This window comes from Felis catus, chromosome B2, assembly GCF_018350175.1.
Source record: "Felis catus isolate Fca126 chromosome B2, F.catus_Fca126_mat1.0, whole genome shotgun sequence".
Lineage (NCBI taxonomy): Eukaryota > Metazoa > Chordata > Mammalia > Carnivora > Felidae > Felis > Felis catus.
In genome coordinates this window covers 27,553,112-27,625,200 of record NC_058372.1, presented here as the reverse complement: position 1 = coordinate 27,625,200, position 72,089 = coordinate 27,553,112, and the positions used below count along the sequence as shown (strand labels likewise).

The 72,089-nt window shown below is 38.7% G+C and overlaps 2 long non-coding RNA genes across 2 annotated transcripts; one reads left to right on the top strand and one right to left on the bottom strand.

Moving 5' to 3' along the window:
* Positions 1 to 28,604: 28,604 nt before the first annotated feature.
* On the bottom strand, positions 28,605 to 41,285 carry LOC123385691. Its single transcript, XR_006598651.1, has 3 exons — positions 40,942 to 41,285; positions 33,263 to 33,344; positions 28,605 to 28,822 (listed from the first exon to the last, which is right to left on the bottom strand). It is a non-coding gene; the product is annotated as an uncharacterized LOC123385691 (long non-coding RNA).
* A 2,080-nt stretch (positions 41,286 to 43,365) lies between these two features.
* LOC123385690 lies at positions 43,366 to 49,608 on the top strand. The gene is made up of 4 exons (XR_006598650.1): positions 43,366 to 43,627; positions 44,351 to 45,463; positions 46,058 to 46,176; positions 48,729 to 49,608. It is a non-coding gene; the product is annotated as an uncharacterized LOC123385690 (long non-coding RNA).
* Positions 49,609 to 72,089: the final 22,481 nt, after the last annotated feature.

Genomic DNA, 72,089 nt, shown 5'->3' with positions numbered 1-72,089 from the left:
AGGGGTCTGGGTGCTGTGATAGGTTAGGGACTCAGTCCTCACTTGGAAAAAGTGGTTACCTCCTTGAAGGGCTGTGCAATAGTACAGAAGCTGCTTGCGTCCACTACCCCTGGGCACATTGGCTGGGCCAAGGGTGCAGTCTTCAGGAGGAAACAGTGGCCATCTCCCTGGAGTGCTGTGGGAAAAGACAAAGGCTGCCTGCTGTCTGTCACCCCAGGGGCTCCAGGCGGTGAGGGCGGTGGCTTTTGGTCCACAGTAGGAGAATGCTGTCCTCCCTGAAGTGCAGCAGCACAGACAAAGCCAGCCAGGATCACATATCTCTGCACTGAGAGGTGCTTCCTCAGTGCCAGAGCTCACAGAGTGGTACTTTGAATCCTAGCCAAGCACAGGGTCAGGGGAGTTGGCAGAAAGAGAAGGACTGCCTCGTCTGCACCTGTGGCACAGTGAGGATAACTCAAACTGAGTCCACCGGGTCTGGCTCCATGGAGAAGAGACTGGGGAATCACTATTCTCGCCACCCCAACCACCACCAAGGTGGGCCTCAGGGATCACTCCCAGGGCCCATAGTGGAGGTGGGTCCAGATACAACAAACATGCTCCTTTGCACTGGGTAACTGCATATCCACCATAGCAGCACAGACCCTGTGGACAGGTACTCCTGTCAAGTGATGCATCATTGCCTGGATTAACTCTAGGTCAATTCTCCTCATCTCCCCCCATTTCTCCTCATCTCTTCCTTCCCCTAGGCTGGTTACTCTGGTTATTGAGACATATTTAATCCAATGTCTTGATACAGGTTCTACACCTCCTGCTTTACACTCATTTCTCTCTCTCTGGAATAATCAAGCCATATAGTTTCTCCATCTAGGTAACTTTATCTTCGTTTCATTTTCTCTGCCTCCTTCTTTATTTTCCTTTCTTTCTCTCTGGATTAAGCCTTTTAGTTTCTCTGACTAATCAATGTTTATTTTTTCTACCCACCCACTCCTCCCCCCCGTCATTTCTCTCTTTGCATGTGCTTTTCCATCAGCACCGCCTCCACCCTCTTCTTTACTTATAGTCAGTGTTTTGGGCTTTTTTGCTTTTAGTCTTTAGTTTTTTGTTGTTGTTTATTTGTTCGTTTGTGCTATTTGTGTGTTTGTGGGTTTTTATCTCCTGTTTGTTTATCTGTTTTTATTTACAGGGCTACTCCAAGGAAGAAATCAAAGCATACCTGGCTGAAGGTCCAAAATATCACTAGAAGTAGGGTAATAATATAGTCAAAGTCACAAGAAAAAAAAGCAAGTAACAATCTTTGAAAAAACATCTCCTGAAGGGCCAGGCCCTGGACAGTGTATGACCTCCCTTTAATATAGCAGTGGTCCCAGGTACAGAGCACACAAAAAGCTTTGAAAACACATAAGGGACAGGAAACTAGCCAAAATGATGAAACAGAAGAATTCTTCTCAAAAGAAATTCCAGGAAGTAGCAATAGCTAATGAATTGACCAAAACCAATTTTAAGCAATATAATGGGACAAGAATTTAGAATAATAGTAATAAAATTAATTTCTTGGCTTGAAGAAAGCACAGAGGACAGCAGAGAATCTATTGCTACAGAGATCAAGGAACTAAAAAACAGTAATGATGAATTGAAAAATGCTATAAATGAGGTGCAAAATAAAATGGAGGTAGACACAGCATGGATTGAAGAGGCAGAGGAGAGAATAGGTGAATTAGAAGATGAAACTATAGAAAAAGAGAAATAAAAAAAATCCAGGAGTACCAGGGGAAAATTAGAGAACTAAGTGATGCAATCAAACAGAACAATATCCGTACCATAGGAATTCCAGAAGAAGAAGAAGAGAGAGAAAGGGGCTGAAGGTGTACTTGTACAAATCATAGCTGAGAACTTTCCCAATTTGGGGAAGGAGTCAGGTATTGAAATCCAAGAGACACAGAGAACTCCCTTCAGACATAACTTGAATCGATCTTCTGCATGACACATCATAGCGAAACTGTCAAAATACAAGCATAAAGAGAGAATTCTGAAAGCAGCTAGGGATAAACAGGCCTTAACATATAAAGGTAGACACATAAGGGTAGTAGCAGACCTATCTACTCAAACTTGGCAGGCCAGAAAGGAAAGGCAGGAAATCTTCAATGTGATGAACAGAAAAACCTATGCAGCCAAGAATCTTTTACCCACAAAGTCTGTCATTCAGAACAGAAAGAGTAAAAGGTTTTCCCAAACAAAAACGTAAGGAATCCATCACCACTAAACCAGCCCTACAAGAGATCCTAAGGGGTATTCTGTGAGTGAAATGTTCCAACGACCACAAAATACCAGAGACACCACTACAAGCATGAAACCTACAGATATCACAATGGCTCTAAACCCATATTTTTCAATAACAACACTGAATGTAAATGCTACAATCAAAAAACATAGGATATCAGAATGGATAAAAAAAAAAAAGACCCAGGAGAGGAGCCAAGATGGTGGAACGGCATGGAAGTTTTTTGTGTGTCTCACATCCATGAAATACAGCCAGACCAACACTAAACCATCCAGCACACCTGGAAAACTGACTGGAGGATTAACACAATAATCTGCACAACCTGAACCACACAATTCAGCAGGAATTCACCCCAAAAGAAAGAGCACAAAGAAACGACAGCCAGGGATTTACAAAAACAGATGCAAGCAAGATTTCTGAAGCAGAATTTAGAATCATGAAAATAAGAATACTAGCTGGAGTCAAAAATAGGTTAGAATCCCTTTCTGTGGAGATAAAAGAAGTAAAAACTAGTCAGAGTGAAATAAAAAATCCTATAACTGAGTTGCAATCATGGATGGATGCCGTGGCAGCAAGAATGGATGAGGCAGAAGAGAGAATCAGTAATAACCAGGACAAACTTCTAGAGAATAATGAAGCAGAAAAAAAGAGGGAGATTAGGCAAAAGAGCACGATTTAAGAATTAGAGAAATCAGTGACTCATTAAAAATAAACAACATAAGATTCACAGAGGTCCTAGAAGAGGAAGAGAGAGAAATAGAGGTAGAAGGGTTAAGTGAGCAAATCACAGTGGAAAAATTTCCTAGCCTGGGGAGAGACACAGACATCAAAACCCAGGAAGCACAGAGGACCCCCATTAGATTCAATGAAAACTGACCATCAATAAGGCATATCATAGTCAAATTCACAAAATACTCAGACAAGGAGAGCATCATCAAAGCAGCAAGGGAAAAAAGTCCTTAGCTTACAAGGGAAGACATATCAGGTTTACAGTAGACCTATCCACAGAAACTTGGCAGGCAAGAAAGGAGTGGCAGGATATATTCAATGTGCTCAAAAAAAAAATACACAGCCAAGAATTCTTTATCCAGTAAGCCTATCATTCAAAACAGAAAGAGATAAAATTTTCCCAAATAAAAATTAAAGGAATTTGTGACCACTAAACCAGCCTTGCAAGAAATTTTAAGGGTGACTCTCTGAAGGGAGAAAAGATGAAAAAATTAATGAATAAATGCAAAATAAATAAATAAATAAATACATACATAAATAAATATCAAAAGCAACCAAGTTTAGAAAGGACCAGAGAACATCACCAGAAACTCCAACTCTACAAGCAACATAATGGCAATAAATTCTTGTCTTTCAGTACTCACTCTAAACATCAATGGACTCAATACTCCAATCAAAAGGCATAGGGTAACAGAATGGATAAGAAAATAAGATCAATTTTATGCTGTTTACAAGAGACCCACGTTAGACCTAAACACATCTTCAGATTGAAAATAAGGGGAGGGAGAACCATCTATCATGCTAGTGGTCAACAAAAGAAAGCCAGAGTAGCCATACTTATATCAGACAATCTACACTTTAAAATAAAGACTGTATAAAGAGATGCAGAAGGGCATTATATCATAAACAAGGGGTCTATCCACCAAGAAGACTTAACAATTGTAAACATCTATGCGTCAAATGTGAGAGCACCAAAATATATAAATCAATTCGCAAACATAAAGAAACTTATCAAAGGTAATACCATAATATTAGGAGACTTCAACACCACACTCACAGCAATGGACAGATCATCTCATCAAAAAATCAACAAGGAAACAATTGCTTTGAATGACATACTGGACCAGATGGACTTAACAGATATATTCGGCACATTTCATCCTAAAGCAGCAGAATATACATTTTTCTCCAGTGCACATGGAGCATTCTCCAGAATAGACCATATACTGGAACAAAAATCAGCCCTAAGTAAGTACAAAAAGATCGAGATCATACTGTGCATATTTTCAGACCACAACACTATGATACTCGAAATCAACCACAAGAAAAAAATTTGGAAAGGTAACAAATACTTGAAGATTGAAGAACACTCTACTAAAGAATGAATGGGCTAACCAAGAAGTTAAAGAGTAAATTAAAAAGTCTAAGGAAGTCAATGAAAATGATAGCAAAACCTCTGGGACACAGCAAAGGCAGTCATATGAGGAAAGTATATAGCAATCCAGGCCTTCCTAAAGAAGGAAGAATGATCTCAGATACACAACCTAACCTTATGCCTTACGGAGCGGGAAACAAACAGAGAATAAAACTGCAAACCAGCAGAAGACAGGAAATATAAAGATTACAACAGAAAATAATGCTATTGAAACCACCCCCCCCCAAAAAAAAAACAGTAGAAGAAATCAATAAAACCAGAAGCTGGTTCTTTGAAAGAATTAACAAAATTGATAAGACACTAGACAGTTTGATCAAAAAGAAAAAGAAAAGACCCAAATAAATAAAATCAAGAATGAAAGAGGAGAGATCACAGCCAAAACAACAATAAAAACAATAATAAGATAATATTATGAGCAATTATATGCCAATAAAAGGGCAATCTGGAAGAAATGGATAAATTCCTAGAAACATATACACTACCGAAACTGAAACAGGAAGAAATAGAAATTTTGATCAGACACATAACCTTAAGGAAATCGAATTAGTAATCAAAATCTGCCAAAGAACAAGAGTCCAGGGCCAGATGGCTATCCAGGGAATTCTACCAAACATTTAAGGAAGTGTTAACACCTATTCTCTTGGAGGTCTTCCAAAAAATAGGAATGGAAGGAAAACTTCCAAACTCTTTTTATGATGCCAGTATTACCTTGATTCTAAAACCAGACAGAGACCCCACTAAAAAGGAGAACTATAGACCAAATTCCCTGATGGACATGGATGCAAAAATCCTCAACAAGATATTAGCCAACTGGGTCCAACAATACCTTATAAAAATTATTCACCACAACCAAGTGGGATTTGTACCTGAAATGCAGGGCTGGTTCAATATCCACAAAACAATTAATGTGATTCAACACATCAATAAAAGAAAGGACAAGAACCATATGATCGTCTTAATAGATGCAGAGAAAACATTTGACAAAATACAGCATCCTTTCTTGGTAGAGACCGCCATAAAGTAGGGATAGAACGAGCATACCTCGAGAAAATAAAAGCCATATATGAATGACCCAACGCTAATGTCATCCTCAATGGGGAAAACATGAGAGCTTTCCCCCTAAGGTCAGGAACAAGACAAGGATGTCCACTCTCGCCACTGTTATTCAACATAGTATTGGAAGTCTTTCATCTTCTGTAATCAGAAAAAAAAACAAAGAAATAAAAGGCATCCAAATCAGCCAGGAGGAAGTCAAACTTCCTCTCTTCTCAGATGACATGACACTCTATATGGAAAACCCAAAGGATTCCACCAAAAAACTGCTAGAATTGATTCATGAATTCAGCAAAATTGCAGGATACAAAATCAACACACAGGAATCGGTTGCATGCCTATACACCAATAATAAAGCGACAGAAAAAGAAATCAAGGAATCGATCCCATTTACAGTTGCACCAAAACCCACAAAATACTTAGGAATAAATCTAACCAAACAGGTGAAAAATCTATAATCTGAAAAGTGTAGAAAGCTTATGAAACAAATTGAAGAAGACACAAAAAAAAAATGGGAAAAGAGTCCATGCTCCTGGAGAGGAAGAACAAATATTGCTAAAATGTAAATACTACCCCAAGCATTCTACATATTCAATGCAATCTCTATCAAAATAACAACAGCATTCTTCACAGAGCTAGAACAAATAATCCTAAAATTTGTATGGAACCATAAAAGACCCCGAATAGCCAAAGCATTCTTGAGAAAGAAAACCAAAGCGGGAGGCATCACAATCCCACACTTCAAGCTATACTACAAGCTGTAATCATCAAGACAGTATGGTACTGGCATAATAGCAGACACTCATATCAATGGAACAGAATAGATAACCCACAAATGGACCCACAAACTTATGGCCAACTATTCTTTGTCAAAGCAGGAAAGGATATCCAGTGGATTTAAGACAGTCTCTTCAGCAAGTGGTACTGAGGAAACTGGACACCAACATGCAGAAGAATGAACGTAGACCACTTTCTCACACCATACACAAAAATAAACTCAAAATGGATGAAAGACCTAAATGTAAAACAGAAGCCATCAAACATCTAAAGGAGAAAGCAGGCAAAAACCTCTTTGACCTTGGCCACAGCAACTTCTTGCTCAACACGTCTCTGGAGGCAAGGGGAACAAAAGCAAAAATGAACTACTGGGACTTCATCAAAATAAACAGATTCTGCACAGCGAAGAAAACAATCAGCAAAACTAAAAGGCAACTGACAGAATGAGAGAAGATATTTGCAAATGACATATCAGATAAAGGGTTAGTACCCAAAATCTATAAAGAACTTATCCAACTCAACACCCCAAAAAAACAAATAATCCAGTGAAGACATGGGCAAAAGACATGAATAGACACTTCTCCAAAGAAGACATCCAGATGGCTAACTGACATATGAAAAAAAGCTGAACATCACTCATCATCAAGGAAATACAGTGAAAAGCACAATGGGATACCACCTTACACCTGTCAGAATGGCTACCATTAACAACTCAGGCAACAACAGATGTTGGCGAGGATGCAGAGAAAGAGGATCTCTTTTGCATTGTTGGTGGCAATGCAAGATGGTGCTGCCACTCTGGAAAACAGTATGGAGGTTCCTCCAAACACTAAAAATAGAACTACCCTATGACCCAGCAATTGCACTGCTAGGCTTTTATCCATGGGATACAGGTGTGCTGTTTTGAATGGACACATGCACCCCCATGTTTATAGCAACTCTATCAACAATAGCCAAAGTATGGAAAGAGCCCAAATGTCCATCGATGAATGAATGGTATATAAAGATAACATGGATAAAGGAGATGTGGTATATATATATATATATATATATATATATATATATATATATATACATACACACACACACACACACACACAATGGAGTATTACTCAGCAATCAAAAAGAATGAAACCTTGCCATTTGCAACTATGTGGATGGAACTGGGGTTATTATGTTAAGTAAAATTAGTCAAAGAAAGATAAAAATCATATGAATTCACTCATATGAGGTCTTTGGGAGACAAAACAGATGAACATAAGGGAAGGGAAACAAAAATAACACAAAAACACGGAGGGGGACAAAACAGAAGAGACTCATAAATATGAAATACAAAGTTAGGGTTACAGGAAGGGTTGTGGGAGGGAAAATGGGCTAAATGGGTAAGAAGCACTAGGGAATCTACTCCTGAAATCATTGTTACACTATATACTAACTAATTTGGATGTAAATTAAAAAGAAATAAATAAATTTAAAAACAAAAACAAAACAAAACAAAAAACAACACCCATCTATTTAATGCCTAAAACAGACACATTTTAGACCTGAGGACACCTTCAGATTGAAAGTGAGGTTAGGGAGAATTGTCATGCTACTGGAAGTCAAAAGAAAGCTGGAGTAGCCATACTTATATCAGACAAACTAGACTTTAAATTAAAGGCTGTAACAAGCGATAAGAAGGGCATTATATCATAATTACAGGGTCTATCCATCAAGAGGAGCTAACAGTTATAAATGTCTATGCAATGAATAGGGGAGCCCCCAAGTATATAAAACAATTAATCACAAACATAAACAACCTTATTGATAAGAATGTGGTAACTGCAGGGGAATTTAATACTCCACTTACATCAATAGATAGAACATCTAGACACAGAATCAATAAAGAAACAAGGGCACTGAATAATACATTGGATCACATGGACTTGACAGATATATTTAGAACTTTGCATCCCAAAGCAACAGAATATACTTTCTTCTTGAGTACACATGGAACATTCTCCAAGATAGATCACATACTAGGTCAGAAAACAGCCCTTAATATGTATAAACAAATTGAGATCATATCATGCACACGTTCAGATCACAATGCTATGAAACTTGAAATCAACCACAAGAAAAGTCTGGAAAACCTCCAAAGGATGGAGGTTAAATAACACCCCACTAAAAGATGAATAGGTTAACCAGGCAATTAGAGAAGAAATTAAAAATATATGGAAACAAATGAAAATGAAAATACAACAATCCAAACGCTTTGGGATGCAATGAAGGCAGTCCTGAAAGAAAATACATTGCAATCCAGGCCTATCTCAAGAAACAAGAAAAATCCCAAATACAAAATTTAACAGCACACCTAAAAGAAATAGAAACAAAACAGCAAAGACACCCCAAACCCAGCAGAAGAAGAGAAATAACAAAGACCTGAGCAGAAATAAGCAATATAGAATCTAAAAAAACAGTAGAGCAGATCAGTGAAACCAAGAGTTGGTTTTTTGAAAAAAAAATGATAAACCTCTAGTCAGGCTTCTCAAAAAGAAAAGGGAGATGACCCAAATAGATAAAATCACGAATGAAAATGGAATTATTACAACCAATGCCTCAGAAATACGTGCAATTATCAGGGAATACTATGAAAAATTATATGCCAACAAACTGGACAACCTGGAAGAAATGGACAAATTCCTAAGCACCCACACACTTCCAAAACTCAAACAGGAAAACTTGAACAGACCCATAACCAGCAAAGAAATTGAATCAGTTATCAAAAATCTCCCCAAAAATAAAAGTCCAGGACCAGATTGTTCCCTGGGGAATTCTACCAGACATTTAAAGCAGAGATTATACCTATCCTTCTCAAGCTGTTCCAAAAAGTGGAAGGGGAAGGAAAACTTCCAGACTCATTCTATGAAGCCAGCATTAATTTGATTCCTAAACCAGACAGACCCAGCAAAAAAAGAGAACTACAGGCCAATATCCCTGATGAATATGGATGCAAAAATTCTCAAGAAGATACTAGCAAATTGAATTCAACAGCATATAAAAAGAATTATTCACCATGATCAAGTGGGATTCATATTTGGGCTACCGGGTTGGTTCAACATTCGGAAAGAAAACAATGTGATACGTCACATTAATAAAAGAAAAGAAAAGAACCATATGATCCTGTCAACCAATGAAGAAAAAACATTTGACAAAATTCAGCATCCTTTCTTAATAAAAGCCCTCAAGAAATTCGGGATAGAAGGAACATACTTAAACATCATTAAACCCATTTATGAAAAGCCCACAGCTAATATCTTCCTCAATGGGGGAAAACCAGCTTTCCCCCTGAGATCAGGAACATGACAGGGGTGTCCACTCTCACCGCTGTTGTTTAATATAGTGTTGGAAGTGCTAACATCAGCAATCAGACAACAAAAGGAAATCAAAGGCATCAAAATTGGCAAAGATGAAGCCAAGCTTTCACTTTTTGCAGATGATATGTTATTATACAAGGAATACCCTATAGACTCCACCAAAAGTCTGCTAGAACTGTTACATGAATTCAAAAAAGTTGCAGGATACAAAATCAATGTACAGAAATCAGTTGCATTCTTATACACTAATAATGAAGCAACAGAAAGACAAAGAAACTGATCCCACTCACAATTGCACCAAGAATCATAAAATACCTAACCAAAGATGTAAAAGATCTGTATGCTGAAAACTATAGAAAGCTTATGAAGGAAATTGAAGAAGATATAAAGAAATGGAAAAACATTCCGTGCTCATGGATTGGAAGAATAAATATTGTTAAAATGTCAATACAACCCAAAGCTATCTACACACCCAATGCAATCCGAATCAAAATTGCATCAGCATTCTTCTCAAGGCTAAAATAAGCAATCCTAAAATTTGTACAGAACCACAAAAGGCCCTGAATAGCCAAAGTAATTTTGAAGAAGACCAAAGCGGGAGGCATCTCCATCCCAGAATTTAGCCTCTAATACAAAGCTGTAATCATCAGGACAGTATGGTATTGGCACAAAAACATACACATGGACCAATGGAATAGAATAGAAACCCCAGAGTTAGACCCACAAAACTATGGCCAACTAATCTTTGACAAAGCAGGAAAGAATATCCAATGGAAAAAAAGACAATCTCTTTGACAAATGGTGCTGGGAGAACTGGACAGCAACATGCAGAAGAATGAAACTAGAACGCTTTCTTACACCATTCACAAAACTAAACTCAAAATGGATAGAGGACCTGACTGTGAGACAGGAAACCATAAAAACCCTAGAGGGGAAAGCAGGACAAAACCTCTCTGATGTCAGCCGCAGCAATTTCTTACTTGAGACATCTCCAAAAGCAAGGGAATGAAAAGGAAAAATGAACTATTGGGACCTCATGAGGTAAAAAAGCTTCTGCACTATAAAGAAAACAAACAACAAAACTAAAAGACAACCGACGGAATGGGAAAAGATATTTGCAAATGACATATCGGACAAAGGGCTACTATCCAAAATCTATAAAGAACTCCCCAAACTCCACACCCAAAAAACAAATAATCCAGTGAAGAAATGGCAGAAAACATGAATAAGACACTTCTCTAAAGAAGACATCCAGATGGCCAACAGGCACATGAAAAGATGCTCAACGTCACTCCTCATCAGGGAAATACAAATTGAAACTATACTGAGATACCACCTCACTCCAGGCAGAGTGGCTTCAATGAACACATCAGGAGACTAAAGATGCTGGCAAGGATGTGGAGAAATGGGAACCCTCTTGCACTGTTGGTGGGAATGCAAACTGGTGCAGCTGCTCTGGAAAACAGTGTGGAGGTTCCTTAAAAAATTAAAAATAGACTTACCCTATGGCCTAGCAATAGCACTGCTAGGAATTTACCCAAGGGATACAGGAGTGCTGATGCATAGGGGCACTTGTACCCCAATGTTAATGCAGCACTGTCAACAATAGCCAAATTATGGAAAGAGCCTAAATGTCCATCAACAGATGAATGGATAAAGAAATTGTGGTTTATGTACACAATGGAATACTACTTGGCAATGAGAAAGAATGAAATATGGCCTTTTGTAGCAATGTGGATGGAACTGGGAGTGCTATGCTAAGTGAAATAAGTCAGGCAGAGAAAGACAGATACCATATGTTTTCACTCTTATGTGGATCCTGAGAAACTTAACAGAAGAACATGGGGGAGGGGAAGGGGGGAAAAAGTTACAGAGAGGGAAGGAGGCATACCATAAGAGACTCTTAAAAACAGAATAAACTGAGGGTTGATGGGGGGTGAGTGGGTGATGGGCACTGAGGAGGGCACCTGTTGGGATGAGCACTGGGTGTTGTATGGAAACCAATTTGACAATAAATTTCATATAAATAAATAAATAAATAAATACATACATACATACATACATAAATACATAAATAAATAAATATTAAAAAAAGAAAAAAGAGACTCTTAAATATGGAGATCAAACTGAGGGTTGATGGGGGTTGGGGGAGATGGGAAAGTGGGTGTTGGGCATTGAGGAGGGCACCTGTTGGGGTGAACACTGGATGTTGTATGGAAACAAATTTGGCAATAAATTACATTTTTTAAAAAAGAGAGAGAATGCCAGCATAGAACAGGATGTGGGGCTCCAAGTCAGGAGCTGTGAAATCATGACCTGAGCCTAAGTGGCTTAAGTGACTGGGTGACCCAGGTTCCCCTTCATCACTCCCATTTTTATTAAAGGTAACCACAGTGAACTAATTTGTTTGTAAATTAGATCCCATTTCAATAAACTTGGCCTAATTTTTTATGTAAGTGCAGCAAGAATAGTGATTGACCATGTAGGTTCTTTTAAGTCTGCTTTGTTGGAACTTTTCATAAGAAATCTCAGATTGAACAGTTAAAAGCCTCTTCAGGATAAGAACTTACCATGAAATTGTGCCAGTAATACCTGAAAATTCGGGTGAATTCGTCTCCTCCTGAGGTCCCCATATTATCCTGAGATTTCTGGGCCTGCCAGGAAATTATTTTCCTTTCTCACTTGATAAGGCTGCTGGGAACCCTGGAAACAAGGTACCAGACTGATATTTCCAGGAGGCTTTATTGGCTCCATAAAGCTCCGCCTTAGCTATCTGGTAATATCTATGAATCTCTCTCAAAATTGACATTCCAATCATATAAACAATGTTTCCAAGTGTGCCCTGTTATAAAAACAGATTCTTATTGAACTTATGTAAATAACTGTATTGCCATGAAAATAAGAGTATCCACTGAGAGTTTCTGAATTGTGAAGGGATAAGGTAGGGAGAAAGAGATAAATGTTTCATCTTTATTCACAAAGGTATATTTTGCCAAATTGCTGTAAGTCATGGACAGCCTAAGAGGAAAGATAAAAAGGTTGCCTTAAATCTGGAAAGAGAAAACAATTTTTACAAATCAGCAATGTTTCAAACAAAGAGTCATAAAAAATAATTATACTCTTCAGTTCATTTAGTCCCATGTAATTAATATTTGTTCTGTTAAAATCCAGTTTTTTTTAATTAGCTCTGGAAATATTTACCCAGTTCAGTTATTTTTTTTATCTTAAAGTTATCAGAAATCTGTATTCTAGAGTATTTTCTGTGAGTCTCCTTTGCAGATGAAGCACTTTTACAAACACTTTCACAAAAGAATCAGAGTGAAACCATAACCATTTATAAATGACAAAACTTAAAAATGGTTGTGATTAAAGATCTGATGAGAGCTCATTACAATGCAATTGACAAAGAATTTTTTATTTCTGTGACACATACCTTTTTAAAGTAATAACTGGAATTACCACCAATAACATTAAACCAGGACAGAAATTAGATTTCTAAGAAGTTCATGTAATTTGTAGAACACAAATACTCATACAACATGAAGAAGAGATAATATTACTTTTTATTCGACAAGTTTCCTATGCAATTTAGTGTACCAAATAAGCCTAATTAGTGTAACATCTCTTTTTATTTATTTATTTTTGTATGTATGTATGTATTTATTTATTTAAAAATTTTAATATGTATTTATTTATTTATTTTTTTTAGAGAGAGACAGAGCGTGAGTGGGGGAGGGCAAAGAGAGAGAATCCGAAGCAGGTTCCAGGCTCTGAGCTGTCAGCAGATAGCTCAACACAGGGCTCAAACTCACTAACTATGAGATCATGACCTGAGCTGGAGTTGGACACTTAACTGACTGAGCCACCCAGGAGTCCCATCTCATATATATATGTATGTGTATATATATATATATACATACATATGGAGAAAAAAACATTTTTTATGTGGATGATTTTCCAGGAAACTTTTCAAAAATCCAGTTACTTGTAGGTCAAAAGACTCCATTTTGAATTTGATTTTGGAAAGTTTATCAAAAAGGTTTTAAAACACTTCATCAAACAGGATCATAGGCCATTGTGAAATAGTACTCCATTACCAATTTAACCTAAGTGACAATTAAAGACTTCACAGGCAAATACAGAAAATTTATAAAACCTTGGTTTGCAAGCATAATTCATTCCAGAAACGTGGCTGTAATCCAAAGCACTTGTATATCAAAGTGAATTTCAAGAACCGTTGGCTCACTTGTGATCATGTGACATTCAGCATCACATTCTACTTGTATTGCAAGACATCGCTTGTTTATCAAGTTAAAATTTATTGGAAGTGTTTATTTTTCTTGCAGAATACTCGCAGAGCAAGTTATTCCCAATCCAATGTGTGTGTGTGTGTGTGTGTGTATGTGTGTGTATACAAATGTATATACAAATATATATTTTGTCTCTTTATCTCAGAAATCTTTATGTCCATATATCTTTATCTCAAATATCTTTATCTTTATTATATATATATGTGTGTGTATATATATATAGAGAGAGAGATAGATAGATGGCTCCTTTAGTAGAGAAGACTTGGTTTTAAGTAATCCAGGACCTAATGAAAGCAGTGTGAAGCACAGTTCATAAGACACAAAATCTTTGTTTTCTAAGTAGATTACTTAAAAGGTAAAGAAAAACCTTTGCTTAAATTTCTTATTAAGAACAGACCAATAATCTAAAAATATCTTTCTCCGTTTAACTGAGAGAGAAAAAGAAATTTTAATTCTGTACCAGATTATTTTTGATATTAAAAAATTCATTTAACTTAATTACATTCATTTTATTTTAGCCAGCTTGACTACACATTAAACTTTCTTTCCAAAGATTTTTTTCCCACAAACCTTCTATAACTTTCTTTTTTACATTCAGATTTTGTCCTAGGTTTTCCCCTTCCCCATTTTGAAATAATTAGCCTCTCTTTAGGACAAAATTACTTTCTTTTCTCCCAACAAAAATGTATTTCCATTCCTCATACCTTCTTTTAATGAAAACACACATGCTGCTTTCCTTGCATTTGGAGATGTTTTCCTTATTATTTCTAGTGGTTTTAATGGCATATATTAGAATTTTAATCCTTAAAAACCTTAATTTATAGTGCAAATAAAGAAGTAAACAATTATAAACTGTCTTTTGTATTAGCATTCTATATAATTTATAAATACTTTTCATGATTTCTAGAAACATGTTTTTTCACAGTAAATATCTCAGTGTGACAGAAAACCTATTTACTAATAGAAAAAAAAATGCCTTTAGTTCCTCTGTAAAAGGAAGCAAAAGGGAATGAGCCTATGCTCAGTAATTGATGTTTTAGTACTTTATCTTATTTGGAAATGATTTGAATATTTAATTACTACCCATCATTTAACTTAATTTGGCAAGACTCAACCATTTATGTCACCAAAGAGATTTGGGTAACTATTTTAAATTAGACATACCATGAAACAATCATTATTGAAAAGTTCACATAAAAATTCTTATCGCACTTACATCTATTTAATTTACCTGTTCTTTACAATCATACTTAGATTATTCATGGAAATTTCATGAGACATTAAAGCAGCTAGCCATCATCTTAAGTTATTTTTCTGGCTGACAAGTTTTGTAACAGAGATAATATGAGCTCATTTGACTTTAAGTAAACCTAGCTAGAATAAAAGTTGCATGTTTGCACTACATTTAAGGCTGATAACTCTGAAGAAATGAATATTTAATTAAACCAATAAACTTAAACTAGATTTTATTTACTAAACATTATCTTAGATCATGTGAACTTGAAAAACATTTGGGTTAGTTTTTATATTTCTGAGAATTTTAAAATACTAAACTCATAAATGCTTATTTTTAAGCCAATTGAACAGAGCTCTTTTACAAATTAATTTTGACAATACCATCCAGAGGTAGAAAAATGCCATATCTATAACCCACATATACATAAATATATAGACATAAATAAACATACAGATAGATACAGATTTTATTGCTTTCATTCTGAAACTTGAGCTATGAATCAGTGCAATACAAAACCAGTTTATAAATAATTGTGTCTCTGGCAGATGGAAAAAGTTAAGGTTACCCACCTAAAAGTTGGGTTTTTTTTGTTGTTGTTGTTTTGTTTTGTTTTGTTTTGCTGGCACTTGTGGAGTAGATTTTAAGATTTGTATTTGTTCTTGATGAGTAATCTTAAGGAGTCTATAGTATAGAATTTAAGCAAGGGAACTTTTCTAGCATTTTGTACTTTTAAAAAGCCCCCCCTTTTTTCAGCTTGAAGAGTTTTAGTTACTTCCTAGGGTGTTTATAGTTCAATGGTAAGATTTGCATCTTCAAGGGACAGAGAAAGAATGTCACTTGGTTTCTTTCTCTGTTTCAGCTGTTTTTGGTTTTGTTTTGTTTTGTTTTGTTTTGTATTTTTGGTAGGATCTTCTGAAAGTGGAGGTAAAAGGGCTATGTAATTTAAAAGATTTGTTGTTCTGCATTCTTAGTGTGGAGTTCTAGGATATATCTGCAAAGAACATCACATAGGAAAAGCTTGAAGCTGGCAGAGCTTGATTCTACAGCCCAGCAAAACAAGCATTATTGTTCACCCCAAGTATTCTTGCTAAATTTACTTCTTGGCTTTCAGCATTTTCATGAGTAACTGTATGCACGGGGCCCAGAGATTAGGCTGGAGTGCTTACTGGAAAAAGGAAGCTAAAACAGGCAACTGGGTTTTTAAGGGATTTTCTGGAGAAGGTAGAGGAGTTTTAGGAGTTAAGGTAATTTGCTAAGAGGATGGGGCTGGATTTTAAGAAGAGGAATTTATGTTGGACTTTAATTTTGTTTTAACTTTAATTGCTGTTCTTTCATCTTGTTAAGGGAGTCCCTAAGGCTAGCTGTTATAGTTTCTTGTATCTACTTTTTGATTTGGTCTTTTTATAGGTACCCAAAAGACAATTGTTTAGGATGAGAGATCTCTAAAAAAATTTTTTTTGTTAATAGCCAATTCCATGGATCTATCATCTGGCCATTGACAAGTAAGATCTTATATTAATCTCAATAGCAGCTCAGGACAGTAAGTCTTTTTATGGCTTAACCAAGGATACAAGAGGCATCCCACAAGAGTGCAAAAGAGGTAGCCCTCACACAAGATGCAGACAGGTAGTCTAAGAAAACACAGATGATAATTATGAGGGACCCTCTTTAAATAGTTGTTTCAAAACACAGAGAATCATGTGAAAGGGAATCCAACCCCCTTTTGAACAGAATAAGGTAACTTAACAAGCTAAGCCAAAGTTCACCCTTATTTATTTATTTATTTATTTATTTATTTTAGATCCTCCCTAAACCCAGATCCATAGCCTGTCAGCTGCCTACCAGATGCCTATGCTGACGGAGTTTTGGGGTAATGGTGGGGTGGTCCAGAGCCAATGGCCAAGAAAGAATTCTTGAAGACCTCCTTGGTGCAAAATGGTGATTTTATTAAAGCACAGGGACAGGACCCGTGGGCAGATAAATCTGCACTGGGGTTGTGATGTGTAACTGATTATATACAGTCAGGTTGGGAAGGGGTTAGGGATAGAGTAAGTCTCTAAGGTATTTTGGAAGCATGGTTTCCAGGACCTTGAGAAGCTATGTGCTGTTATGAAAATGCCATTTATTACCATTTAGTGAAACCTCAGTCATGAGAACCTTCAGATGTATATCAGGGGCCATAAGCTTGCAGTATGATTGCCAGCATGTATCTTGGAGGAGCTGAGATAAAGAAAGTTTCCAAAGGAATTTTTATATGTTTGAGCAGACTTACAGGATCCTGGGGGTCAAGATAATGTTAAGCCAAGATACATTTTTGCCCCTAGCCAAGTGTCATTATTGAGTCAGCTGAGCTCCTAGAGAGATGTCACTCTGCCTTTTTCAATGACTTGTCAGTGGGCTATAGGCAGTAAGGGAATTTAATTTTTCATTTGCCTTAGTTTCCCACATTACAATGGTAAGTACTCAAACCCTTTTCCTTTGTTCCTGGGTAGCCAGGAGTGTCCAAAGAATATCAAACATATCCCACTTGGGGGATGGTGCTCTTAGCTGTCAGCTTGCCCCATGCTCCTTCATCATATGCATCCTACTACTGGCAGAGACCAGAGAGAATACTCTCATGTGTCATAGGCACAAAAAAATAATGACCTTCTCTGGGAGGAAAAAGGATCAATAGCAAAAAAATCCTTACCAAAGTTGATATACCCAAGGAATTAGTTTACACAAATATTTTCTCCTGTTGATTTAAATTTAGAAAAAGAAAAAAGATTCTCATAACTCTCACCTTTAACAGACCCTGCAGGCAGAGCCCAGAGACTGGTGTTGGTAAGAATTTTTATCTTTTGCAGACATTTGTCAGAGGTCCCAGGATCTCTTAGTCACAGCAGCCCTCAAGTGAGCAGGGTCCAGCCAGAGAAGTCTCCTGGCTGGCTGGACACAACTGTAGAGGAGGAAGGCTTTCCTTTCTTTCCTTCTAGTTTCTTTGGCTGGTGTAATAATTAAATTGATGGAAGACAGATTAGCAGAAGAAGAAAAAAATTAACTCATACTTATAAAAACTCAGAGACATATGAAACTCAAATATGTGATCAAATAGGCAGTTTTTATATCTTTTAGACAAAGAAACAATAACTTTGGGAAGAATTGACAAGACAAGGGGTTTGATTTTGGAGTAGTAAATTAGTAAAGAAGTAACACATTTTCTCAGTCCTGAATTTCCTACTTCTAGCAATTAAGATGCCATCTACCTTCCAATATCAAGGACAGTAGGAGAATTTATTTCCTGCTTATGTGGGAAATTTATTTCCTGCTTTCAGAGGGACAGAGGAAGTTCAGAGTATCCTTCTTACACTGGTTGTTTCTTAAGTAACTTTAATTAAAAATAATCAATATGCCAAAGTGGTATATTTTGGGGCAGGCTTCCCTGAACTATATGAATATTTAATAAACATTAAGAGGCTGCTCTGACCTTACTTTATTCAACGTGGAAAGGTGGGCAGTTACATGAAAAGAGATGAGATCAGGGATTCTACTGGGAGCTACCAAGGATTCTACCAGGGATCAGTGAAGAGACATATCTAAAATCACACCACAACAGCCTTTAAAATCAAAGGTAAATTAGAAAAACATCCTGGGACCTCAAGACACAAATCCATAACATCTAGGCAGATCTCTCTTCTTGATGCTTTTCAGGATTCCATATCTGAAGTATCTTCAAATCAATGCTTCACACAGAGGATTTTTTGCTAGGGAGAAACCAGGCCCTTCAAGAGCACTACTGTGAACATCATCACAGCAAATGCACTCCAGAGGAGGGACTGGCAGTGAAGCTGTGGACTAGTGCCCTTACTGGGAAAGTCATGGCCAAATCTGGAAGCAGGAAGCTCCATGTTGCTAGGTGACCTCACCCCATGTGTGGGAGGTAGTGAGTGCTGCACAGTGCTTTAACTTTGGGAGTGACAAAAGATGTATCCCACACAGGATACAAGGGGTCAGTTTGCTGTCCACGTTCCCCACCCTGAGCTGTTCTGCATGCTCTTCCCTGGGCATACACAAGACTTCTTTAGGTCCCAAGACAATGTCCGCCATCTTTAAATAACACGATGTCTCTTTCTATGAGCAAGTCTGAAGTTATTTACCAGTTATTGCTTTCTTAAAAATTGTATTATTTTTATTACAAATGATTAGAGGTTTGCTGTTAGGAATTTTTTGAAAAAAAGAGAAGCAAAACAAAAGAAAATCAACCATAATCCCAAACTGTTTTGCAAAGATTACTTGTGCTAATATTTTGTCTATATTCATCTAGTTTTGTTCTTTGAAAAGATGTACATTTTTAAAAGAAAATTCACTTACTATTTTTCTTTAATAATTTCCCAAAAACTATTATGTTTTCAGGAAACATGATATCACATATCACATGATAACACATATCATATATGTGATACGTGAGTGTGAACTTCTTAGAGTAATGGTTCCCAAATTTTGACGTGCATTGTATTCCCCTAAGGAATTTTTTTATTTACATTTTTAAAATGTTTATTTATGTTTGAGAGAGAGAGAGAGAGAGAGAGAGAGAGAGAGAGAGAGTGTATGTGAGTGGGGGAGGGGCAGAGAGAGAGGGAGACAGAATCTGAAGCAGTCTCCAGGCTCTGAGCTGTCAGCACAGATCCTAACATGGGGCTCAAACTTATGAACTGTGAGATCATGACCTGAGACAAAGTTGTGTGCTTAACCAACTGAGACACCCGGAGGCCCTCCTCTAAGGAATTTTTAAAAATACAGATGCCTGGATTCTGACCCTAAAGATTCTTTTTTATGGGGGGGGGGTGGGGGGAGTATGGTCTGGAAATCTGGATATTTAAAAGCTCTCCAGACAATTACACTTGCAACCCAACTTCAAAACCTCTCCTAGGTTTTTTTACTAATAGCCTCTTTTATGGACTAACACCAGGTTTATGAACCTGCACCAGTCTTCCTATGTTATAAAAAAACAACCAAAGCACAGTCTTCATTTAAGCCCAATGTTGCTCTACTCCAGCCCTTAAAATCCTACCTCCACCCTAGTCTATCCTTTAGTGCTCCACTGACACATCCTACCATGTAAGGAACTAGTTGAAATAACAAGCCAGTGGTGATCTGATTGCTTTATGCAATGTAGATATGTAAGCTCAAGGGTGGATCAAGCAATTTAAAGAATTAAAATGTAGGCTGACACCCATGTCAACCTTGCATCTATTCCCATAATCCCCTAGGAGGCAGTGGAAGTTTCAGGGACAAGCCCACAGCTTTTTAGAACCACAGAATTGAGTCTCCTTGGGGTTTGTCAGCTGCCTACTCTCCCTAAAGTGGATAAAGAAGATTTATTGTTTCTTGAACAAATCTAACTGTTGGGTTTATGGTGAGGGTCATTTATCATTTGTATTCAGAAAATGCCAATCTGAATAGCAAGAGTATTAAAAATCTCCTGATAGATTTCATTTTTGTTTTTAAAAAGATGAAGATTTATTTAATGCCTTTTCTTATCATTCCGTTTCTCTGAGACCTTTAAGGAGCCCACACACCATTGCTTTGGAATATTTGAAAATATGCTTGAAATATACTTTGCAATATTTTTGTACCCTTTCACATACCCTACCAGCCCTTTACATACAGATCTGAACAATATAGCCAAAAGAGGTTTGGAAAAACCCTTTGTTTATCATAACTTACACTGGCTTTCCTTCCAACACTCACACTCTATGATTCCAAGTCCAAGGAAGATGACACAGTAGGGGTGAGCTGTTTAGCACACAAGGCATAACAGTTTATTCATGCAGTGGTTCTGGTCAAAGGACAGAAAGCACAGTGTGATGATGATTTTATATGAAGCCTCTTAGTTTTGGGACATCTGGCTGGCTCAGTTGGGTAACCGTCTGACTCCTGATTTCAGCTCAGGTCATGATCTCATGGTTGGTGAGATTGAGCCCTGCATCAGGTTCTGTGCTGACAGCATAGGGCCTGCTTGTGATTCTTTCTCCCTCTCTCTCTGCTCCTCCCCTTCACATTCTCTCTCTCTCTCTCTCTCAAAATAAATAAATACATATGAAAAAAAGCCCTTTAGTTTAAATACCATAATGTCAAAATGTTTACCAGTGTGGGACTATTGATCAGGAGACATAAAGGAGGTAAAAACTAAAACCATTTGTAACTCTTGTGCACTGTTGGTGGGAATGTAAAATGGTACAACCACTCCAGAAAATGGTATTGTGATTTCTCAAAAAATTAAACATAGAATTGCCATGTGCCCAGCAATTCCGTGTTTGGGTATATATCCAAAAAAATTAAAAACAGGATCTCAAAGAGATATTTGTGTGTTTTTAATGTTTTATTTTATTTTTTTTAACATTTATTTATTTTTGAGACAGAGAGAGACAGAGCATGAACAGGGGAGGGTCAGAGAGAGAGGGAGACACAGAATCTGAAACAGGCTCCAGGCTCTGAGCTGTCAGCACAGAGCCTGATGTGGGGCTCGAACTCACAGACCGCGAGATCATGACCTGAGCCAAAGTTGGCCGCTCAACCGAGTTGGCCGCTCAACCGACTGAGCCACCCAGGCGCCCCAATGTTTTATTAATTTATTTTGAGAGAGAGAGAGAGAACATGAGCAGGGGAGGAGCAGAGAGAGGGAGACAGAGAATCACAAGCAGGCTCCACATTACCAGCATAGAACCCGACACAGGGATTCAACCCATGAATGGTGAGACCATGACCTGAGCTGAAATCAAGAGTTGCACACTTAAGCAACTAGACTGCCCACAGGAACCTCAAAGAGATATGTGTACACCTATATTCATAGCAGCATTATTCCCAATAGCCAAAATGAAGAAACAACCAAGTGTTCATCAATAGATGAATAGATAAGCATAACATGGTGTATACATACAATAAAATATTATTCAGCCTTAAAAAGGAATGAAATTCGGACATGTACTACAACATTGAGGACATTATGCTAACTGAAGTAAGTCATCCACAACAGGACAAATACTGCATGGATCTACTGATATGAGGTTCCTAGAGTAATCAAATTCATAGAGACAGAGAGTAGAAGGGTGGTTGCCAGGGGCTGGGGGGTGGGGAGGAGTGAGAGTTAGTGTTTAATGGGGACAGAGTTTCAGTGTGGAAAGATGAAGAGTCCTGTGGATGGATGGTGGACATGGTTGCACAGCAGTGTGAGTGTACTAAATTCCACTGAACTCTACACTTAAAAATGATTACAATGGTGTATTTCATGTTATGTGTATTGTACCACAATAGGAAAAAATAAACTAAACTAAAACCTTGCTTTTGTGAACCGTGCACAGAAAACAACACAAAATCCCCTTGATACAATAAAAAATCACTTTTGCTCCTATAAAATTTCAAAGAAGGAAAGGCCAGGCTGTGGCAGAGGAGGGAAGCCTGGAAGAGGAGAACATTCAGAACAGAAGCGCAAGATCTGGTAGGCTGAAGGAACCCTGGGACCCAATAATAATAGAGAATTTCATTTAATTCATGACTATTAGATACACTACTTTCTCTCTTCATTTTATGTTCATTTTTTCCGATTTACTATTTAGCAATATTTTTTTCAGAGACCCAGACTCACAAAGGGTGAATGAGAAAGAGGAAGGCTAGTGAATAGGAGGAGTGTAGCTGAGGAAGAACCCTGTATGCTCTTCACCCAGAGTCTCCAATTGTTATGTCACCAAACTTGCTTTATCATTTTATTTTCTATGTATCTATATTTAATATATATGTGCATTTTACCCCCAAAATACATATTTCCTAAAGGCAGAGAGAAGAATTTCCTACAATCATAGTACAAACATCTAAATCAAGATAATAACATGAACAACAATGTGAATATATTTGCCACTACTGAACTTTACACTTAGGAATGATTAAGATGATAAATTTTATGTTATACATTTTTACCACAATAAAAAAGGAAAAGAAACAATATTAATACTAATGCATTACTCTCCTCTAACCCATGGAGCTCTTGAAATCTCATTATTCCAGTAATGTTCTTAGTAGGAGACAGAGGAGAGGAGAGGAGAAGAGAGGACAGGAGAGGAGAGGAGAGGGGAGGAGATGGGAGGGGAAGGAAAGAAGGAAAGAGGAAGGAAGGAAGGAAGGAAGGAAGGAAGGAAGGAAGGAAGGAAAAAGAAGAAAGGAAAGAAAGAAAGAAAGAAAGAAAGAAAGAAAGAAAGAAAGAAAGAAAGAAAAAGAAAGAGAGAGAGAAAGAAAGAAAGAAAGAAAAAGAAAGAAAAAAAGAGGTGGTCCAGGATCTAACAGAAGACTGTGCATTTGACTTAGCTACTACCATGGTCCTACTTCCTTTCATTTGGGAAGAGCTACTCAGTTTGTCCTTGTTTTTCAGGATCTCAACATTTTTGAAGAGAACAGCCAGTTATTCTATAAAATATTCCACAATTTGGATTTATCTGGCATTTTCTCATGATTGGGTTGGGGTCATGCATTTTTGGCAGGAATCCCAGAGAAGTGATTGGTGTCCTTCTCAGTGACTCATCTCAGAAGATGCAGGAATTTGCTGAGTTTAATCACCACTGATGTCATCTCTGGTCACTTGTTTTGGGGTCTTCCAGGTTTCTCCACTGCAAAGTTTTTATTTTCTTTCTTATAATTTATGATCATTCTGTGGTGAAATAGTTTCAGAAACTCAAATACCTTGCTCTTTATCAAACTTCCACCCACTGGTTTCAGCATTCATTGAGGATTCTTGTTTGAATCAATTGTTACTATTTTGGTTGCTAAGTGGGGATTTTCTAATTTCATTTTTCCTTCTACATTTCATAGTTGAATTCTATAGTGAAGAAAAAACTTTACTTCCCCCCACATGTATTTATTTGTGTCAGAATGAACTCATTGATTCCAATTTTATTCAGTGGGTTATAATCTGTTACTATCATTATTTATTCTGAGGCTCAGATTATCCAAGGTTTGGCCAGTGGAAGCCCTTTTGCTTGGCTTCTGTGTATTCTTCACATATCCTCATTTTGGAGTACTTCTTTGTTTTCTGGTGGAAGATATTCCAGGCCCACCTTGTACTTACCATGTCTGAACCTGAAATCATCAATTTCTCCAAGAAGCCCTCAATCCTTTTAGTGGAGAATGTTGGTTAGCATTTAAGATCTGGGCATAAGGTGTACTCACCACCACTGTGGTATGATTGGTTGTAGGTCTTCTCAGCAGAGAGAACTAGGAAATATATGTATGTATACATATCCTTTGCATAAAATAAACCTATCTCTGAATTATATGTTAAAAACCATGAGTTCACGAGGTATTCCACCTCCAATCCAATAGTCCAGGGCTTATTCTGGCTTTCCTACTTCCCATTTTGGTAATTATCTTCTTCAGTGCTGAAGAACCTGACTCCCATCATCCTCAGTATATTTACTTATTTTGGTCGATGCCTTGTATGTAACCATGTCCACATTGGTCACTTCCTCAGCACTCCCCATCCTGGCTCCCTCCTAAACACCTCCTGTTCCTTGACCTGGTTTATCTCCTCTTCATCTCCTTCTGTGGTCCTGACCCTACCTCACTGGCTGCCTCCTTGGCTTTCCCCCATACATATTTTTACATAAAATAAAAAATGGAAGCAAAGAAAAGAGCAGAAATTTTAATTTGAACACCACTCTTATATTTACAGAATATTGTCTATCTCTAATTTGTGGTTCTTAAAAACCTTTAGCAAACAAAGTTAATCTAAATCTGGAGGGTAAAAGGATTAGGATGGAGTGGGAATGGGGGTTTGAAAGTGTTCTCCAGGAGATTCCCTTTAAGTGACCCCCCTGCTCCCAACTGATAACCACTTCTCTAGATGAAAAGTCTGCTTTCAAAAGTTTTTCATCTGGGCACCTGGGTAGTTCAGTCAGTTAAATGTCCAACTCTTGATTTTGGTTCAGGTCTGATCACTCAGTTCGTGGGTTCAAGCCCCATGTCAGATTCCACACTGGCAGTGTGGAGCCTCCTTGGGATTCTCTTTCTGTCCCTCTCTCTCCGACCCTCCTGTGTGCGCTCTCTCTGTCTCTCTCTCTCTCTCTCTCTCTCTCTCTCTCTCAAAATAAATAAATAAATGTTAAAAATAAAAGTTTCCCATATACTGCTGAAACTAAAGTAAATATCATCTGTATTTTTTGGATCCTATGACAATGATTATAAAATTTGTCATAGATTTAACATTAGCTTTTTCAGTGGAAAAATTCCCTTTACCTGAAATGTATGTATTAGACAAGATGGACTAGGTTATGAGGCAGTAACAAATAAACCCTACATTTACTACTTAACAATGGTTTATTTTTCTTTAATTTCTCAGTTGAATGCAGGTTGGGCAGCTTCCTTCCTCTTAGAGCTATGTGATCAACAGTACATGACCTCCAAGGTCAAGGGAACAGAAAGCTGAAGAAGATTCACAAGGTTTTAACTGCTTCAGCTGAAAATGACAATATTTTAGCTCCTCTTTTGCAGGCTCAGAATAACTGCAAGGAAGGTGGGGGATGCAGAGAATCCCATGGGTAGTTAGTGAGTACCAACAATCCTTACAGACTGTATTATTCCTTAATTTCAAATGTCTTAAGATGAGGGGGCTAAATATGGCTCAGAATTCAGGAAATATGTTATTACTAGAACACTTTAACTCAAAGAGAAATTATAAACATTAGTTTCAATTATAAATTTAGCAAAATTTTGTTGTAGCTTTAAACTTAGAAACCTTAAAAAAATTGCACATATTTTACTCTGTTTTGTTTTCTTCAACCAACATTTCACTCATAAGTTGATAAACTCATGCGCAGCATATTGACCAGGCTGGATTTTTTTTGTCAAAAATTGTGCATGCTTTTGGTGAAATATCTGCCTTCTTGCAAGCAAAATATTCCTCTTTGCAGACATTCAGAGCTATGTAAAGACTGTTTCTCAGGCCATGTGTCTTTGTGTTAGGCATGCTATCATAACAACTCCCTTTTAAAGAGCTTGCCTTGTAAAGTGGACATCAAATGACCTAATTCCACTGGAATTTTAGTTGATTTGAGAAGCAAATGTTGGGATTTAGCTAGAAATTGTCATGAAGTTGCTTTCATAGATATCACTGAGTAAATCAAGCCCAAATGTGGTTACCAATAAGCATTCTAAGTCACAAATTGCTTCCCTCTATCGGTAACCTTTCTATGCCCCACTCTCTGAAGGCCTGAGTCACTGCCTGGGCAACTCTTAGAGAACTCCATGTAGACACTGAGAACAGATAACACATTTTTATAAGTCAGTGAATCAATGTCAGTTGTAGTTGAGGGCATGTCAGGGCTGTAGAAACAGTATAAAATTATACAGGGTGTGAACCAGGCATAGAACAATAGAGAGGCCATGTGTTTTTATATTGGTGATTAATAAGAAAAATGCATGCTTTATTTATCCTGGGGTCAAGCCAGTTTGTGGGCAGTACGTGGGTGTGTGAGGCTGTTTGTAGTGAAAAGCAGCATGGAGGGGAGGTGTGTAGGAATTACCTTCTTCCTCTGACCACGTAAGGCAGCCTTCCTGCAAGGAAGTCAGTCCATTTGCATCTCTGCTTTATCTTCTCCTTTCAGGGTGGTCATAAACATGGGAAACATGTTTCCCAAAACATGCCTAGATTGATAGTGTCATGTACTCTAACACTATGCTCAAAAAATTATTTTGCCCAGAATGTCAAAGGCAGAGGGAACACTTTGGCACAAACACTTGTATAAACAACACTAAGGAAGGAGGGCCCTTCACCAGAGTCAAAGTCTGTATTGTCTTTCATTAGACAACAAAGAACATTCAGGCCCATTGTCTCCTGAATTCCTCTCAATATCCCTGTAAAGGAAGGAGGTCAGGGTCCTTATCCCCTACCAAGTAAGGAAACAAACAAAAAAAAAAAAAATTAAGGGATCAGCTTACAATCAGACAACTAGTAGATGCCAAGACTTGTAGCTCGGTGTTTGCACTTCAAAGCTTTTATACCATTTTGGGTCACTATGCTCAGACTTCCATACTCTGTCACAAAATTAAATGTCTTCAGAATTTGAGTAAGGATAGCAGGTGACGGAGAGCAGCTGGAAGCTGGCTCAGACCTCCCTGGGAGTGGGGGATACTGGAGAGAGTCTATAATAACTCCAGGTGCCCACATTCACTCCCCTCCTCGGATTCTTGCCTTGTGCAATACAGACCCAGTGTTGGATGTTCTTATGGCTTTCAGAAGAGCCAGACACCCAAAATCTTAAAAGCTTTCTATTTTTAAGTATGTTGGCAACTAATTTGACTTTTTTTTTAAATCACACACCTGTGAACTGAATTTGGTTTTTAGATTGTGACCACTACCTTGGAGCATCTCTGGGCAGAGAGTTAGAGCAAGGATGGATGGAAGGCAAGTAGGGTACAGGAGACCCTAAAAGAAATAACAAAACATGGAGATCTCTTTGGGAAGGGAGAGATCTGTAACAAGGTTGAAGCAAAGGAAATGGTCAAAATGGGAGTAATTCCCATTTTTTTTTCTCTGAAAAAGGGAACCCCAGGAAAGACTTGTGGCTCTCCTCATAAGAAGAGCCTGCTTTTCAGTTCAGCTAATGGAAACAAGTTGCTAATGATGAAGAAAGATAAAGAAATAAATGCTGAGTAAGACTGTGTAAATAGACTTAAGAATTTTGTACATTTAAGATGCCAGAGAGGTGGTAAATAACCATAAAAATTTCAAGCTCCATTAAACACTTGCTACATTTGTAAGCACTGATCAGGTACTTACCATAATTATGTCCATGTTAGAATGGGGAAACAGAGTCACTAGTTGGTTAGCTAACTTGCCTGAGGTTACCCATGAAATTTGTGGCACCTGCTAGAGCCTAACTCCACACTCATGCTTGTAGCTACTTGGTATTATACACTCAGATCTGAGGGAATAGAATGTTCTCAGGACTGGATATGAATAGATCAGAAGGACTGACACAGAGGTAGTGATGGCCTCCTTCTCCAGAAAATCCCAGAATTCTTGGTGGGATTCTTGTCTAGACATGATTCTCTAATCTAATCTGTTATAGACAGACTTGACCAAAGACACAGTGATATGGATTTTATTAATGTCTAATCACCCGTCAATTCACTACTGAGTATTTTCAGAAGACTTGTTAAATATCAGCAAGTATAAATCATGGTTCTTACCCTTAAGGAAATCAGGGAGACAAGATTTATGCTACAGAAACAAGAACAAACAGTACAATCTCCACTTTCATGTCCATCCAAGATGGATGAGGAGGTAACACATAGGCCAGGAGACACCAGCCTGATCTTCTACAACCAGAGTTTAGGGAGCAACTACTCTTTCGAGTTTCTTAAAGAAATATCAAATTCTGGAAAATAAGTTTCAGATGAGGAACTTCCTCACTTCTATCAATTGGAGGAACAGAAGCATACCAGTGAGCGGAAGGAAACAAACATGAAAATTCTCAGTCTCCTTCATCCTTGGCACCTTTGTCAAGCTTCAGACAAGGCCTCTGGTTCTTACAGTTTTCTGGCTGTGCAGCTGCTGATGCAGTGTGTTTTAACTCTCTTCAGCAACACCCGCAGGGCTCATTTCAGATGGAATAGATTAAACTAGAGAGCAAGAGAGAGTTTTGAAGAAAATATAATATTCCAGAAAAGCACGTCTTCAAGTTTCATAATCACAGACTAAAAGAAACACATGTATAAGACTTGTGTGATGTTTCACTAGCCAGGCAGTTAGTTCAAAACAGAACAGGTCTGAGCATGCTGTCATAAGCACATGCTCTTTATCAATTCCAGGGCTATAAATTAATAATTTACAATGATTTATCTAACTTAATTTACACAACTGCCCTCAGAAGTCTATCTAAAACATTCTCTAACCCTATTATCTTAACAGTGCCTTCGTTGGTAAATGATATAATGAAAGACCTTAAAGCAATAAATTAAAAGAATAAAGTTTCTCCTACATGTAAAGAAGAAAGCAGGACAGTTTGAATCTTGTCCTGGTAAATGCTGAAGACTGATCATGTGACAATGAACAAATCAATTCTTTTCTCAGAGCTTCAGTTTTCTTGATGTGAATTCAGTAAGAATAACAAATACTTCACTCTGTTGTTGAAACCACTGGTCATCAGACAGAGCATATGAGTTCTTGGGAATTTCAAGTGCCATCAAAATATAGATATTGGAAAGATATTAGCTGGCACCTCAAAGATTGTACCTCATGTTGATAATTTAAATAAGTAGTTTTCCTTGTCATTTGCTGAAATACTCTAAGGTACAGCTTTTTATTGACTGGAAGCCTGGAACAGGAGCTGCAGATTCCAGGGTTCCTATCAAGTGAGAGCCACTCTGCTTCCACATGAGGAGATGCATGCATTCTCAGCTATAGATGGACAGAACAGTGACCTCCTTTACAGGAAGCACAAAGCTGATTTGAGGAACTTTCGTCATCAAAGCCAAAAGCACATGGTGATTAACCTGCTTATTTATAGCCATAAGAACAGACAAGTATTAATTTCTAGAAAATGGAGTGCTTATTAAGCAGGCCATTCTGAAGAAAAATCTCCACACTATTCACTGTGTATGAGTCTGACGTGTGTGTGGTATGTGGTGTGTGTGTGTGTGTGTGTGTGTGTGTGTGTGTGTTTCTGGTATGTTGGTATTGCATGTGGTGTGTATGTGGCATGTGGTATGTGTGTGTGGTGTGTATGCATGGCATATGTATGTGGTTTGTGTGTGTGTGTGTGTGTAGTATGTGTAGTATGTGTGATATGTGTGTGGTATATGATGTGAGTGTGTGGAGTGTGTGTGATATGTGTGTGGGGTGTGGTATGTGTGTGGGGGATGTGTGTGTGGCACATATGTGGGTGACTTATCAAGTTGTCAGCATATCAATGAGCAGACATCCTTCTTTCATCAGGGTTCAATAAATGGTGAAAGCTGAAAGAGCAGTGAGGAAAAATAACAGAAGGTGAAACCAATACAAGCAAACAAACGTTGACTCACTGTTGAAAATTGTCTCCAAACATAACATTCTTGAAAAAAATAAATAACTCAAGCTGATAGTGAAATCATCAGAAATACCAAAATAGACCTTTTTTGATGGGATATAATTTCTTGAATTATTTTTATTTTAGTGCTACTTATATACATATAATTCTGAAAAGTGCTTTACCAAGTACTAAGAAGGCACAACTAGTCATCCAATCTCCCCCCCTCTTTCTAAATTCAGAGTTAGCCTTATTAGAGATTTTTTTTCCTTTTCCATTAAAAAAAGTCTGCAAAAATGGTTGATATTCTGTGTTATTGCGAAGATATAGTTTGTAATTATGTTTGTTGTCCTCAGTGTAGGAAATGAAACATACTTGAGTTCTCAAGATGAAAAAGGGATTTATACTGAGGCTCTGTGTGCACAGAACTGGAGGGAACAGACACCAAGAACCAAAGTAAGCAGTTCCTCTATTTCTTCTCTCTCACTTTTCCTGATGGCCCAGCAGGTAGCAGTTTCCATTATCTTCCTCTTTCTCTATCAATCCTGATCCGTGTGTGTGTGTGTGTGTGTGTGTGTGTGTGTGTGTATGCATTCAATAAATTCCCCCCTGTAGACAGCAGACTATCTTCCACCTGGGCACAAAACCTCTTCAAAAATGAATGAAAGTGGCTTTAACTGCATTTCCTAACATCCAGCAGATTAACCAAATCATTAATTTCCAAATACTTGTTTAGCATTTTACAGGGCATTTTTAAATGCTTATCCTAATAGGATGGTTAAGATGGAGCTTCTTTACTTTTATTGGCTAATGTTCTTAGACAACAATATTGAGCCATCCCTGATCTCCCTGAAAGATCAAAATAACATGACTCTCCCCAGATAATTGATCAACTAAGACTGTCATCACAGTTAGCTTAATACTGACTTTGATGTATTATCAGTGGCCCCATCTATAATAATTAAACTAGGGTTAAATGTTACGAGTTACATCATCCCTCTGCTAAGATGGCAGTGACTGCAGTTTTCCTGTTTTCCATCTTTCACAAGATAAATCACCCACAATCCTTTGGCTCAAGCCCTGGATTGAAACCCCTCAGCTGTATGTAGTAGACAGGTGACAGTGACATAGACCTCAGTGATGTGACCTCTCCTTAGAACAGAGCTGATCTTCCCAAATGCCTGTTTCAAACTGGACCAGCTTGGAAATTCTTAAAATTTAAAATCACATTTCAGAGCTCTCTAAACGGTGTTTCACATCTTCTAGATTCCTACAGAGGATGGGCCCGAGTCTGACTTGTCATTGATTCCCTCCATTTGCATGTCTCTGATGCGGGGTAGCTATGCCTTCTAGGGTTTTGCTTGTAAATCTTCCATATGATAAGCTGGGCATTGGCAGGTGTTTTCAGGACTTGTCTTTGCAGTGTTATATGGCTATATGCTGTCGTTTCCAAAGGGCACCACTTATCAGTAGACTACTTCGGCCCAGGTCCTCTTGTTTCCAGCTTGTCCTCACTGGTGTCCTTGCTATGTCTGCTGCCAAAGCCTCCATGACCAGGTAAAACTAGTCATCATGCCCTCTCCACTTCCTTTCCTGTACTTATCTCTAAGATTCTTGAAGCTACACAGATTTTCTTCAGGGTAACCCACTAAGGCTGCATCAGTTTTAGCACTGGATCACTATATCCTAGGAACCCCTCACCTTGATGCTGCTTCCCTGTGCTGCTGGTGAACATGCCTCATTGAATCAAATCACTCCTAACAGCCGTGGGGAATAGTAGGCAGTAGGCTGACCTCTAGAAATTACCAATCTCAGAAACAGAGACCCAGAACTGGAACCAGAAAAAAAAAATCAGAAACCAAAGAAAATAGCTGCTATTCCTTTTTCTAATGAACCAAGGGGTCTCAAACTCTGCTGAACTAGAAATCTAATTCATGAGGACTTTGCATATTCTAACCCAGTGCCTTTGAAGAGCTTAGGAAGTCCATCTTACTGTGATATTTCCAGGTCTTCCTATAATAAAAGCAAACAAATCCCAAACCACACAATATTTGCTTAATGTTTCACTTGTACCTCAGAGCCATTGATCTAATCTGCTGGGTGCCGATATGAAGAGGGTGAATACCCAAAGCCTACTTTCAGGGAATCTGCAGGCTGGCAAAGTCTTAGAGCAGGTCTGCGAACAACAGAGAAGGGCAGGCCATGGGGCCACATCAATGTGACAGACAGTAAGTATCACAAGAATTCAGAAGGGGCCAAGATCTCTTTCCCAGGCATGAAAAAGTGATATTTGATCAGAGCCTTGATAAATAATAATGTTGATGAGTTCAGAGAGATGAAGAACAACATTTCAGGTGGAAGAAATATGTGCAAATAGCAAGAGTGCACATTCAAGCAGGCTTCAGCCCAGTACACAGTAAGCATTCAGTAACTTCTGTATTGTTGAATGGGGATATAAATATCTGCAAATAAGCAACCGCTGTGTCAAAGCTTTCAGTTTCTGTTACTTGAGCCTGGGAAAAGAGAAGGCATGAAAAAGAGTAAAATGGGATTTTATTCAGGGAAGCCATCTTTAAACCTTACCCACGTTACAGCAGAGATTCAGCAGCAACTCAGCAGAGCCTTTGTTTGAAATCAGACATTATACTTTCATTCCCTTGTACATTTCTGAGTAGACTTCTGTGTTTTCCATGAGAAATGTACTGCTATCCTCCTGGCAGAAGAACGCTCAGGAGTTACCCTAGGTCATGTGGCAATAGGGGTTGCAACACTGAACCATTTGTTCCAAGCACTAAGAGCCCTGAAGATATGGCCTCACCATCCAATTACTGGCATGACTGGGGAAGGCAATTACCATTTACTTGGCCCTCATTAAGTTAAATCCACAATTGCCACATGGCACAGCATCTCCATGTGTAACCTAAACTCATCAGTGGCCAAAAAGGGTGTGGTCTGGGAGAAGGGTGGGAGTGGAAAGGAGCCAAGAGTTAGGTTACTATGGTGATTTTCCTCACTAGGTTCATTACTTAAAATGGTTCTAGGAGCCAACACATACCTCTCAGCCGCTACAAAGACTGATGTGGCTAGCACTGGTGGTTTGGGTATTCCCCAGCTGAAGAAGTTGTAGCAATATCAGGCTAAAAAACATAGAGTGGGAAAAATTAGACAACATTAGAACTAGAAGAGACCATAAAGTTGATATAAGGTAAAAGTTCCCAACATGTATGCTCTAGATCTTGGGGACATCAGGGCAAAACTGAATTGTTAAAAGAGGCCCCCAGATCCCTAGGTGTGGAAAGAAAAGACATCTATTGGGAACCACCTATGTGATCTGATCTCACATTTTAGCTGACGAGGCTGGAGACAGAAGTAATTTGTCTGTGTCTGTAAAGCTGATTTGTAGGGGAATTCGTACTAGAATCCATGTTTCCTGATTTCTACTTTTTCCTCTTCACCCCACTTGCTTATGTCCTCCCACACATGTTTGGGCAGATTAACCTTTCCCACTGGGATTGAAAATTGAAAATGAAGCCCATGATCTATAAGCACAGGGAACTCAGACCTGAAGATGAGAACCTGTGGTATCCAACATGAGGCAGTGGCTTTAATGTCATGGAATTATCTCTACCAGGAGAATGGACTTTATCTCCTTGAGGTAGGTTCTTCAGGGCAAATGTGAGAAAGCCTCAGTCTGTCCTATGCCTTACAGACCGCTTACTGCTTGTATAGTGCTCATTACTAAAGGATATTCCAGAAAAATGGGCAGAACACTCCCCTACCCGACCCCTCACACTGATAAAGAGAGGAGAAAGTCACTGTAGAGATAACCCCAAAAACCCCGGCTTCATCTTGAATAAAGATACCAAATTAAAGTGAAGAGTGAGGACAAAATATCTACATTTGGACTACAACTTCCCAAGCAGCCAGATTGACGAGGAGAGTGATATGCTCTGTGCTTTCCTAAGACGTCTGTCCTGGGAACGTAAGGTCTAGAAAAATCATCCCAGGATCCTGTAGACTCATCCTCTACTCAGACAAGTACTTTTCCACCTGCTGAAATGTGCATTCATGCCAAATATCAATTTGGTCCTGAAGGGCGACATCAGTTGCCGAAAAAAAGAGCATATAGCCTTAGAGCATGTGTGGGCAGGACTTGGGTGGTCCCAGCATTTCCTTTAGTCACCTAAAAACCCTGTGTGACAGTAAATCACGACCTAGTTGTAAAGCATCTTGAATATCCTCACCCCACCTCCTGCCATTAGAGTCCAGCTACTTGACAGTGCTCACTTCAGGTGGTGCCTGGAAATTACCTAAGGAGCCTTTGAAAACTGGTCTGATCTGGACCTCACTAGATTGCACAGGGATTCTGGTTTCACCTGAGGTAGGACCTGAGTATTAGTATCCTTAAAACTTTGGTTTTAATGTGTAGCCAGGTGTGAGAACCACTGAGCTAGATGGAGACATGCTAGGAGGGTACAAATCATCTAAAGATACTGCTGCTGGTGACCGTGGTTGCTGTCTTTCCTGGCTACATCAGAACAATCTCCCGGTATTTCCTTCCCAAGGAAATGTCTGAATTTATCTAATAATAATGATAATAATAATGAAATATATTACCACTACCTCAACAGCAGCTACCATTTCTTCTTACGTGTGTCACATAATAAGCTAATTATATTGTACACATTTTTTTTCAGTCAATCCTTGCAGCTACCCAGTGAAACAGGTGTTATTGTCTCCATGCCATAAATAAAACAAGCACAATGAGGCTCTAAGTTAGTGCCAGAGGAGCAAGGGTTAGCTCAAGCTTCTCCCAAAGGCTGCATGTAATAACCCCTGCACCCACAGGCAAGGCTTCCTCAACCCCCTCTTTCACATCTCTTATTTTGAAGTTTCTTTCCTCAGAGGGATTATGAGAAACCCAGATAAAAGAAATAAGTACCAGCCAACCAAGTTTTCTTGGGGTTGAAACAACGTCAACAGAGTAGCAGTGGGAAGGCTAATGAGGTAGAGTGTGAATAGTGGAATCTGTATAAAAAGAGGCTCTATCTTTTTCAAGTAAATATAGTAACTCCTGTGAGGTGCTCAAGTATTTTTGTGGAGAAGTTCTACCCATCCTGACTGAAGGCTCCTACACCAGCCCCTCTGAGAGAAAGTTCACCTTTGGAACACCCTCTGACCATAGGGAGAGCTTTCACCTTTTCCCTGCCCTTCCTCACACTAAGCCTGCCTCCCATCCTTGTCTGGCTCCCCTGACCACCCTCGCACCATGGACACAGCCCTCCCTCTCACTGAAGTCTCTGCCAGCCTCTGGGATTCCCATTCCAGCTGATGATCTGCTATGGTGGCACCTTGCCCTGGGTAGAACCTGATGTCTATCTTTCTTGAGACCTGTGAGATCCCAAGTTTCACATTCTTTGATTGACAAGGGGCCTGGGCCCTGCAGCAGCTCAGTCCTTCGTTCCATTTCAGGGAGCACTCTCACCCATTCCTCTTCCTCCCTCCCATACTTCTCTGCTCCTTTATCTGCTTCCATATGCACTTTCAGTCTCCTCTGGGTTTGTTTGAGGCCACCACCTCCAGCACCAAATGAAAAATATCTTCCTGTCCTCCTGACCCTTCCTTCTGCTAGAAACATGCCTAGGTATGACCATCTTCAATCTTCCAGCAGACAACCTTCCAGCTTAACTATGGTGCTGAAATTTTAGTGTTCATAAAAACCACCCCTGAACTCCTCTAGAATGAAATTCTGTATACAGTGTGCTCTTGGTTTTGTGAATATATTCCCATAATTCATCGCTTACATACAACACCCAGTGCTCATCCAACAAATGCTCATCACCTATCTTCCTGTCCCCCCCACAACCCTCATCAACCCTCAGTTTATTCTTTGTATTTAAGAATCTCTTATGGTTTTCCTTCCTCTCTATTTGAAACTATTTTTCCCCTTCCCTTTCCCCATGGTCTTCTGTTAAGTTTCTCAAATTACACATATGAGTGAAAACATACTGTATGTTAGCTAACTTGACAATAAATTATATTTAAAAATAAATAAATAAATAAATAAATAAATAAATACATAAAAATAAAGTTGATCTATCACCCCCCAAAAATGATTTCCTCTTTCTGCCCCTTTTCTGCCTTTAAAAACCTTTTCTATAGCTCGATAGAGCTCCTTTCTTTCGCTAAATGGAATGCTGCCTAATTCATGAATCATTGAATAAAGCCAGTTTGATCTTTAAATTTAAGAAAAAATGAAATTCTGATCTCATCACCATATAGTGTCTGACTCAATACATCTGGTATAGCCCCAAGAATCTTACTGAATATTCCAGATGATTCTGATGTGGTGGATTCAAGGATCACACTTTGAGAAATAATTTCCCAAAGCCACCACCCCAAATCTACAACCTTTTTCTAAAAAGAAATGCATCCTTGTGATCTCTGCTTCTTCCTCTTATCTCTTCCCTATAATCTGATATCCCTGTCCCTCTTCCAGTCTTCACTGAACTGATCCCTGGTTGATGAAAAGCAGTGACCTCATGCTTAGCAAATCAATGACCTAGCATTTGCATCTCATTTTCCTTACCCTGTCTCTGGTGTTTGGAGGGGCCACTTACCCACTTCTTAGAGCTTGCAATCTTTATCTGTGTGTGTGTGTGTGTGTGTGTGTGTGTATTAAAATATACACAACATAAAATTTACCCTTTTGACACTTTTAAGTGTTCATGAAGTGAACACTGAAGGTGTTTACTTAATAATGAATATTAAGTATATTCATAATGTTCAGTTCTCTTTAATAACTACACACTGTTCTTTTCTCTCAAATTCTTATCCAGAAAAATTCTTTGCTATAGCCTCTTCCTCCTCCTGGTCCCTAAATTCCTGCCCTCAGTCCCGACCCCCAAAACTTTCTACACTGGCTCTCTCAATTCTTTCTCCTCTATATCTGTTATTTCTAACTGGTGAACACCCAAATGTTTCTCTCTAGATTTGGTCTCCTTCATGGACACTAAATGCACATTTTGCACTGCTTGCTGAACTTCTTTAGTTTGGTACCCAATAGGCATCTCAAATTTGACATTGCCAAACTGATTTAATCACTGTCCTGTAACACACTTCCTGGTTTATGCAATGGCATCACCATGTTTCAATGACTTCAACACAAGCCTGGGAATAAATTGTAAACCTTTCCAGTACCTTAGCCTATTGACCTACACAAGTAATTGAAAAATCCTATTGATTGTACCTTTAAAAATATTTATGTCCATGTACCTATTAGGAATTTTCTATAGTTTGAGTATATTTGGGATACTGTGGTGAATAGGGCTCATAAGCTTACTAGCTAATTGGGGAGACCTTGACCATAAAGTCTCATGGGAATTACAGACAAGCAAACCCCTGAATCATACCTAGGATACCAGGTTCCATGAACACACAGAAGAACAAGCATCCCTGGCTGCATATTAGTACCAGAGGAACTTTTGTAAAATACCAGTAGTTTCATCTTAGGTTAATTACACCTCCTGTTCATTTCATCTGCTTAAAATTGGTCTAATACATACAAACCATTTTAAAAATATAATTTATTGACAAATTAGTTTCCATACAACACCCAGTGCTCATCCCAACAAGTGCCCTCCTCAATGCCCATCACCCACTTTTCCCTCTCCTCCACCCACATCAAACCTCAGTTTGTTCTCTGTATCCAAGAGTCTCTTATGGTTTGCCTCCCTTCCTCTCTGTAACATTTTTCCCCCTTCCCCTCCTCCATGGTCTTCTGTTAAATTTCTCAGGATCCACATATGAGTGAAAACATATGGTATCTGTCTTTCTGCCTGACTTATTTCACTTCACATAATACTCTCCAGTTCCATCCACATTGCTACAAATGGCCAGATTTCATTCTTTCTCATTGCCAAATAGTATTCCATTGTATATACAAACCACATCTTCTTTTATCCATTCATCAGTTGATTGACATTTAGGCTCTTTCCATAATTTGGCTATTGTTGAAAGTGCTACTAAAAACATTGGTGTACATTTGCCCCTATGCATCAGCACTCCTGTATCTCTTGGGTAAATTCTTAGTAGTGCTATTGCTGGGTAATAGGGTAGTTCTATTTTCAATTTTTTAAGGAACCTCCACACTGTTTTCCAGAGTGACTGCACCAGTTTGCATTCGCACCAACAGTGCAAGAGGGTTCCCGTTTCTCCACATCCTTGCCAGCATCTATAGTCTCCTGATTTGTTTATTTTAATCACTCTGACCAGCATGAGGTCATACCAACTATTTTTAACAGTAGTAGAAAGGTATTTAAAAAGAAAATACCATACCAATGAAATCACATGATTTCTGAGACTTTGTTTTCTAAGAATCCAGGAAAAGGGAGAAGTAGATGGAATATAGGTAAAACAAGATTGATCAAAAGTTCATCACCTTGCAAGGGGGTTGATTATGCTATTTTCTATTTCAGATAAGTCTGAGATTGTCCATTATACATTTTTTTAAAGAGTGTGTGTGTGTGTGTGTGTGTGTGTGTGTGTGTAATGAGTAGAAGTTACAGAAAGCAAGTGATTAAAAATACTTTGAATAAAGAAAATATATGAATGGGCACTTTTCAGGCAGAGAGCATTAGTATCTTTTTAATTCCTGCTCCCAGAAACCAGCTTCATTCAGGCCTGTACTGTCTTTCTCCTGGGTTGTTACATTATCCACCTATTATAAACTGAATGCTTGTGTCCAGCCCCTAAATTCATGTGTTGAAACCCTATCCCCCAGTATGATGATACTAAGAGGTGAGGCCTTTGAGAGGTGATGGAGGGATTAATGATATTATGAGAATGGGGCCCTCCTAAAGCGGATTTACTGCCCTTCTAAGAGTCAAGCAAGACTCTTGCTTCCTTCCCCTTTTTGCTCTCTGCCATGTTAAGGGTACAAGAAAGTGGCAGTCTGTAACCTAGACAAGGGCTCTCAACAGAACTTGGTCATGCTGGCATGCTGATTTTGGACATCTAGTCTCCTGAACCATGAGAAATAAATTTATTGTATATATAAAACATCCAATCTATGGTTCTTTGTTATAGTAGCTAAAACTAATAATTTCTAACTGTCTTTCTATCTCCATTTGTTCTCCTTTATTCAATAAATATTTATTAAGAGCCTTTTATGTACTACTCACTATTCCTGACATTGGGAACACAGTCATTTACAAAAAAAAAAAAAAAAAAAAGACAAATCTTCTGTCTCAGAATATTTACACTACATAGGAGGACAGAAATAAGTAAACTTGTTTTTAACTGAAGTATAATTGACATTATAATATCCTATTAGTTTTAAGTGTATATACCATATAGGTACATAGTCTTATTATGTCAGGTCCTAGTATTCTGATATGATGGTATCAGTGGTGGAAGCTATGTGTTTGCACGAGTGATTTTCTATCTCGTCTAGGCCTGCAAGTGTCTTTGAGAATGGGCTGGTTATTCCCCCTTTATCTCCTTCTGGAAGGAGATGGTGAGCACTCGTTCCCTTTCAGATGGGCTAAGTGCTATACCAAACCTCAGGCATGGAGAGCTTGCAGAACAAAGCCTCTGGGAAATAGAGAAGGTGCTAGCATCAACTGAGGAAATATGCAATGAGGCAGCCCACTGACTTAACAAGGCATTTTTAGCTCTGAGGCTGCTTTCAGAATCATATTAGATGGAGAAGAAGACGACTGGATACTCATAGCCCAACTTCTATGGCTCAGACTGATGGTTGGTTAGGGAGACCAGGGATTCCCTAGGATGTGGGGCTTTTAGTAACAATGTGAGGATGTTTCCAAGCAAATGAGGACAGATGGGCACACTAGTGTAGGGCTGTGCCATTAGGGCTGAAGCATTTCTTTCCAAAGGAACATTCTAGTATATAATATGGTGTATGGCGATGTTTAAAATGACATGATACAAGTAGGCAAATTATCTTTAATCAGTTGATGTCCTCCCCCATTGTGGTCTTTGTGAACCAATGGCAGACATAAGTCTGTGTTGATGTGAACATAGGAAGAGTCCCCACCTTGCCTTCTGCCAGGATTTATCACCCACTGTTTAAAGTCTGAGGAGTCCTTCTCTGTGGGGTATGTAACTTTAAGAATCCCCTAAGTCGTTTAGACTTTGATATGACTAAAGAAACTTGTTAAATTGATATATCACTGTTTCAGTAACCAGGTTTTTAGACTAAATGAGAGCACTAGTATTAGTACTTTTTGGGGTACCCATATGTCTTCTGAGAAGTGCCTCACTGGTAGCAGGGATAGTCTTTACTTTCCTGGGAATCACAGTCTCACAGAAGATTGCACAAATAGTGGATATTGGCTCATGACTGGCTAATTTATTTCTCCCTCCCCACAATATGAAGTTTAGCCAAGGAATATCTAGTTAGCTATGGAGACCGTATTTATTCAATTATGACTGTTTTGTCAAGGGGCTAGTTAATAAAGAATTAAGATCTTTCTATGCATTTGATTCTCTTTGAGGTATGGGGATTCCAGAATGAGATGCTTTCTTTGAGGACGCCCATTTGGAACCACCACACCAGCAAGTAAGCAGAGAAGGATGCTCTGCAAAGAAATGTTTGAAACTGTAGAAGTCTCCATGTCAAACCAGATATGAGACACCTGGGTTCAGGAAGGAGGAAAGAAAAGAATGAGCTTGACCACATCCATGCCCCATTTCTGGTTCTATACCACTTACCCTTAGTCCCAGGAGGTCCCTTGTGTATTTCCAGTACTTGTTTCCTTTTCTATGCCCAGGTAGGATTTTACTCCTTCAACCAGATAAACTCTGAATTTATTTTGCCAATACTCTACAGATGAGGATGAGCTGGTGAATTGGTTTGAATCCTTTCTTCTGTTCCCAGAACATGTTCAGAATGTTTCTTCAATAGTTTTCCCAAGCTTGCTGTGTAATGGTGGTGATTCTCTTGCTGTCCTCTGATTAATGCAGAAGCAAGGAAAAGCAGATTAGGAAAAACACATGCAAAAGTCAGCACTTGTACTTTCTTTTTCTCCTGGTCTCCTAGAATCTTAAACATGTGATACTGCAAAGATGATATGGATACCGTGTGAACATCCAAACACTTATATACCAAAATTAACAACCATCAGAGTTCAATCTTAAAATAACTTAGTAACTATTTTTCCCATTAGTCTCTAATTCAGATTATTTTAGTCTATTAGCTAATTTGTTTAAGATTCAAATATATCCATGTGAGCTGGAAAGATTCTTCATGGGCATAATGATCCTAAATTTTCTCCTGGTCTTTTATACTTGAGAAACCTGAAGATTTGGTTTATAGAGGGCATGCTTCTTGTTCCAGAAGTTCATAAAATTTGAACTTAGCCACAAATTTTGGCTATAGCCACAAATAGGAAGGGATTTCAATGAACAATTCATTCATATGGGTTAATCAGAAAGGTTAACCAGAAAGGCACTTCTGATGGACACAGGATCCCACTTCATGTACCCACATCTGCTCTGAGAATCTCTGGGGAAATATCAGAAATGGATTCAGTGTGGGAAGGTGGGAGGTGGTCAGAGACCATACAAAGTACCCCTGATTCCCTAACCTGTGCAGACTCCCTTCCCTTCTGGCTCTTTGAACCACCCAGGAAGCTCAGGAACATGGATGTTGAGTAAAACCTGCATCACAGAATTAGAACCACATTGTACCCTTGATCTTTTAGACCAGAGTCAGCAAACTACAGCCCACAGACCAAATCCAGGTCCCCGACACTGTGTTCAATGTTTTGTAAAATTCTCTTGAAAACAGCCACAATATTTGTTTATGTATTGCGGCTGCTTTGCTGCAACAGCAAAGTTGAGCAGGTGTGACAGAGACAAAACCTAAAATATTTACTATCAGGTCCTTTATAGAAGAGATTTGTTCTCGACCCTGTTCTCGACCTACAATAAGTAAAAAGCATCAGAATTCTTGCAAGTGTTCTAGTACTTTCTTCTTTATGACTAAGCCTATTTCAGACTGTAAGTTTATGGGAGTGGCAAGATAGGTCATTCTATTTGGAGTTTAAGTGAAATGTTATCAGAAGCCATTCCCTTGATCAACATGGACGGCTTTCTTAGATAAGCTCTAAATTTGTTCTCAGTCTCCCCTAGAGATTTCATAATTTTTTTGGGGTGGGTGCAGCCATCGCTCAAGTCTGACACAGCTGCCAATGTCAGGATATCCAGTAAGAGATGTCATCTACAGGCTGCCATGGAGTCAGAGGAGTAAGCTTGCCGCTTCCTCCTCATGGCCTTTGCTTAGTGCATAGTGAAGCTAAATCTCTCTGTTGTGAATTGTGTTAAGTTCTGTGTAACAAAAATGTTACAAAGGCCTGCCACCTTCAAGAAACTTACAATCTTGCTAATATTCCTAATAACTGTGCAGACAGCAAGTAATTATAATTTTCCTCCAAAAGGGGAGATATGAAATAGATAATTAGGTTATAAGCTTATCTGAAACCAGGGATGAAAATGGAGTCATAGAAAATAGTAAGAAGAAAGCTTTTTTTTTTTTTTTAGCATATATGCTATATGCTATATATGAGGATGATATTTCCCCAATTGACCAGGATATATTTTACCTAGAATTAAAAGTGTTCCAAGATCAGTGCAATAGAGATAACTACTTAAACATGCTCTGGGATGAAATGGGGAAAATTGCTGGCAGCTGACAGAGTACAGCTGTTTGATAGATATACACAAGAATTATTCCAATTTCTATAACTTCTATATAATAGAGGAGACTTATTCAATCTGGAATTTGCTATCCCCACCTGAGCGATAAGCATAGGCTCCTACTGCACTAAGGCACTCAAGGAGAGAGAACATAAAAAGCTACAGTTTCCTGAAAATAAAAATACATTTCTAGGATAGCCAAGCAGAATTCTTTTGAAAAATGTTTTGAAGGCAGAGAATGGCCCTTTAGATCTGGAAAAAACACAGCTAACTCAATAGATAAACAAGGAGAAAGCCTCATCACTTAAAGTCTGAACAAACATCAGAGACAGGAGAACTTAGGATTTGCAAAAATAAGTATGAATGCCCTGATAGGAGATGCAGCCACACTGGAACAGAGCAGAATGGAACATGACATGTAACTTCAGCACACAGCACAGAGCATACGGAGACCAGGGACAGGCAAGGGACCCTTTGAGGCTATGAATTATTATCACTCCTTGAGAGGGAACCTAAAAGAAAATATAAGGACCCAACAGTGTGATTTATTGCCCATAATGTATATAATTATAATTAAACCAGGTAAAATATTCTTTTTTGGTAATAAGAATGAAGTTCTTTTTCTTGTTTCTTAAACCTCAGATAGAAGAAAACCTTTATTGCATGGACAGTAGCACCCAGGATCAGATGGCTGGTGCTGGTGAGTTGTGAAGTAATCCTGCAGAAAACTTTCTCAGGCTCAGGCCCATCTGAGGCACCACTGACACACAATTACTGTGTGCAAGGCACTGTCCTTCCCTGAGGCTGTTCACTTTTCCCTCTGAGAATATTCAGGTCTTTATTTTTTTAATGCCTGATGGTCAAGGAAGGGTACGAAGTTTTCATGGATCATATTTCTTCTCCTCCATTTTGTTACCTTGAAAGCACCTCCCCAAATAAAGCCAGGACAGCAGACCTAAGTGAAAACTGTAGCCAGTGAGTCCTGGTGGGATTAGCAGCTTTGGGAGCAAAGATTTGTTAAAGAGGTTAGGTTTACTGGTTATTAACCAAAACAATTTAATTAGGTTCAATGATACTGCATGTGGCAAGGCAGGAAATATGTGCTGATAGTTTTAGAACAAAATTGTGCAAAGAGTTTAACAATACATGGATGTTTTGTACAGTCCCTAGGAAGACATTAAGAAAAATTAGACTTATAAGCACATTTCCCAAAGCATTAATTGCATTCCAATTTTTCTAGAAAAGATATTATGATTTATATTGATTACAGTTTCTGATGTAGGCTAATATCCTTTCAGGTTGGTATCTAACAGTTATGAACTCTTAGAAATGTACCTAATGTAGCTAATTGTTCCTCCACAAAATTTACTTAATACTGGCTTAAGAATTTTCACTTTTGATATCTGAAGCTTTTGTTTTTCAGATACGTCAGTCTGTTCTATCCCTCGCTTATAAACACCAAGCACTCTGAGAGCAATAAGGCTGTCTACTGTCAGAAAGCCAGGCCTGCTAATTAGACCACAGGAAATCCTCAGCTCAGCACATTGGACAGGCCCAGAGTGAAGGAGCCCAACCCACTCCTTGGAAAAAATCCAGCAAGTTATCGAAGTTCTGCTCCCTATGTTATTTCCATGACACATATATTATATATACCAGAAATGTTTATCCAGCAGGGAATGCAAACCCAATCAAAGGTGCCTTATCTCATATCAAAGCCATGCTAAATTAAAAAATAGAAAATATTTCCCCTATGTCCTGATTTAGATAATGCTGATGAAATATAATAAGAAGTACATGTCACACAACTCCAAAAGAGGAGACACAAACACAGACAATGTATGCATAGGAAAAACATTAAAAGAATAAAGCAAAGGCAAAAGGGGGACTGAGGTTTTTATGAGCATAAATTCTTTTAATAATTTTTTTTCCAAAAAATGAAACCTGCACCTCTATCCCTAACAACTTTCTGACATCACTGCCCAGGAAAGCCACATAGCTCTTAGACTGGATGGGCTTTAGGATTCCTCAGGATGTGGAATCCACTAGCTTTCCTTTCCTATTAGTGCTTTTCCCCTCTTTGCTAATGGATCATAATTATTTATAAACCCACCTGTCTGGTATAAGAGGGTGGGCCACCAATGCTGGGAAGCACAAATTTCCCACACCATCCAACCACCTTGCCACTGCACTCACTGTCCTTGCCCTGACCTCTGCCTGACCACACCTGTAGGAGGTTTACCTGGGGCAGGGGGAGTAGGAAGGAGTAGGTAGGGCTTTGGGTGTCAGTCAACTGGAGCCAGGCAACTTGCAAGGTGCATGATCTGACCCTGAGTCAGCCTGAAGTCTGCTGACCAACACTGGCTGTTCCTTACCTGGCTGCTCCATCCACCCTTCTCACCAACTTCCAGGAAGTACCAAAAAGCAAACATAAACTCTGATATGAACAACTACAAGCTCTTGTTTTAAAATAGTTTGAATGCCTCTCCAGAGTAAGCCTGTTTGAGACCTCTAATATTCTTCAACTGGAGGGGCACAGGTAAGAAAGTTAGGTTCCTCTTTATGTACCTGTTAAAACTGCATCTGTAGCAATTTTTTTTTAATTTTTTTTTTCAACGTTTATTTATTTTTGGGACAGAGAGAGACAGAGCATGAACGGGGGAGGGGCAGAGAGAGAGGGAGACACAGAATCCGAAACAGGCTCCAGGCTCTGAGCCATCAGCCCAGAGCCTGACGCGGGGCTCGAACTCACGGACCGCAAGATCGTGACCTGGCTGAAGTCGGACGCATGACCGACTGTGCCACCCAGGCGCCCCCATCTGTAGCAATTTAAACAGCCAGCACAAATGCCCACGCCAAACCCTCAGGAACCAGTCAGCATGAAGCATCTCAGCTGAGATTTGCAGAACTAGGTTCTTGAGTCATTACCTCGAGTTTCTGTTTCAAACTTTTCGGACTGTGCAACTCTAACACATACTGAGATATAGGAGACTAGGGGAGAGGGAACCACCAAAAAGGGGAAAAGGAACTAATATTTACCTCCACTATCATGAAGAGATTATTCTGCCCTGTACACTTCGATATGGTGATTGCTCAAGTGTTTAACTCTTTTTTTAAATATTGCAAATACCAGTGTGAACCGGTTTTGACAAGGAGTTCGCCTTAAAACTGCTCTGCCATTTGCAACATCTGATCAAGAGATTCCAGCTCCTCAGCTGGTGAAAAGAACCCTCAGTTCATGAAATTATTAAAGTAAGTCTAAATGAAGCTTAATAACAGCACTTCAAAGCACACTGAACATATTAACTAATTAATCACCACCTTACCCCTTCCAGGTATATAAATAACTATTATCCTCACTTTATAGTTGGGATAAATGAAGCAGAGGGTGGCAGTGCAGTTGCCCTGGGCCCCAGATGAAGTCGGCATCTATAGTAAAAGCAAAATCAGGCATTTCTGAGGGCCTTGTCTTTTGGCATATCCACTCTTCTCAAATTTTCCTTCCTTCTAGATCTCTGTTAAAACATTTCACATTTGAAAAAAAAAACTTCGCGTTTAGAGTTGGAGAGATTTCAAATCTTTTCCTAAATGTGACTGTTTCTGACATAGATACTTTAAAACCAAGGGGGTCCAAACTGATTAAAGTTGGAACAAATTGGAATGCTGGAAAGTTCATGTCATCAACCAAGGAAAGAGGTTAATCTGATTGAATAATGAGTTTCATCTGGATTTGCCTGTGCCATCTGTTGCAAAATGTTTTCCAAATTGTGCAGTGTGAATGCAGGATTTCACAGAATAGGAATATCAACTATTATAACAAAAGTAATATGTTTTTACCCTTCCTAAAAAAAAAAAGGTAAATCTCTCCCCAATGTTCATATCATATAAAGCAAACACATGGAGACATGACAGAGCAGGATTTAGAAAGCTGTACATACCTCTGAGCAGTAAATTCCCCAAATTCCCCAAATTAGTCTGTAAACTTTTTTAGGCATTGATACTTCTTATGCCAACACCTCATTGTCTCTAAAACCTTCAAGGCATATAACGTCTGATAAAGGGAATAGTTTTCTGATAAAGGAATATTAGAGCAGAAAGTGAAATTTGAGATTGCTGGCTTTAAGCCACAAAGTTGACAGGTAAATCTAGTCAGAGAAATGAAGCAACAAGAATGCAGATTCAAGTCTCCTAATTCTCAAGCCACTGCTTAGATAGAAGGGGATATTGTGTGTATTAGTTTGTAATTTTGCAGATGGCAGTTAGAGACAGACCAGCAATAGAACCCAAGGAAATTGACTCCCTGTTCTACATTCTCTTTATGGTACCATACTGGCTCTGCAATTTCTTTAACTTTATTTTGTTTTGCTGTATTTTATTTACTGAATTTTCTATTTCATTTTAGTTGTCTTGATTCAGTGCATTCCCAGTGCCAACATGAATAAACCATTGCTAGGTGGATAACAATTTCTTATGGGAATAATGATAACATCAAGGGTTGTATTTTTAATCAAGAATGTAGCATCAACCAGACCAAATATTTGAACAACAACATTCATATGGGCAAAGATTAAACATCCACAAACCTTTAAAACAATTTTCATCTCTCTAAGCCTCAATTACCTCATCTCTAAAATAGGCATAATGGTGGGGTCTATCTCATAATACTGAAGGATTTATAGAGATAATGTTACTAAAACACTCAACAAAGTGCTTCCTTAGCTTTTAGTAAGTGCTCTTAAAGTACTGGTTTAACTTTCATTAACTGTGAGTTATTTATAGCATCCTTCAGATTTTGTTGCTCATAATCCTCATAACAGTATTAAAAGTTAGGTGCCATTATTATTCTTATTTTTAAAATGAAAAAAATAAATGCCCAGGGATGCCAAGTAACTTGGGCAAGGCACATAGCCAGTAGGTGACCCAGCTGGTATTTCAATCCAGAGGATTTGACTTCAGAGTCTATAACCTGTTTCACAAATGCAGTTGACATGTAATAAGTAATGTTAATATGATCTCTTCATTTAAATAGAATAATTGGTATTCGGGTACATGTATTGGGAAAACTGTTTTATAAAAGACTTTATTTTACTATAAAGTGAAATACATCAAAATGTAAACCTACTGAGCATGACATTGGTCCCAAAACTAATACTTTGGAGATATATGTACAGTAATTTAGAGGTGCTTTATACTTACATATGACCCATATTATTATAAAATATGGTCTAAGAAAGTTTGAGGTCAAGTTTCCTTTTTTTCTTCTCAATAAATTTCTTACTCAACATAAATTGTCTAAAACTATTGTGTGAGGTTGGTGTTCTATACTTGTTACTGTTGTTAAGGACATCTGAGCTATTTTTTATTACTGGAAAGCACCGAGTTTTGTTTTTGTTTTTGCTTTTTCTAACATTTATTTTATTTTTGACAGATAGAGAGAGACTGAGCATGAGTGGGAGAGGGAGACACAGAATCCCAAGAAGGCCCCAGGCTCTGAATGGGGCTCGAACTCATGAACTGTGAGATCATGACCTGAGTTGGATGCTTAACTGACTGAGACACCCAGGCACCCCTGATTTTTTTTTAATTGTGAGAGATTTAAAGTGTACTTAAAGTAATAGAAAATAAAGGAAAGTGCTCAAACATACCACCACCCAGCTTTGTCAGACTTTTATGTTTGATAAATTTTGACATTATTTAATTAAAACTCTTAGGAAAATAGGGATAGAAAGGAAATTCTTGAATTTAAAATGCATAGCTACACACATTCCACAACTAACAGATTTTGTGTGTTGTTTCTTTTAAAGCTGATAATGCCTACACAAGAATGACCGCTCAGCATCCTGTGTCCACTGTTGCTCTGGGCTTGGAGGACTCAGCTACAGCCAGGGAAAAAATGGAGGAAAGATGCAAAGGAAACCATAAAACTGGAATCACTCCCTTTGTGGTGGTGGCAATGAGTTTTGTTGTTATTTTCTAGTTTAATTGAAAGTTTGCTAGAGAACATGGTCTGTGTAATAATAATTCTTTGATTTTGTTGAGACTTGCATTTGGGGCAAATGTGTGGTCAATTGTAGGCAATGTTCCATTCATACTTGACTAGAATGTGATCTTTTAACTTGGGGGCACAGAACTCCTTATATTACAGTTAAGATGGTTGATCTTATTAATTGCATAGCTAGACACGGTGTAAAAACTGTTCATTGTGCTCCTAACCCTTTAATTCCTAATCTTTATGAGGGTCCTCTGTGCCCAAAAGACCCAAATTGTCACTGATTGTCCCTGCTTTGAGCCAGGCATCACCAAGAATTATCCTAAACTCAATTAAGCTACATGATCAGAGAATTAATTTGATTGACCCTTTGGGTGCTTGAATTTCTTTTGCAAAGATCCCACTAAGCAGCATGAACCCTCCAGGACTGGGGTACTTGGCCTCTGGGAGAACAACCTGCTGGGATGGGAGATCTCAGGAGCTCTCAGTCAGTTGTTTTCCACACCACAGGTAAATGGCTGCAAAAAGTCAGGGCAAAAAGTCTTGACTTTTTAAAGATATTATTTACCAGTTCTTTCAACAAATATTAGTTGAGCACCTGCTGTTCTAGTGCCTTGAGGTAAACTGTGATTTCATTCTACCCCCAAAGTAATTCCATGCTTTAGAGGAAGAGGGAGAGAGTAAATGCAAATACTAATTATTTAAATCCCAGGTTGCACTAGTTTAAATGAATCTAAGATTTATGGCTCTTTTATGCCATACAACTGAATCCCAATGCCTCCTGTCATGCCTTTTCTTCTCTTTGCTTCCAATAGTAAATATTTTGTCATAATAAAAAGTGACTTTATGAATGGTTTCTCCCCAAATCTCACATCAAGTTGATGGCAGGGTCAGCTTTTCAAACTTCTTTCAACAAAGTGTCTCTTCCCTGGCCCTAACCATGCTTCTCTTTCACATGTGTGCATGTGGGTGCACACACACACACACACACACACACACACACACTTGTCACATCTTATCATTTATGACCCCCAAACAGATCAGGCATTTTCTTTACGTGTGCTATTTTCTCTGCTACTGTCTCTTTCTATCATCCATTCATTGTAAAATATATTTATTAAGTGCCATAGTTCTAAGCACATCTATGGAATACAAAAGGGAATAAAATCAGCAAAAATCCCTGTCCCAAAGAGCTTCACATTCCAATGACTCATCATCATTATTGCTACCATCTATTGAGCACTTCCTGTATGCTAGACTCTGTTCTAGCTGCTTTACCTATGCATTATCTCTAATTCTCATAATTTCCCTGCAAGATGAATTATTAATCCCATTTAACAGATGAAGAAATTGAATCTCATATAGAATAATGAGTCACCTGATTCCAAAGTCTTCACTGTTTCATACCATGGTGATAATCTTCCAGCTGACCAAAACCAACAGCTTGCTTCTTTGTGAAATCTTTGCTGACACCCTTTACCCCCTGAGCCTCCTACCCATCTTCATGATGTCACTGGGCTTCTGCTATAGTTACCTGCAAAGCATCTGTCTCTCCTGGGTCACTCAAGCTGCAGATCAGAGAACGTTCATCATGGTATTGTCAGTGCTCAGCACAGTACCAGATCACATTAAAATAAGAGATATTGAATTACTAAACAAATGCCTTCTGGCCAACCTTAGTCCTCAAGCATCTTCAGGGAAGCCACCCATCAGAGGTGATGGTAATTGTCTTGAGGTTGTACAAACAGATTGGGAACTTCTTTCCCTATTTGCTCTTGTTCTGCCTTTATTCTTCACAATAAGCACCTAAAATGCTGAGTCATGCAGCTGGGTGGAGTATCCTAACCAACTTAAATGAGACAATGTACTTGTGTAAAATCATAGATAATAAAAGATGGTACAATGTAATAAAAAACAAAGCTGGTATTATTACTGTTGTTTAAGCAAGTTTTTGGCCTTTTAGCTAACAAAGCCCCATAAGCCCCATTAGACAGCTGTTCATTTTGTCTTAAGTACTGCAGTTTTACTCCAAAAACTTTATCTATATTCTTCCTCTATAAAGTCATAAATGAAGTTTAGTTTTCAAAATCAAGATTAATTTTGCTTAGCGAAACACATTTCTAAAATATTTTCCAAACTTAATAACTGATGTTCTAAACTCCAATCTTCTTTTTCTTCAAAGCAATTTGCGAATCACTAGATAAGAAACAATCATGGCAAACATATTCTATGCTTCATGTGTTCCAGGCACTTGTATAAATGGTATCCAACTACCATCCTCTTTTAATACTAAACTATGGTTTGGGTACTATTATTATCATTCCCATTGTATGTGTGAGGAGATAACTCAAGATCACTAAGTGGCAGACCCCGGATTTGAATCCAGGAGAGCAAATTCTGGAGTCCACAATTTACTTTTTAATTTCTCAATTAGATGGTTCAAAAATCAAAACAATCTAAAGAGGTATACTGTGAAGAGTCTTGCTCCCACTACAGTCTGCCTGTTTTTCTCTTTGCCCACTGACTTCAACTCCAATATGCAGGTAGCACTTTTATTAGTTTCTGGTGTATCCTTTTTGAGTGTTTAATGTGAATGCCAGCACATAAAAATAATATGTTCTCATGTTCCTCCCTTTCTTACACAAAAGGTAGTGTGTTACACACACTTTGCTTTTCTCTGTTAATAATGAGTCTTTGAGATCTTTCCACATCAGTTCATAAATAAGCCTTCTCAACCTTTATACATACATATTTTGTCATATGGGTGTGCCATAGCTTCTTTTTTTTAAATATTTTTATTTATTTTTGAGACACAGAGAGACAGAGCACGAGCAGAAGGGCAGAGAAAGACGGAGACACAGAATCCGAAGCAGGCTCCAGGCTCTGGGCTGTCAGCACACAGCCCAACGCGGGGCTCGAACTCACACACCGCAAGATCATGACCTGAGCCAAAGTCAAACGCTCAACCGACTGAGCCACCCAGGTGCCCCGCCATAGCTTCTTTAACCAGTTCTGTATTGATGGAAATTAGATTGTTTCAATTTTCATTGCCTCTGCATTGTTGCCTCAAATAATCTTGTTGTCCATCTTTTCCTATATGTTTGGTGTATCTGCAGGGTAAATATCCAGAAGAGGGATTTTCAGGTCAAAAAACAAGTGTTTTTATGATTTTCTTAATATTGACAAATTCCTCTCTATATTCATTGACTAATTTACATATCTTCCTGCAAATGCCTATTTTCTTGAAGCCAACAGAATGTGCTATTAAATGTACTTGAATTTTTGCCCATTTACAGGTGAAAAAAAGATACCTCATTGAATTCGTATTTCTCTTATTATCAATGAGGTTGAACATCTTCTCACATGTTAAGTCTTGTTCATCATGTTTTCTTTTCCATTCTTTTTTCTTGTTTGTATCCCTCACTCACTTTTCCATTGGTTTATTGCCCTTTTTCTTAATGAAATCTTGGATGTTCTTTAAACCATTTTGCTATGGTTTAAACTTCCCAGAAAAGCTGAAGGCAATATTACTAATGTTATTGAAATGTTTTAAGTACAGTTAAAAGACCTCCTTGATTACTTTAAAAAAAACATTTATTTATTTTTGAGAGAGAGAGAGCACCATGAGCAGAGGAGGGAGACAGAGGATCTGAAGTGGGCTCTGTGCTGACAGCAGAGAGCCCAATAGAGGCTTGAACTCACGAACTGAACTGAGAGATCATGACCTAAGCCAAAGTCAGAGGCTTAACGACTGTGCCACCGAGGCACCCCATCACCGATTACTTTTAACATTAAACTCTATTCATCAAATAAAATAATTCATATTAATATTCTATAAACTCTAGTCTGTTAGTTATTCATTAATATAATAGAGACAAAGAGAAACAATAAGGTAAAAATGTAAATAATTAAGATTCAGATCTCAAGAATTTCACTAACAAGAGATTGATTAATCCTAAAAACCTTTCATGTTTACTCAGCTGATAAATAACCATTTCAAGAGTGAGGAAATAAAAGAAAATTAAAATATTTTTCTTATGTCACCTTTCTGAAGCATGTGCAAATTATATTTAGTGTCTAGATTTCTCTGAATTTCTAAAACACTGTGTAATTTTTAAAAATTTCAAAGCACTCTTAAACTCATCGGCAATCAACAGACCATCTCCTTAGAGACAAGAACTGAGCAGTTGCCCATAGCAACCATCCTAACCCTTCTGACTATTTATATCTCCAATCCCCAGATCTCAGGCAACTGGTTGTCTTGGATTGTAGGTACTCAAAACTGTAGGAAACACTTTGCAATTTCTACCCATCGGTGCATCTTTAAATACCAGAGTAAATTCATAGTCTCTCCCCATTTCTCTGGTCTGGGGAAAAGGAAGGTGAATGAGTCCAGGGTCTTCGGAGCCTGTACTGGAGCCAGAGCTCAACCAAGAGCTGCTACAAGGTCAGAATCAAAGGTGAAGGGTTAAGGCCATCTACCAGATCAAGGTGTTCAATGTCTCTGTGATTATTTGGTTATAAAAAGCTGGCAGAGTACTCCTGTATCCCTTGGGTAAATTCCCAGCAGTGCTATTGCTGGGTCATAGGGTAGTCTATTTTTAATTTTTTGAGGAATTTCCACACTGTTTTCCAGAGCGGCTGCACCAGTTTGCATTCCCACCAACAGTGCAAGAGGGTTCCCGTTTCTCCACATCCTCGCCAGCGTCTAGTCTCCTGATTTGTGCATTTTGGCCACTCTGACTGGCATGAGGTGATATCTGAGTGTGGTTTTGATTTGTATTTCCCTGATGAGGAGCGACGTTGAGCATCTTTTTGTGTGCCTGTTGGCCATCCGGATGTCTTCTTTTGAGAAGTGTCTATTCATGTTTTCTGCCCATTTCTTCACTGGATTATTTTTCAGGTGTGGAGTTTGGTGAGCTCTTTATAGATTTTGGATACTAGCCCTTTGTCCAATATGTCATTTGAAAATATCTTTTCCCATTCCGTCGGTTGACTTTTAGTTTTGTTGGTTGTTTCCTTTGCTGTGCAGAAGCTTTTTATCTTCATGAGGTCCCAATAGTTCATTTTGCTTTTAATTCCCTTGCCTTTGGGGATGTGTCAAGTAAGAAATTGCTGTGGCATGGATGGAACTGGAGAGTGTTATGCTAAGTGAAATAAGTCATACAGAGAAGGACAGATTCCATATATTTTCACTCCTATGTGGGTCCTGAGAAACCTAAAAGAAGACCATGGGGGAGGGGAAGAAAAAAAATGGTTAGAGAGGGAGGGAGCCAAAACACAAGAGACTCTTAAAAACTGAGAACAAACTGAGGGTTTATGGGGGGTGGAAGGGAGGGGTTGGTGGGTGATGGGTATTGATGAGGGCACCTGTTGGGATGAGCACTGGGTGTTGTATGGAAACCAATTTGACAATAAATTTCATAATAAAAAAAAATCTGGCAGAACCAGGACACTTCTCCAAAAAACAAACACTTACATTAATACATGTAGTCAGATGGCATATACTGAGTGCTAACAGGGCAGGGCATGTGTATAGGTGTGTCTTTTGAGAAAAATTCTGAAGCCCACAAATCCCACTGAGGGATCAAAACCAAACACCTACAAGGTGATAAGGGCCTCTGGTAAATCCAGTCATAGCAGGATTTGAGTAGAAATTTCCCTACTGGAGTGATTTGCTGATGTAAGTAATATGACACTTCCTTATTTGTGTCTTTGAGTTTCTTGACATAGCAGCAAGATTTTTTTTAAGCCAATCACACTCCTATAATTCCATTATATTAGAAAATAGATTCAAGCCTTTCTAACTCCTCTTCTTTGGGAGTTAAGAAATTGTTTGCACACACTCTCAAATCTATAATGGGTGCAATATTTATGTACATGGAGCATAGGGTTAGGTTCATTTATCATATAATCCACAAACAACTCCTGCATGAGTCAGTAAAAACTTGTAGTCAGGTTTGTTGTATATTACATGGGGAAATCATGATGAGTGAAGAATGAATGTTAATCATGCACATTTAGAATTTAACAGATAATATAAAATAACATTGATGATATCCACTAATTATATATACCACAATGACCAACACAACAACCACAACCAGAAGCAATGTTTCCTCCTTTTCACATTCTACTTTCATGGCTGATTCTCCCCTCTAAACCCAAAATGCAAAGCTATCCTTCAGTGCAAGATGTCATTTCATTTCAGACTGACTCCCACAAATTGTATTCACAATGAAGTACAAAGCTGTATCCTGGGAGCCCTACCGTAAGAGAGGAGTGTTTCCCAGTGATCTGAAGACAGTGGACTAGAGCATGTCCCTTCATGACATTATCCCAATGACCTTGAAACAAAAGCTCATCTTCAAGAGATCAATGTTTTGATCTTAGCATTGATAGAATACTATATATAATATCCTAGACCACCTGATATGGCCCCTGCCTCCCCTTCTGGTATCTCTTCACCTTGTTCTCCTTGCCTCTGTGCCCCAGCCACATAAGGCTTCCTTCAATTCTGCAAACACACAGTGCTCCTTCCTGTTCAGGGCCACCTGTAGACCTTCATCTCTTCCCTCTGTTTTCACTCCCACCAGCCTTTGCTTTGGTTAGATAACATCCCCAGAATCTCAGAATACTTGTAACTTTTGAACAATGCTTCCTTGACCCCCAGTTTCTCCTTGTAGCACTTAAAAAATTACTTGGTATTTGAATTCCCTGCCAGAATGTGAAATCTATGAAGGCAGAGACACACTTTGTCTTATTCTACTCTGCCTCTAGCAGCTAGCACATAGGGGACAACTGTTTTGCGAGTATATGATGTAGGCTGTGTTGTATTTGTCTTTATCATCACTGCCTGGAAATACTAAATAAATGTCTTCTCAGTGAATGGATGGATAAATCAATGAAAGACTTCACATAAATACAATTTGGCACTAAAACATCTAATATAAGTATTAAATATTTTTTATTTTATCCATTAAGTTACGTTCAGGTCATTTTTCTCCCACATGCGTTCTTGGAAATTCTATTGTAAAAACCAACAATTCTAGAGTGACTGAAAAATTCCCAAGCCCACAAGAGCTGACTTGGAATCTTTTTATGGGTAAGTATCACTTCTCCCAGAATTGGACTTCTTTTAGGGAGTGACTCATTGTTCCCAAGATCAGAGACGTTTCTCATTGGGCCGGTATTGTGCCCCTTTTCTGAACTTTGTTGATTTTTCTTTCTTTCCTTCTTTCTTTTTAAAAAATAAGTTTGGCCCAAAGTTTAAAAGAAATGAGAGATTTTTGCTGCATCCTAGAGGTTGATAGAATCTGGTTGTACTGGATTATAATCTAAGAGATTCCTGCGTTGTGGCTTTTCCTTATTGCCCTAGAACCCCAGGAAGCTAAGAGCAAAACCTCCAGGGTCAAAGTCTAAGTTTAAAGGGAGGGGCATTTCATGCATATACCCATACTCCAAAACAATCCTGTAGACACCCAACACATACCCACACACCCAGCACTCACAGATATCCCTACCACATGTGCAGCCTGCACACAACACCTACAAACACCCTAACATGCACACACGTACCCCAGATGGGAACTTAACTTTTCTTAATCCTAGAATAAGGGTCCCCTTTAAGTCCTGTCTCCTTTATTCTTTCCCTTCCCCTGTTCCCTCCTTCAGTCTAGCCTGTATTTAAAGCTATTTGCCCTTACACTAAAAGTTATTTTGATTAGGGAAAACTCAAAAGAAATTTCAGATCTTAGAAAAAGTTGTAATGAAGAAGAATTTGGGGTTTGACCCCTGTCATGGTTTTTACTCACTTTTGGACCTTCTTTTTGGGGATTATAGTTATATCACAGCAAATTGGCAATAGATGATTTAGTACTTCTGAATTCAAATGCAACTGCTCCATTCTAGAATTAGCCCTTTTCCTCGTTTTCTTACCAAACATGAGAATTGCCTTTCTTATATTCTACATTAAAGCCCCCACCCCCAGCTATGAAGAAGACAACCAATGTATTAAACCATTGACAGATTGGTGCTATTTAATCATTTCTCATAGGAATGTTGCATTTTAAAAGAGGACACAGGCAATGTTAGGAGAAAGCTATTTTTCATCACAGGAATAACCCTCTAAAGATGGAATTTCAGTACTGTGATGTCTGAGTGCAGACATACACATAGTTTATTTCTGGTTATTCCTCCTCATAGCACAACATAGAGACATGAGACAATGGGAATGTGAATCTTAGAGATCCCCTCTGTCCCCAGCTGCCCAAGGAATCACCACAATTATTGGTGTCTCCAGGGCTTGAGAAACAGAAGATAATTTACACTCTTCTTACATGAGAGTGACATAGACAGGTGCTGGCAATCCAGTGGAGGACAGAGTTCCTGAGGGCAGCGCAGGCAGAGTGGCCTCCATAGACCATTGCATCAGGCATTCTGCTTGGAAAAGTCTCAAGGATTGTTTTGTAAATAGACAATTTTATAGCAGCACTTTTTTGAGTTCACATAGCACTAGTTACCACAGTGATGAATACAGCTAGAAGCTAACCTGAAATTTCTGAAACACCTAAGGAAAGGTGTCAAAGGGAAGCCTCATTACCATAAACCACTGTTCAGATATAAAAGGAAGGGTAAAAGTTCTACTCCCTCAGAATCACCATGTGACATGCCTAGAACAATAGCATAAACAAGGACACTTAAAGCATCAACTATAGAGGCTGAATGGCCAGCAACAGCTCACTAACATTTTCTGAATGAAACCTCTTTCTGTTCTATCCAGCCCTGTTTCTGCACAATGCATGATGTGATACTGTTTTCTGTGAACAGATATAAAGTAATAAAGTCTTAAGGGGGCTTGCAAACATCCATCCCCCATCTCCCACAAGTTCTCTAAAAATACTGCTTCTGACTTGCTTTATCTTCAACTTGTCAGGACCAGGTGGTATTCAAGGACTGGAGGCCTGTTGGCCTCTGGCCTCCACACTTCATTCTCCTGAAGTAGTGGGGAAAAGTGCCTTTGGTGACTTCCAGGGCCTTCAGTAGTCAATGGGTGGTCATTGGTGGTTCAAAACATCCTTACCCAGGGAGGGTCAGCCCTGGGCAAAGGGATGGCCAATCTACTGACCTCAGAGAAGGATTCATTTCTTCATTTTTTCCCTCACTTCCAAATTTTGATTTCACATAGCTTACATCTCTAAGTAGCAGTGACAGCCATGTGTTCTTGAGCACCTACTGCATGGTGGTTGTCTCCTGGACATTTTGCATTATTGTATTATATCATATTATATATACATATATATGTATACATATATATGTATATATGTACATATGTATATATGTATATATATACATACATATGTATACATATATACATATTTGTATACATATACATATATGTGTGTACATATATATATACATATACATATATATACATATATACATACACATACATACATATGTACACATACATACACATACACATATATATTTATGTATATATGTGTATATATATATATATATGTGTGTGTGTGTGTGTGTGTGTGTGGTACCTCTTTCCTACTCCGTCCCTCATTTTCTCTTCTTTAGCGACATTAACCCTTGAGCATGCCAGGCCCAGCCCACTCTGACCTTGGCACTTCTAGCCTGCTGTTGCCCCTGACTGATTCTTTCCCCCTTTTTGCCGTTTCTCTCCTTCCTTTCTCTCTTTTCTTGAGAACTTTACTTAAAAGTTACCTATTCAGACTACACTATTTAAAATTTCTACCCAAACCCACATCTAGTGCACCCCAGAGCACATACACAAATTATATTCTCCTCATTCACAGCTTTTTTCTCCTAAGAGCTTCCACTTCATACAGAGTACCATATATTTTGCTTACCAGTTTCATTTATTGCCTGTCTCTTCTCAACTCTAAGCTCTGGGAAAAGGTCCTTTTCTATTTGTTTGCTGCCATATTCTCTGTGCCTAGGATAGCACCTGGCATACAAAAGGCACTCAGTGGAATCAATAGCTGAACAGTAACTCCCTCCCCGGGTTGTTATTAGTCCTGCTTCTCCAATGGGCACTCTTGATCTCAGAGAATTTGAATGTCGAGTGCAAGGGTGCATGGTTGCAGGTGAATCTGGCTCTGGATTCTGCCCAACCCTGGGACTATGCTCCTCAACAGTCTTCCTGCCACACACACTCTTCCCTGACTGGTCCTTGGGATAATGCTGTCACACAACCCTCAAAAAGTACGTGGGCAGGAGGATGTGACAGTGAGGAGGAAAGTCTGCCCTGTCCCGTGTGGATCAACATCAGCCCCACTGGGTATTGATGAACCTCATTTATGTTGCATAATATTAATAACAGTATATTCCCTCCATGTCATGATTTCTGATTTACAAAGAATACATATGTCTCATTTGATCATCAGCACAGATTTGCCAGTGAATCATGACAAGTATTATTTTCTCCATGAGGACACTCTAGTAAATGGAATTTAGGTGAAATGTAACTTGCCCCACATCTTCTGATGAACAGGGGTCCTGATGGGACAGAAAGTTGGCTTCCTTTCTCAGTCCCTCCACTATTCTCTTTCTTCACACTGGGCACTGGGGTTGGCTTGTCCACTCTGCTGAAAGCACTGTTCTACAAAAAGGGATGCTCACCAGCCCTCCCCACTTTTCACTGCACTCCAGGAAGGCAGCAAAATTGACTGCTCAGAACCATAGAACAACATACTGGGCACTGGCCACTCCCTGGCCCAGTGGGTAGAATCAGTTGATTGGAGTCTGTAACCAAAAAGAAGCAGAGTTCATCCACTCCTTTGCTTATACAAAAGTCTACCTCATTTCTTTTTAAAATTTTGATTATGGGGGCACCTGGGTGGCTTAGTTGGTTGAACATCCGACTTAGGCTCAGGTCATGATCTCACAGTTCATGAGTTCAAGCCCCGCATCAGGTTCTGTGCTGACAGCTCAGAGCCTGAAGCCTGCTTTGGGCTCTGTCTCCCTCTATCTCTTCCCCTCCCTCTCTCTTCCTCTCTCTCTCTCTCTCTCTTTCTCTCTCTCTCTCTCTCAAAAATAAATAAACATTAAATTTAAAAAAATAAATAAAAATTTCTATTATGGAAAGTTTCAAACATAAATAAAAGCAGAATTGTAAAATAAATTCCCTTGTGTCATCACCTATCTTCAACAAATGACTCATAGCTAGTTTTATTTTTCTGTATTCCTGTATTTCTCATACTTTCCTGGGTTACTTTGAAGAAAAGTCCAGGAACCACATTATTTCAAAAAAAAATGTATCACCAACAGGTCTGGACTCCCCTTTTAAAAATAACCCCAATGCCATCACCACACGAAAAATTTGTATTTCTTCAATGTCTACGAGTATCTTATCAGTTTTCACATTTTCCCAACTGCTTAATTAATTTTTTAAAAATGTATTTGTTTGAATAAGAATCCAAACAAGGCCTATACTTTGTGATTGGTTAGGTTCATTCTACATTTCTTTCTTTTCCCTAGATTTTCTTTTTGCTGAAGAAGAAAACAGGGTCTGTCTGATTTTGGCTGATTGTATCCCTGTGTTTTTCTATCCCTTTTATTTTCTCCAAGTAAGTTGTTGCATCCAGAAGCTGATCAAATTCAATTGAGCATCTTTAGTAAGAATCCTTTGTAGGTGGTGTTGCATGTGTACTTGTACTGGGAGCCACATGTCTTCTTGTCCTGCTTTTGTGATGATCCTTGTCTAGACTGACATTGCTCATAACTCATAATCTGGAAGGGAGGTCAGGAAGAGATACTAAACAGATTAATGAATATAAGGTACAACCCATGACATATCCTGCTTCTTCCACACTTACATAAATTTACATTGGACTGTATGTGAGTTCTGATGTCCTGGGGTGGAATGGTTGAAAACCTCAATGATTGTCTATTCAGCTCAGTCTCTTGACCAGCCCCCATCCATCAGGCCCTTCTGTCCTTTTTGTGCTACTTTCTTAGAGTGCAGGTGAAAGTATGGCCTTTGGGTTATAAACAACCCAAATAAAAATCCTATACAGACACTGACTGTGAGGCTTGTCTAGGAGATTCCATTTCTTCTATAATAGTGGTTCTCAACCAGGATAATTGTATCCCCCAAGAGACACTTGGCAATGTCAGGAGACATGGGTTGTCATGAAGAAGGATGCTATTGACATATATTGGATTGTGCCTGGGATACTGCTCAATACCCTGCAGTGCACAGACAGGCCCCTAAGACAAAGAATGATCAGGCCCCAAATGTCAATGGTACTGGGGTAGGAAAACTCTGCTCTCTAAACAATGGTAATTTCTACCTTGCAAATTTGTTGGGAAGATCAATTGAGATAATGTTACACCAAACAAGTATACAAGTGTGTCAGGCTTCTTCCTTTCTCAGTAAACCAGTATGAAGTCTCATTTTAGCTCAAGATAAGATGTGAGTAACATGCCAGGAATAAAACTGAGACTCCAATTGAGCCTGTAGTGGCTTAGGGGACAGGGGCTTTTGTATTGGACCTGCCAGCAGCTGGCTGAGTGACTTTGAGTATGGTTTGCTCTTCTCTGGCCTCAGTTTCTTCATCAGTAAAATGAGATGGACTCTGAGGATTTCTTTGCCGTCTAAGCTCTAAAACTCTTTGAGACTAATTTTATTCATTTCTTGGAAAGACTTATCTTTTGTAGATGCCGGATATGTAGATTAAACAGGGATATGATGCGAATTACCACCCTTGTACCCTTCGAGGCTTTATGATTAACACTAATCTCAATTCTTGAGGAGGCAGTATTATTTGTGATTTATTTTCTTAAATGGAATGGAGGCAGTTTCAGAGGCTTCCAGTTGGTTTTCCATGGGATCTTAGAACACAGGCAAAAGAAGAAATGTTAGGTTTATTCCAACTACCAAGTATACCTACCCTGATTATACATTTAAGGACCAAGGAAGTGACAGTAACAGTCCTGGATGCAGTGAAATCACTGTGAGTCAGACAAAGACTTCATTTATGTTCTGGATTTCATGGACCTCCACTGTAAGATGAGAGCCACATTGATACTTTAAGTTCCAGAGGTCAATGCCAATTCAAACTCTGTGCTCAACACTCCTCAAAATTCTTGAGTATTCTCCTTTCTGTAGTAGTGCTTACCCAAGTAAATGGTCATAGGTCCACTTGGGGAAGGACTGGGGGAATCACTACCATAGACATATGGTGTGGTATTGCTAGGTGCTTCCTCATAGACACCCAACTGCTCCTTCAGTCAATAGATTCCAAGTATGAGAATTTTCCCAGTTCCAGAAACTGGGCAAGAGATCATGACTTGGTTATAGAAGTTAAGCAATACCTTTATTGGCTGCTTATCTATCTTGCCTTAAGAATATTTTATTCAGGACTCCTTAAAAGCTACTCTGACATGCTGTTCTAGTAACTGTGTCCACCTTGCTCCTGAAAGGTAAGCACTACCAGTTTGCCTTTATTATTTCAGTATCCTGTCATCCCTGTTGCTATCAGGGACCCCAGTTCTATAACTACCCTTGTAGACACTCTGGATGATAGAGGACAGTCACCACTGTGCTTCTTAGTGATGCTGGTGCCCTCTCATCAGCACATTCCTTACTGTTCTGCCAAATGAAATCTCTCTTACACGCAGCTGGTGCATTTTCAGCCTCATACATGCAGGTTCAATTCTATGATTCTGTATCCTTTTCTCTACTCTGCTATGCCAATCTGGCACATCTAGTTCACTGAGTGTGAGTCATTGCTTTGTACAAACCTTTGCTAGTTATTGTAGTAGCCTGTGGACACTTTCTCCCAGGGTCCAAGGCATGTCAAGGTCATCTCTTTCCTTCACTGTATAGTCTCTTTTCTCCCTTAGCATGCTAAAATTTCCCTGGATGAGTTATACAGTGATCTGACCTCAATTCTTGGTCTTGTCACCAGGAAGGGAGATAACCCTGAGGGGGATGTATGTTGTACATAAGCCTCTGTATTGTCTTCAAGCCAGTGAGAGAATACTAGCCTTTAATAGGGAAGAGCATGTCATTCCTGAATACCTAGAGAATTCAGGAGAATCTGGATTTTGAAGTACTTAATTGCATCAATTCAGATGTCTCTTTTTTAAGTCAGAGACTTGATTTCTTCCTGAGCAAGGTCACAATTTCTTTTTTCTTTCCATCTCTTGTAATTTCTTATTGACTATTAAACATTTTATGTAATGTATTGTAGGAATTCAGGAATCTGATTCTTCCCAAGGTAATAATTGTTGTTATTCTTTATTTATTTGTTTAGTAACTTAGTGGGACAGTGTCACTCTCATTGTATAACCATTGATATCTCTGAGTCCCTTCCTTCCTCCCTTCCTTCCTTCCTTCCTTCCTTCCTTCTTTTCTTCTTCCTTCTTTTCTCTCTCTATCTTCCTTCCTTCCTTCCTTCCTTCCTCCCTTCCTTCCTTCCTTCCTTCCTTCCTTCCTTCCTTCTTTTCTTCTTCCTTCTTTTCTCTCTCTATCTTCCTTCCTTCCTTCCTTCCTTCCTTCCTTCCTCTTTCTTTCTTTCTTTCTTTCTTTCTTTCTTTCTTTCTTTCCTTTTAAGCCTGGCTTCTTAGGACTTACCCATGTGTCTGCATAGCTTAGTGATTAGAGGAAGATTGATCAATATTCATAATGACTGATCTCAAACCAGTATGGCTTTCATTCTCTGATGATGGATAGGCATGGGGTTGGGGAGCATGGGGAGTATTTCCAATACTGCCCTGGTTTTTGCTTTCTACAGGGCCCTCTTGTTTCTCCTATGTGTGCACACTCAGACTCTGTTGACCAGGGATATGTGGGTGACTGCAGGTGGCTCTGGTCAAATCCAGATGTGTGGACAGGTGGTCACATTCAGTTGTCCCTGGCCCACAACACATGTTTGACCATTCAAGAAAAAGCCTATTGAATTTGGCAGTTTTGAGGGATATCAGATCCTATGACTCCATGTTTATTTATACCTCTGGCCTAGTCACATGCTTCCCTTTGGAATGGATGTGGCTGCCAACAGATGCCCAGCAGTGGCTCTTGACTCAGCCATGAGTTTCCACATCTTTCCTGTCCTGAGGCCAGACTAACAAGTAAGACTAACAAGTTAAGCCTCACTCTAGGAAGACAGATGCAACACCAACCTCAGCACCTCCTTATTTCTCCTGTCAATGCCCCTCTACCCCACTCTGCCCAGGTACTTGCCCATTACAGCCAGGATGCTGTGTCAGAAGTGAGGGTCTGACCTTGCAATGGGCTATAGTGCTTCCAGGTAAGACCCAGTCAGAAGAGCGGAGGCTCTAATATTACAACATTTGACTAGAAGTAGAAATCGCAATCAAAACATTTCTTTGGCAGGTTGTGTTGATCAGCACAAAATCATTACTGAATCATCCAGTATATACTTACATATCTCACCTGAACATCATGAGATAGCTTCTACTTTAAAAAGGTGGGAAATGATAATATCATTCTGTACAAAAATTTTCAAGTATAGACTGAAAGCTACCTTATCTTTTTAATCCCAACCCTTAAAATAAGCTAATCATAAGTAGAATTTTTAAGTACAGAGAATATATTGGTAATTTTCAATGTAGTCCCACTAAAGTCCTCCTGATTTTTTAAACTTAAAAATGTTAATTTATATTATCATTTAATATCTTATTTAAAATATCTTTAAAATCACTCAATACTTTTACACTTTTATTCAGCACAACTCCTGAGCTTATAAGTATTTGCCAATTTTTTTAAGTGATCTCTACACCTGATGTGGGGCTCAAACTCATGACCCTGAGATCAAGAGCTGTATGCTCTACAAACTGAGCCAGCCAGGCACCCCTTGGAAATTCCTTTTTTTTTTTTTTTTTGGAAACATTAGGTACTATAGAGGACCATAAAACAAAAGTTGCTCTGAATGTTTATTTAAAATATCTTTTGTTTATTAACATTAGTTGTGAAGTTCTTAATAAACGCAAATAAAGCTCTAATAATGGACCAAAACTTTAAATTTTTTCCTAAGTGATTTTTTTACTGTGTAAAGGTAGCATTTATACTTTAAATTAAATAATTAAGACATTCTGCTTTTGATGTTGATTACAGCCTCAAGAATTATAATTTACTAATATAATTCATTTAAATAGATTTAATGTACATAAATCAATTATCTCTTTTAAAATGCTACATTGTTAATAAATGAATATCAAGAATGCATGCATCTATGTACAGGAAGGTGAAAAAGTATTTATGATAATTGATATTAATACATGGTTATGGTAGTACCCTCCTCCTGTATACCATCATTCAGATAGTTGTTTCCTGTGAAGTCCAAGCTAAAGAGAAAAAATACATTGGCCATTAAGATAAGTTTTAGTTGTATTAAACTGTGTAGTAGTGGAGGGCTTGAAAGAGCCCTAACTGAACTAGGCAAGTAAGGTAGATATAGAGTCTGTGGAGTAGCTGAGCAATAACATAGAGATTGCCAGCAGCCCCAAAATGCATTCAAAGGCAGGGGTTAGTGCTGAGTTGGGGCTTCGGGAGCTAAGGCAAGAGTACAGGCAATTTGGAAGAGGGGGGTTTTTCTACTCAGTTCCTGTTTACTCCACCTCTGATCTGAGGGTCAGTAATAGTGAAGTTAAAAACCAGTTCTGCACACTGAAGAAAATGTGTAAACTCAGGATTATCATGTTGAATCATGGTGACATGTCTCTCCATTGTTTAAAAACACTCTAATGGTTGGAACCCAGCAAATATTGTAGGGAGCAGTACAACCCAGGCTAACCTGAAGCTTCTCAGACATGTTATTACTTGCTACTGTGGAGTGTTCCTCAAATAGTTTACTTAGCTGCCGAGCATGTCAGAGACAAGAAGCAATTTACCTCTCACTTAAAGAACAATGATTGTTATCAAATACAGCAGATATTTAAAAATAAACCAACGAACAAACGGATCCCCTCATTCATTCTATTGGCACTCATACTTAGCTTTTATTTTTCTTTGCCTCTCTGTTGTGCACACGCTCTCTCTGGTGCATTCTCTTTCTCTCTCCTCACGTATTAAAGAACTTACTGTTGAAATTGTTTCAGGCAGCAGCCTCTTGTAAAGTAGCAATAGTATTGGTTGCAAAAAGAACTTGATGACTGCATATGTTTAGCCATCTTAAAAATTAAATCAGTTTTGCTCCTCGATTTTCCTGTGGAGGAGGATCTCACTGTGTGGGGCTGGAAATCACTCTAAAACCGCACCTAGGTAGATATTATCAGAAGAGAGTAGTGACCACAGAATTGAGTTGGCAGGTAAAAGTCAAATCTTCCAAGTTCAGGGTCTGGGCCTGGTTCTTTAGCAAGCAGAGAACAAGGAGAATATGAGAAAGCTATTTCTGTTATCATTTATTTTTTTCTCTATGGATTGCAAGGGTTGAAAAATAACATTCTGGAAGGTGCAACAGAAAACTCTAAAATGAAGTGAGGCAGATTTGATGTTTTCTAATCACCCTCTTGTGGAGCTGATTTTGAAGAGAAAAGGAGAATTATATGTCGAGACACCTTTTCCAAGAATCCAATATGTCTAACATCATAGGGTCATGTTGTGAGCACTGTAGAGCACTCAGCACGTTGTTCCTTAAAGTCTTACTATTTTCTCTGCTTTAAATCTCTCTCCATTCCTCCAAATCCTAGCAAACCTGTAACACAATTGTGATGGAGCCAGAAGCTATTAAGTGTCTTCTGAGAGAAAGGAGAAGGATCAATGAGGCCACCAGATCTTTTCCTATTTCCTCATCATGGCCTCCTAGGAAATCCACCCATGGTTCTATCTATCTATCTATTTATCTACCACCTATCTATCTATCTCCAGACACAAATGTACTGACATGTGAGCTCTGTGTCTAATGCTAAAACAACAAACTGCCTCATTAGTTTTTAAGTTTTCAACAATTTGTGGAAAATAAGGGTTTTTAATGAAGTTTTAGTTTATAGGACTTCATGGAATGGCTTTTCAAGAACACTAAAGAAAGAGCTCCTGAGGGGAAGTAGAATTCAGTTTGCTCTCTTCTCTGTCTCTTCTTCCATCCTTCTTTCTATCCCACTGAGAACTCTACAAACCTGAAACTTGATGATCCTATCTTTCTAAGGTGATAAGATGACACATTCTGGCCAGATTAGATGCTATTTGCATAAAAACTACTGAGGTGAGGGGTGCCTGGGTGGCTCAGTCGGTTGAGTGGCCGACTTCAGCTCAGGTCATGATCTCACAGCTTGTGAGTTCGAGCCCCACGTCAGGCTCTGTGCTGACAGCTCAGAGCCTGGAGCCTGCTTCAGATTCTGTGCCTCTCTCTCTGTCTCTGCCCCAACCCACTCACATTCTGTCTCTGTCTGTCTCAAAAATAAATAAATATTGAAAAAAAACTCCTTAGCTGATAATCTGATGCTGTGAATAAGGATATAATCTAATATCGTAGTCATCCGTTGAATCTTGGCAATGATACACACTTTCATGGATCGTTACTGAGGGAAGGCTCATAAATCCTTCTTAGAAACACCCCAATTGATCTTCACAACAATGCCCCAGATGAGTACTGCTTTAGTTCCATTTACATGTGAGGAAGTCTAGGCACAGAAAGACAGAATGATTCCTCCAGGTGACACAGGTAGAAAGAATGCAACCCATACTATCTAACTCCAAGTGCTAATCTTCAAACTACCTCCTCTATTGCTTCTGCTTTATACACAGACCCTGGCTGAAAACTTTGGCATTACCAGCCATGCAAGAAGATGCTAATGAGTTCACTTAGGCTGGATGTAAGAATCAAGCAGAGTTAACCTCGATATTCAACCAGGGTGCAGTAATGAAAGAGAGTGTCACATAGGGGCACCTGGGTGGCTCAGCCAGTTAAGTGTCTGACTTCAGCTCAGGTCACAATCTCACAGTTCATGAGTTTGAGCCCCATGTTGGGCTCTGTGCTGACAGCTCAGAGCCTGGAGCCTGCTTCAGATTCTGTGTCTCCCTCTCTCTCTCTGCCCCTCCCCTGTTCATGCTCTCTCTCTCTGTCTCAAAATTAAATAAAAACATTAATTTTTTTTAAAAGAACAGGGCCTCACTGAGGAAAAGGAGCTCAGAATGGCCTTGAAGAATTGCATTACTTGGTGACAGAGGTTTTTCTAGGTAGATGCAACAAAATCAGCAAAATCATGGAAGTGGTAATGATTAGGGAACATAGGGTGGTAACAAGGGTCAGCCCCTATGAGACAGAGAATGTAATAGATGATCAGCAGGAGACATTATCACATGAGCTGGCAGGGCTCTGGGATACAAGAAATGGAGTCTAGATCTCACAGCATGAGCAATACAACCACCATAGTTTCATCTATTTAATAATTATTTGTTGAGGGTATCCTACATGCCAGGCCCAATGCCAGCTCATATGGATATAGCAGTGAATGAGTCAGGCTAAGTTCCTGTCTTCACAGACCTCATATTCAAACAAAGGAGGACATAGACACTAAAGTTGTGTTTTTTTTCCTTAAATTTCATTTATTTAGAGGAGGGTAAGGACAGAGAGAGAGGGAGAGAGAGGGAATCTCTAGCAAGCTCTACACTGTTAGCACAGAGCCCGACGTGGGGCTGGATCTCACCAACCATGAAATCATGACCTGAACCAAGATCAAGAGTCAGACGCTTAAATGACTGAGCTACCCAGGCACCCCAAGGAAGCTTAATAAGTCAAATAGAGTTCACCTTTAATTGACATTCTATTTTCAGAGACATCTGTCTTCCCTTCTACTAGATCTCCAAACAGCAATAGCCTGAAGATTTCTGTTTCAAATGTCAGTTTCAACCTTGCCTTCCATACGTCAAATCCCATCTTAGGCTAAAGAAGCACAATATATTTGTGTGGTGGGTAAACTTAGAAATCATTCAGTAAATGCTATTCATTTCACAGGAGAAAAAACTGAAAGCCCAGAAAGGCGATTTCACTGGCATAAAGTCACACAGAGAATTGGAGGCAGAATTAGAATTAGATTCATTTCCAGATCCTCTATGCCATCCACCTCCCAGTCATTCTCTTTTCTCTTTGTGTCTCTAATCTTTCTCTTCTGAAAAACTCACAGTGAGAAGGATGACTTCTCTTATACCGCATCCTTAGCTCCCTGGGACAGAGCAGATTCTCTGTCTTCCAGCCAGCAAGATTAGAGATAGTGGCTACCAAATAAGGACAAATTTTGTAGTTTCCCTGCTGCCCTGGAAACAAGATAATGGCCTGAGCTTATCAAAATAGGAGTTGGGCAGAGCCAGGAAGAAATAGGGACAAGAGTTCCTATATAAATGCTTTCCTAAAGGGAGAAAAGTCCTCTAGAGATGTAAATAACTACTTTTCCATTTATGTTAGGCAAATATATGTATAAACGGAAGGTTTATACAGAGAAACCACAAACAACCAGTATTAAAATGACCCCCACACAACCCCTTGCATAATGCTCTGGAAATGCACTGACAAGTCTGGAAAAAGTCCAAAATAAGCTGCGTGGCAAGAGGAAGCAAGTCTTGGTCTCAGACATTCAGTAGAATCACTTAGTCTCCTGAAGAGACCATGCAAATTCTGAATACATATGGCCTCTTAGTATTCTTAGTGCAGAGGAATCATAGAAGTCTGAAGTGAGTAGTTTAAAAAATAACTCTTGATCCAGGACCACATACAGACCCACCTGAAACAGGTAGCCCAAAGAAGATACCTGCATGCATTAAGCAGTCAATCGTCTTGGGTTCCTTGCTGGTCTAGATGATTTGTTCATTTGCTTTTATTTCAGTGGACTCTTATCCTTCTGATTCAGAAAACAATAGTGAGGTTCTCCCTCAGGGGCCAAGTGCTCATCTAGTTTCTCAGAGACTCAACATCAGGCTGTGTTCTGGGATTAAGAAATATCAGTGAAATTCTCAAATATCCTTGCTTGACAACATCTCCAACTCAAAGCGGACCCAAAAAGCACCCCAGTAGAATCAAAGCCCTGACATTTGCAAGCTCACCGTTTATTGTTTCTTCAGTTGGCCTGTTGAAAGATAAATTACAGGGGGAAATAAAAACAACACATTGCCTTCAGTAGATTATTCTTTACTGAATAACACCTTGTCTTTTAACACTCCTCTTAAGAAATAGCTTTCTGCCTGGGGGTTCTCTTGTTGTGTTATACCTAAGATAGCCTACACACATAAACTTTCAAAAGCAAAACCCATGATTTCACAGACCCAGAAATGTTTATTTTCTCTTAGCCAATAACACATGCTTGGGTTTATGCCAACTCTACACTAGAGTCACACAGATTATAATGAAGCATGAAGTCCAGAAAAATAGATTGCGGAGAGTTAAAAGAAGCTGAGAGGGCATTTAGACCAACCCCTTTCTTTGACAAAGGAGTTTCCTGATCCAGAAAGGTTAAGAGTTTATTGTAAGACACCCTGGCTGGTTGAAGGCAGAGTTAACATTTGAAGCTAAGTATTCTGATCCCCAACTTTCTAGGGTTCTTGCCTAGGAGTCACACTACCATGTGAACCAATATGAAAGCAAGGGGAATAAAAATAACAAGTATTGTCCCCTGAAAAATTCTCACATTTTCTTTGGGCCAATTTTCTTTGCAATTGCCTTTAAGTAAATATCCAGAAATAAATTTTAGATACAGTCCAAAGCTTCTTCCAAGGAATTTAAAGTCCTATCCTGATTAAAGATATATTATCTAAGCAAGAACCTATCAAGTATTTCCTGGAAAATGTAAATATGATATGAAGCCATAAAATTACACTTTATCATATGTCTTTCTTGTTTGAGAAACAACCACTGAAAAAAATGTACTACTTGAGAGATGTTGACAAAAATGTATCTTGTCTTTGCAGAAGTTGCCATGCTAAGAATGGGAAGAAGATAGCTAAGTTACAAAAAGAGACAAAGTCTAAATGCCTAGGTCAACTTTTCCCTGTGAGATAACTTCCAGATTTATCATTCTTCAAAATGCCACATATAATTACCATTTCTCTTTGTCCACAGAGGACATGACCAGGAGGCTCTGGTGGAAAAGGAATTTAAAATGTGGTAGTTTCAGGGCCAAGATGCATGAAAACATCATCAGTTACTGTGCTTTGTCTGGTGTTTGGGGCACTGTGTGGGATTTCAGTGGGGCCTGTTTCCTGGGAATGAAAGTTTGTCTTCTGGAAGTGACACACAGGGACCACCTGCAGATGATGTTTATAAATCCATTGGCAGGGACTGACTGATCTTACAATGGGACCATGTAATATAAACATTTCATTATTCTACAAAGGAATATGCACAATGCCACCTAAGGTCCTCTAAGAGCAGGTCTGTGGAGTTTTGAAGGGAAAATGCCACTCAGAAATAGAGGCTTGTTTCTTTTAAGCAATGTTAATATTAACTTTATGCACTTAAAAATGGTATTTTAGCTGGAAGGTTTTTTGCAATCTCTTTAGATATCTAAGATTAAATTAGTATAGAACTCAAAGCTCCAAATTTCCTAAATTCGGGGATTAATCTATTTCAACAGACACCCTTGGCATGCATGTGAATGTGTGTACTTCTGAGTTTGTGCATGCACGTCTTTTTGAGGTTTGCTTATTTGGTAGCATTAATTTAAAAGTGACAGACCCAGAGAATTTTATTATGTGGCATGCTAGAATGTAGGAGTTAAAAAGAGAATTAGTATTTTCCTGGTAATAGCAAGCAGATGAAATTAAGTATGGGAAGGAAGGAAGGAAGGAAGGAAGGAAGGAAGGAAAGAAGAATGAAGAACAGCCTTTGGTTTTCTGAGGTAAGCAGCAATAAATATTGTTTCACACTGCTGAACATAGACTGGCAAAGTTTTTTTGGGACGGAATCAATTGCTTTTAACCTAATACAATCCATTCAGTGCTTATTAGGACTCAACAAAAAAAAAATCAAAATAATCTGGTGTGGATACAATTTGAAAACAGTGCTGACATCTAAACAAAATAGATGTAGGAAATGAATTTTAGATCAATTCAGAGCTGAGTTATTTCTAGAAAGGGCAGGAAAGCAGACAACAAGCCCTTTTTAATTTTGTCCAAGTGCTTTAGGAGAGGGACTGTTAGCAGTAGAGAGACAGTGGTGATTCCAGTGAAATAAAATTACCCTATATT